The sequence below is a fragment of the Pleurodeles waltl genome, chromosome 1_1, assembly GCF_031143425.1.
Source record: "Pleurodeles waltl isolate 20211129_DDA chromosome 1_1, aPleWal1.hap1.20221129, whole genome shotgun sequence".
In the NCBI taxonomy this organism is placed as follows: domain Eukaryota; kingdom Metazoa; phylum Chordata; class Amphibia; order Caudata; family Salamandridae; genus Pleurodeles; species Pleurodeles waltl.
In genome coordinates this window covers 387,323,513-387,395,601 of record NC_090436.1, presented here as the reverse complement: position 1 = coordinate 387,395,601, position 72,089 = coordinate 387,323,513, and positions in this window count along the sequence as shown.

Sequence of the window (72,089 nt, the reverse complement as noted above, 5' to 3'; positions counted from 1 at the left end):
CATCTATGTCTAAAAAAGCCCCGGTTAGGAAACAATTTGAGCCTACATCATGTCACAACTACATTCTTCCAACTATCCAATATGACAACAGTATCACCACAACATCACCATCCCATCAAATCAGCTGTAACACATACTATTCATGCACAAGATGAATTGGCTACACCAAAAGTCTCTCCCTATACAGATCATCACTGTGTATCAACAAATCACCCTTAGAAAATTATGTTAAGTGACAAACAATATCATGCCTTACCTAATCCACACTTGCCCAGTCCATCTCCAATAGTCATGTCACATGAAAGTAAACTCATCTCACTTCTAATACTACACAGCATGTAGCTTTGCAATCACATACTGAACATGTGGCACTGTCCATAACATTCACAATGTGAAATACCTCAGATGAACTCACTACATGTGGCATACCCAAATTGTGAGCCTCATAATTTAACATAGCGTGTCATGCAAACATCTATCAAACGTTACTTAAAAAGTGTTATAAGGAGTTTGGCAACACACAAATGTTACTCATTGATGCATAGACAAAAATGACATGTCCAGCAATAGGGGCCTACTTAGCACAGAGGATATACCCACAGATAACCACATGGAGCATGCCAACACCTTCAATACAGTGAACACTAATCATGTGCATAAAAGACACATACTATTCCTATATTCATGATGAGTATAAACTTTAACATGAATACAGCACAATACCCACATCACTAACAAATGTACATACACCTCAGGACTGAAGTAACACTGACATAATCCACTAGAAATGTAACCATGATTGACACATACGCCTAACGTGCAGCAAATTGACCGACAACATATTCCATTGCATCCAACATGTGTTTGTCAAATGGAACCCCAGCTACACTATGAAGTGAAGCAGAAATGAGCTGATCAATTACAAAATCTGTCTCAACTACCTTAGATTAGCAAAGGTAAGTCTGGCAAAGTAGAGGCCTCAACATAGCAATAGGCAAGAAGTTACAATTGGCACATGATGTAGGCACAAAACAGTGTATGTTGCATCCATATAGGTATGGTATAGCCCTATGTAGCATGGGCAAAATACGTGGCCTAAGGGATCAGCAGGGTGGCCACTTACCTTCTCTACACCATATACATGGTACAAATTGTTTGTAAACACAAGTTAATAATATGTCTAGTACTGTTAATGCTTGATTACCACCATGATTTTCATGATGTAGGATGTCCACCCTGATCAACCATCACAACTGCCAATGTATAGTTCAGACATAACAATGGGGACGTCTCCTCACCTCAGAGGTAGTGTAATAAGTATGCCATGTGACAATCCTGTTTGCAATCACAGCCTCACATGAAGTTCCCAATGATATCAGGACACAGGATAACTTGGCCCTGTTACTCATCCATCAGACCCTCTGTTGCACATAGTGCTAGAGGCAGTGGAATAGGACTGATCAGAGATCAAAGAGCTGGACAACTTACCAACTGGGTATATGGACTGTGGAACAGTAGGTGGGAAGGATGACATTGTAGGTTACACACATGTTTGCCAATTTAGAGGTACACATATTACACTGTCACATGTGCATTACCACATGCTGTCATACTATGTGGATGACATTGGTGACTAACATGCCCCTATACACAATACTATGTCCACATCTGTGTATCAAAGTTGTCAACTGTAGTACTATGTCTCCTTAGGTGACCCTTTACCTGTACCACTTACCACATTGTCACAGCTGAGCTACTCAGACATCATACATCTAAATGGCATAGGCAGAAACATTTGTTAAGTCAGTACTTACCCCCTTGTAGCTGGTATGCTGCCCTCAAACACCCTTCCACTTCCTACAGTGGGTGCTCCGCCGGCTGTGGACTCCCAGAGTCCACACTTGCTTGGCAAGGCACACCAGATTCCCTTTTTTTTATGGACGTTGACCTGCTTGGATGACACAGAAAAAAGCAAAAAGTCAGGTCCACATGCACCATACCAACACAAGTGGTCAGAACACTTAAGTAACAGCAAGTAGGCAAACAATACCATCCTCTCAGTTCACACTCATGCACAATTGATCACCTGCATGCATCAACACCTACACAACTTCACATTTCAGGTACACCATCATGCACCCCAACTCACACACATTGGTATACCATTGGACTCATCTGCTCCTCTGGTGCACCATATCTGTCCATAGAACGGTGGGACCTCCTTTACGAGCTTCTCCAACTCTTCATGGGTGAAGGCTGGGACCCTATCACCTGCAGGACATGGCATGTTAGCTCCCAGAGGCAGTACACAGCAGCTCAGGTAGTGGAGGTCTTGCTGGCATCCGTGTCAGGAGCCAAGTGAGCAATACTGCAGAAGATGGAGGTCACGTCCGCCACGTACAGGACCGTCACCGCTGGCAGACATTGCCATTGGCCTAAGTCCACCACAGGCAGCAATGTGTTCCAATGGCAATTTACACAGTGGTTGTGACTGCCTACCGCCATGATGACATCCACCGTCGGAGTTAGGTCACTTCCACATGTCCAGGACAGTAGGTCAGGTGAGTCCCATTTTGAGCACATTTCATGTATGGTTAAGCTTTTGAATCTGCGTCATTAACAAATCCCTATATTGTGCTAAATATTAGTAATATCTTTAGGTTTTTTGGTCTATTTGTGCATGTAAGTAGTAAATCAGTGTCACAGGGGGATATGTGCTGATATAAATGTACACCTACTCTCAACATACTATGTGCGTTGCTAATGTAAAAAAATGTGTTTCACATAATGTAGGAAGTTGGCTCTGTATATACTATCTCAAAGTAAGAGATAGTGTGCACAGAGTCCAAGGGTTCCCCTTAGAGGTAAGATAGTGGCAAAATTAGATAATTCTAATGCTCTATTTTGTGGTAGTGTGGTCGAGCAGTAGGCTTATAAGAGGGTAGTGTTAAGCATTTGTTGTACACACACTGGCAATAAATGAGGAACACACACTCAAAGACTTAACTCCAGGCCAATAGTTTTTATTTTAGAACCACAAGATTCAAGATTTGAAGTAAATACATAAAATGCAAGGTACTCCACATAGGTAAGTAAGAAATTTTTAATTAGGGCAGTAACACACACAGTTTTAGTTAAAATGGCAATAAGCTATTTTAAAAGTGGACACTGCAAAAATCAACAGGTCCTGGGGGAGGTAAGTATTGGTTAGTTTTTCATGTAAGTAAGACACTTACAAGTTCAAGTTCCTGGGCATAGGCAGCCCACCGTTGGGGGTTCAAGGCAACCCCAAAGTCACTGCACCAGCAACACAGGACCGGTCAGGTGCAGAGGTCAAAGGAGGGCCCAAAACACTTAGGCACCTATGGAGAACAGTGGTGCTCCGCTTCCAGTCTGCCAACAGGTAACTACCTGCGTCTTCGGAGGGCAGACCAGGGGGGTTTTGTAGAGCACTGGGGGACACACAAGTAGGCACACAAAACACACCCTCAGCGGCACAGGGGAGGCCGGGTGCAGTGTGCTTAGCAGGTGTCGGGTTTTCAATAGGAATCAATGGAGGGACCTGGGAGTCAATCTAGCGGTGCAGGCAGGGCACAGGGGGTTTCACAGGCGAGCCACCGACTGGGCTAGGCAGATGGTCACCTGGTGGTCACTCCTGCACTGGAGTTCGGTTCCTTCTGGTCCTGGGGGCTGCGGGTGCAGTGCTTGGTCCAGGCGTCGGGTTCTTTGTTCCAGGCAGTCGCAGTCAGGGGGAGCCTCTGGATCCTCACTGCATGCGTCGCTGTAGGGGTCCAGGGGGGTCATCTCAGGTTACTCACGAGGTCGCAGTCGCCTGGGAGTCCTCCCTGCAGGGTTGGTTCTCTGGAGCTCGAGCCCGGGGGCGTCAGGTGCAGAGTGTGAAGTCTCACGCATCCGTCAGGAAGAGAGAAGTCTTTGAAAGTTGCAAGAAAGTTGCAAAGATGTTGCTGTTTATGAACATTGCCGCTGTTCTCTGGAGTTTCTTGGTCCCTCGGGTTCAGGGTAGTCCTCTGAGGCTTCAGAGGTCGCTTGTCCCTGTCGGAGTTGCTGTGCAGGTTCTTTGAATCTGGAGACAGGCCGGTAGGGCTGGGGCCAAAGCAGTTGTCGTCTCTGTCATCTCTGCAGGGCTTTCAGGTCGGCAGTCCTTCTTCTTGTTGGATCAATCAATCAATCAATCAAATTTCTTAAGCACACTACTCACCCGATGGGGTCTCAAGGCGCTGGGGGGGGGTTACTGCTCGAAAAGCCATGTTTTGAGGTGTGTTCTGAAGGTTAGGACGTCCTGGGTCTTGCCGTAGGATGGTGGGGAGGGAGTTCCGGGTTTTGGCGGTGAGGTGGGAGAAGTATTTTCCACCAAAGGTGGTGCGTTGGATGTGGAGGACTGTAGCGAGGGCGAGGTCGCGGAGCGGAGCTGTCGAGTTGGTTTGTGGAAGTTGATTCGTTAGTTGAGGTAGGCCGGTCTGGTGTTGTGGAGGGCTTTGTGAGCGTGGACAAGGATTTTGCAAATTATCCTTTTGTTGATGGGCAGCCAGTGTAGGGATCTGAGGTGGGCGGAGATGTGTTTGTGGCGAGGTTGCAGGAATCTGATTTCCTAGGTTCTGGGGTGCCCCTAAATACTGAATTTAGGGGTGTGTTTTGGTCAGGAGGGCAGTAGCCAATGGCTACTGTCCTGGAGGGTGGCTACACCCTCTTTGTGCCTCCTCCCTGAGGGGGGGGGCACATCACTAATCCTTTTGGGGGAATCCTCCTATCTCAAGATGAAGGATTTCTAAAGGCAGGGATCACCTCAGCTCAGAACACCTTAGGGGCTGTCCTGACTTGTGGGTGACTCCTCCTTGTTTTTCTAATTATCTCCTCCAGCCTTGCCACCAAAAGTGGGGGCAGTGGACGGAGGAGCGGGCATCTCCACTAGCTGGGATGCCCTGGGGTGCTGTAACAAAAGGCATGAGCCCTTGAGGCTCACCACCAGGTGTTACAGTTCCTGCAGGGGGAGATGAGAAGCACCTCCACCCAGTATAGGTTTTGTTCCTGGCCACAGAGTGACAAAGGCACCCTTCCCATGTGGCCAGAAACTTGTCTGGTTGTGGCAGGCTGGCAGAAACTGGTCAGCCTAGCAGTAGGAGTCGGACCGGTATTCAGGGGGCATCTCTAAGATGCCCTCTGAGTGCATTTTACAATAAATCCCACACTGGCTTCAGTGTGCATTTATTTTGCTGAGAAGTTTGATACCAAACTTCCCAGTTTTCAGTGGAGCCATTATGGAGCTGTGGAGTTCGTGTCTGATAAACTCCCAGACCATATACTCTTTATGGCTACCCTGCACTTACAATGTCTAAGGTTTTGCTTAGACACTGTAGGGGCATAGTGCTCATGCACATATGCCCTCACCTGTGGTATAGTGCACCTTGCCTTAGGGCTGTAAGGCCTGCTAGAGGGGTGACTTACCTATGCCACAGGCAGTGTGAGGTGGGCATGGCATCCTCTCCAGGATACCAGAGGCTACTAGCCTCGAGTGTTAGGGTCCTTCCCAGGTATTTCCTTGGTTAAGGTAGGCCCTTCCTCATCCCCTTTTCTATTGTGATTATTTCTGCAGCGCTTAAGAAGCATATGCAACAGGGATCCAACGCCCTGATGAATGCCCAGAGACCCTCCATAGCTCAATTATAAGGGCAGAAACATGTCGGCTACTTCTTTTAGATAGGTGACCTTGTGAGTCATTGCTCTCACACTGGTTCCCCATTTCTTTTAATCACACCACACAGAACCTTCTATTAAACTCACCCGGGTATCTGAGTAGGTGTTTTTATTTCCCTAGCATAGCTGGATCCCCCTTTCCAGAAATTAAATTAATTTACGCACTCCCTCCTGTTCTTTTAACAGTTAGGTTGAGTCCGCCCAGGTGGCACTGTCCTACCTGGGTGGGGCTAGGTGGTCATATGATGAAGCATGACACTATATAGTGTGTGAGACCACCTAGTCCGTAAAGGAGATTTTCCTTCCCCCCCTTCAGACCTTACACCACTCCACAGTTCACCTACAGTTTACCTCTAGTCGAGGCATACGATTGGTCTAGTGTCACAATTGGCGCACTATCGACCTACTTACAGTTACAAGAACCCCGTACTCTCATTTGTGATTTAGTATTGTGTTTGGGGAGTCGAGTACGGTATGTGTCCTTTCTCGCTCCCACATACTCTCCCTTTGTGTAAAGTTACTCTGAGTGGAGTGCCATGTCAATTGAGTCATTTTCTCCCCACCAGCACACACAAGCTGAGAGGCAGTGTGCATGTGCTGAGTGAGGGGGTCCCCAGGGTGGCATAAGACATGTTGCAGCCCTTAGAGACCTTCCCTGGCATCAGGTCCCTTGGTACCAGGGGTACTATTTACAAGGGACTTATCTGGGTGCTAGGACTGTGCCAATTGTGGGAACAAAAGTACAGTTTATGGAAAGAACACTGGTGTGGGGCCTGGTTAGCAGGGTCCCAGCACACTTTCAATCATAACTGGCATCAACAAAAGGCAAAAGGTCAGGGGGTAACCATGCCAAGGAGGCATTTCCTTACACATAATAAGTCACTTGGACCAACAAACACTGACAGTCATAGAATGATATGCATGTACATTACGTTAGATAATTGGGAGAATGTGCACCATGGGGAGTGTCATAGGATGCATAGCAATTTGTGGTCCTGTAGATGGCAGATGGTGTAACAAACCTCGATGTGTGAATTGTATATGTACATGTTCATTATGTGTGCATTGTTTATGTTACATACAAATGTCATATGTTTCCACATAGTTGCCCTGGCATGAAGAGAGGAAGACAACCTCCAGTGTTCCACCCACTTGTAGACCTGCAGATCATGGAAGAGAGGCATACTGTCCAGACATATCGGCTGAATCGGCATACAGTCATGGATCTTTGTGATCAGTTGGAGCCTCATCTGATACCTGCAATTTGCAAACCATGTAGCATACCTCCCATCGTTCAAGTGATGTCAGTGCGGTTGGCCACGTTTGTGTGGGGGTTCCTCTGCTACAGAGGGTGGAGTGTCTGAGGCATGTCCTTCCCATGGCAGGGACTCAATTCCACTAACAGCCACAGTTGTAGAAGGGCTTGAAGACCCATTGCTAGTGATGTTGTGCTGCAGTCCTACACAAGGGAGTGTTGATGTCCCTCAGCACCCCAGCAATTGATGCCCGGCGGCCATTGTGTGCCTGCCACTGCTGCATGACATCCGGTGGTGGTCCCTCTGTAGCTGTTGGATTTCCCTCATCATGGTGATTATCTGGCCCATCATGCCTTGGGAACGTTGGTATGCTCACAAGACTTGGGATATGGATTCCTGGTCAGTATTGTCCCTTGGAGCCCCCATCTGCTGGCCCAGAACATCCCTCCCTTGCACCCTACCCCCCGTGCTTATGCCCCTGGCAGAGTGTGCCCACTCCCAGTGGGGGTAGGCCCATCATTGTCAGAGGTGATAAGAGGATACTTAGGTACCTGTACTGTGGGGCACACAATGGATGATACAGTCCTTGGGACAGAGGTTTGGGGGTGAATGGTTGCCTGTGATGTAGATGCAACAGGGCTGGGAGGGGTCGATGTGGGCAGGGTGAGGCTGACAATTGTTGACTGACCAGGTGTCCCTGATGGGCCAGCTTCCTCTTCAGTGTCCACACATCCAGGGATGTTGCCCTCACTGGGGCCTTCATCCAGCAGGGGTTGTGGCAGTCTCTGGTACCCTGTCCATGGTGACATTGGCAAGGTTACCTGTGAGAGAAGTGGAATACAGAGTTGCTGTTACATTTAGGGTATAATTGATGTTGTGTGAGATGCAGCCAGTGCCTTATCATGATCACCAGACGTTACAAGGACAGCTGCTGCACAATCTTGCTTAGTATGTAATAGACAAAGACCTGTGACTGAATGTTCTGCATGTGCATCCACTTTGACATCAGGATTTCACCCCAGGTGGGTACATTTCAGTCTTAGGAATCTTTATTCTATGGGCATTGTGATTGGGCACTCAGCTATAGCTGTGTTTTGTTAGTGATGATAGTGGAGTTGCACATTGCATTGGTGTCATTGCCATTCACTGTTTCACACTTGCACAGTCAAAATGGCTTATATTGGTAGTTAGTTGCGCAAGCATGACATCTCACATTTTGTGCACTGTTCTGATTTTCACAATGGTGGGTTATTGTATTCTGGGAATAGTGCCATGAGTTCCCAGCACTTCACGTGCCATTTCCAAGGGCTGTGGAGCCAGGTGAGTTTAGTAGACATGGAGCATGCCAGAGAGGGGGATTGTAATATTGGGACAGATGTATAGTGGGTGCTATTTGAATTGGGGTTACTTCCCAGACTCTCCTCCCTAAGTATTATTATCAGGACCTCAGGATGCAGTATGTCCAAGTCCTTCTCCTCCCAAGATGTGAAAGTAGGGGGAGGAGGTGGGGGCCCACCGCCAGTCTTGAGTACCACCAGCTGGTGTCTGTATGCCCTGGAACGTATCTTCCTCCTGAGGTCGTTCCACCTCTTTCTGATGTCCTTCCTTGTGTGTGGATAGCTGCCTAAAGAATTGACCTTGTCAACTATTCTTTGCCTCAACTCCATTTTCCTGGCAATTGATGTTTGCTGGCCCTGTGCTTCAAACAGGTGTGGCTCTACCCTGACAATTTCATCAGCCATTACCCCCAACTCCTCATCTGTGAAACATGGGTGTTTTTGTGTGGACATGGTAGTGGTGGTGAAGACTGTGTGGTTGTGTTCATACATAAAAGGCTGGAGTGAAAGGTAAGTAGTGCGGTGTAGGTGCTGTGATGTGAGTGGGTGACAGTTGTTGTGGATTGTGTGTAGTAGTAAAATGTGTGTTGTGTATGTTGTGCAGGTGTGTGATGTGTGCGTAGTGAAATGTATGTAGATGCCTAATGTTGGTTTTCCTATTTCTGTGAGCGATTTCGCTTGTCTGTGGCTGTGTGTGGCGTTCAGGTTGCAAAGGATTGTGGGTTGTGGGGGGGTGTTGTATAATGCAGTGTGTAGGTGAGTCATGAGTGTGGATGTGTGTCAGGTGTGGGGTATACATACTATCCAATGTGGTGCTGTGTTCATTGTGCTGTGAGTTGAGACAGCCACGATTCGCACCGCCAATGGTTTTCCGCCATGGAAGTATCACTGTTGTGATTTGTGGATTGTAATCTGATGGATGGATTTCTATCGGGCTGGAGGGGCTGATGGTGGGACTGCCTCTTTTCCATCCTCCAGTGTCCTGGAAGTTTCAGAAATGTAGCTGTTTTTTGGCAGACTTCTCAGCGTGACTCTTAATACGGCTGTCGGGTTACCTCCAAAATGGCAGTCTTTTGCCGGCTGCCACTGTGGCGGTCTTACCGTCAGACCGCCAAACTCGTAATGATGCCCTCTGTGCCTCGGAAAGCACAATCCCTTTATTGACTGAGGTAAACAGAGTGTTACGTTCTCATCTCTAAGGTGCATACAGAATTGTTTTCCTAGGAGGGGGTTGAATGATGTTCTTCTAATAACTCGCTATACCATTCATTAAGAGAACAATTAAACAAACTTACCAGATAGCTATAAGGAGTTCCAAGACATATTTACCAAGAAAGTTACTAATCAATTACCTCCTGTCCCTATGAATATTGAAATGGTTACCAGAGTTAAGATTGATTTCATATAGGAAAATCCGTCCTTTAACTGTGTAAAAAGAGGTGGTACTTTAAGAATACGTAATGGATAATCTATATAAGGGAGTCGTACACCATTCTACCGGACCAGCAGGAGCTCCTTTTTTTCTTCACCTTAAACCAGTAGGAGGATTTATATCCTGCAGAGAATGTAGAGACCTCAGTGCTATTACAATCCAAAAAAGATGTCCTCTTCTGTTAATTTCTGTCATATTGGATCAGATAAAAATCAGTTAAAATATTCTCCAAGTTTGATCTTAGAAGGGCCTGTAATCTAGTAAGGATTCAGCAGGGAGACAAATGGAAGACTGCCTTCAGCACAAGATATGGACTCTTTCAGTATCTCATAATGCCCTTCTGTTTGTGTAATGCCCCAGCTGCCTTTCACCACTTTGTAAATTGCATTTTTTCAGACTGTATACATATGTTATCATGAATTGCATTTTAGTAAATATCAGTGCACACATGTGAAGGAAGTTCTAATGTGGCTAACAAAGCACTCCCACTTTGCTAAATCAGAAAAGTGCTTGGGCTTCAAAATCTCTCAAGAAGGAATACACATGGATCAGAAGAAAGTGAAGGCTGTGGGAGACTGGCCCCTACTGCAAACTATTAAAGAATGTCAGATTCATGGGCTTCTCAGTTTTTCTTCTCAGAAGTTGTAAAAAAAGGTGTACCTTTCAATTGGGTATGGTATACGTGACTGCCTTTCAAAAGATCAAGGATGGATTCATAACGCCCCCTATTTTAGACATCCTGATTGCAACCTTTGATTGTGGAACCTAATGCTTCTTCATTGCCATTAGGAGCCGCCATTTTGTCACAGAAAGATACTATGACTGGTGCCATTCCTCCTGATGCCCATTATTCACAAATTCTAATCTCTTCAGAGATTATGTATACCATCTATGGCAGCTGTTTGCTATAAATGAAGCCTTTGGTACATTGAAGGCATCATTTTTAAAGCAGTTCAACATTATTAAGGTCTTAATAAAAAGGAGTGAGCTAAAAGAGACAATCAACAACTACTGAATCATGGCCAAAAGGTCTTAATCTCTGAAAGAGATCCTCAAAAGCAGATTTTGAAATAGTAACATGATTCCCCTGTAGCAGGGCAATGGGGGATGAAGGGCACTTGAGATTTAATGGCTTGTTAATTACTCATCAATTTTGGTGGCCACAACAAAGAAAAGACTGGGAGCAATATGTTCAAAAGTGTGCATTGTGTACAGAAGCTGAGGTTCCCAGCAAGAAACCTGCATGGTGGATCACTGACATAATATTGATGGATACAATTTTGAAACAGACAAATATCAGAAATAAAATATCAATAACAAATATATTGACTTCCTATACTTAACTAGTAAAACCACAAATATCAAGAACACAAATATCGTTGTTAAAAACACAGATTTTTAACAATGTCAAAAACAAAAATATCAGATTCAAAAATATTGTTAACTTTAAATAAAAATATATTATGTCAAAAATATTGATTTACGCAATATTAATTACAATAATATTTGATACATATAAAAAACAATTTTTACATCAAACAATTACTTTAAATAAACCCAAAACAGTTTATATATGTGTTTAAAGTAAATAAAATATATCATATTAGCTGAGGGCCTAATTACGAGTGTGGCGGTCCTTGGACTGCCACACTTGAGGTGGCTGTTAGACCGCTGCAGTTGTGGCGGTCTGACCTCCACATTACGAGGTTCGTGGACAGCCCCGCCAAACTACAGCCATCTCCGTCGGGATCAGAGATCCTGACGGGTTGACGGCGGTGCAGGTTGGAATCAGCAAGGGTGGCACTGAACTCAGTGCCGCCCTGCTGATTACAACTTGGTTCTCCACCAGCCTTTTCAAGGCAGTTTCACCACCATGAAAAGGCTGGCAGAGAACAGGTGTAGGGGCATGGGCAGTGCAGGGGTCCCCCTGCCCAGCACCCTCGTAATGCGCACTGTCTGCACAGCAAGGGTGCTGGTGACCCTTTCAGATGACAGCATTGCCGCTGGCTCCATTACGAGTTCCTGCTGGGCTGACCGGCAGAAACCTGGCTTTACTCTGGTCAGCCCAGTGGGAAAGTCTTAATGGGATTGGTGGGGAGGTAGCCAGCACAGTGACAACCATACCTTTGAGGGTTTGGCAGACAGGTGTTCCCGTCTGCCAAACTCATAGTCGGGCTGTGAATCTTTACTGTTCACCTCAAACAAATATGTTACTAAAATTCTAACAATAGAACCCCCCAAAAAATATTAACATGAACTTCAAACATTTGAACTGCAACCTCAATATTCATATATATGTATATACATGTTTTAAACATATTAAAAAGTATCAAACTATGTATCATATATAAAAAATAATACCCAAATTAGTGTTTACCATGGAATGACTGGACAAATAAAAAAAAAATCTAACTAAAATGAAACCAAGCAATAAAAGAAAACTATATACAACTTTAACCAATAAAATCAAACAAACAATTAAATCAACAATACTACTTTAAACACACTAATGTAAACAACTAACTACTTCAAAATAACAAACGCTGCAAGATGGGGGAACTTTTTCAGATTTTCTCACCGGATCATTAAAGTAGAAAAATGTACAATTTAACAACTACTTAAACAAGTAAGTAAAGCTTATATTTAAACTAAAACGTAATTGTTATTAAATTTAAAAACATTAAATAACAAATAATAAGATACTTTCTAAATGCTATCTCTTTTCATAAACATTCTAAAAGAAATCGCCCACAACTTGAAAAAGCGATAAACTGCCAGAAAAAAACAACTATCTCAAACCAGCAAAAATATATAAGAAAGTAAGTATACGTACATTAATACAAAGGTATAAACTTACCTAAATAGTGAGCAAAAAACAAACCTAACAACCTAAACCTTTACAAACTACCAATAAATTAACATTTAAAAAGAAATGTATGTTTTTTTTCCATCCAACAGAAAAGAAAGCACCCGCTCCATATTAGAAAACCCCCCAGGGGAAAAACTGCAAAACTATATGAAACATCTTAACACAACATACATGTAAGTATCCAAAATAGAGGTAGTTGCATATTTAACATGTAGATAACAAAGGTACAAATTTAAAAATATTCTATATATTTATACTATTGCACTACTTTCAAGTACAATGACAGAAGCTACAAAGTATATCACTTTGCGAAAGGAAAGCAATTCTAAACATATGGGGCCTCATTGCAACACTGGTGGTCTAATGACTGCCCGGGTCGCTCTGGCGTCAGGACCTGCGCCAATGTGGCGGTCCGACCGCCACATTACGACTGCAGCAGTAGCACCGTGGTCGGACCGCCAGCACTGCCACTTTTCATCGACACAACAGTGTGGCAGTGCTAGCGGTCCTAATCCGCCAGGGCGGCGCTGCAAGCAGCACCACCCTGGGATCACGCCCCCTTCTCCGCCAGCAGCTTCATGGCATTAACCCCCCCCATGAAAAGGCTGATGGAGACGGGGTGCAGCGTTCCCCAGGGTGGCCCCTGCACTACCCATGCACTTGGGCTGGGCAGTGCAGGGCCCCCTCGGCCAACCCCATTGCAATGTTCACTGTCTGCTATCCACTTGCCCAGCGGGAAACTCGTAATCGGCCTGGTGGAAAGGCTACCACACTGGCGGTAACCTGCCTGTCGGGACTTCGGTGGATGGGCTTTTTCGTCTACCAAAGTCATAATAAGGCCCATGGCCTACACCTACAGTCAAGAAAGTGCATCAGCAATGAAATTTGCTGCATTGTTTAGATGTTCTCAATGAATTGTTTATTTGATGTGCTTTTATGATTTACTATGCTAAATCAAATAAAGTAAATTTGCCTGACTGACTGAATGACTGACATCAACAGACGCTATAAACTGGAAATGTACTAAAATATTATTCTAGTGCCTGCTATGGGAGGGCAGCTACAAAAGATAATGATGCAATTCATGTAAGAATCCATCCCTTAAATGTTAACAGATATAGAAGTAAGGGAGATATTGCAGGATATAAGAGAGGCAAGCGCTAGCTTCCAAGAACTCACAAGCAAAATCCTTAAAGATATGTTGCCTAAAGTCCCGGAACACATCAACTACCACCTATCCCCACTTTAAAACGCTTCATTGCACAAACTAAAACGCCACCAGCAATGACCAGCCCACCTCTAGAAGATACCTAGACATACACATATCTGAACATTTGACAATGAATGACACATAATGAGAAACCTTTCCTTTTACATGAACCTAAATAAATAAAAACAAATGCTAGTATTCTCAACAGCAGATAACTCACTAACACGTAGCCAATGTGAAACATGGATGATTGATGGGACTGACAAAATCTATCTCAAACCATTCATTTGAATATAAACCATACATGGCGAATATCAAAACATGGATATTCCTTTTATATATGCCCAAAGTATGTCAGAACCATAATAAACCCCAAAAAGTGTTTAAAAAAAATAAACACTCCAGAAAAACAAAAATAAGGAAATCAAATTAAAAAGCTTTGGTTTATTATAAACCACAAATAATTTCCTTTAAAAAAACAAAAAACTTAAACTCCCAAAGCCCACAGCACACGTTTGTAGACAAAAAGCTGTAAATAAATTAAATAACCCACTGGCAAAACATAACACTCCCAAAAATACTTATACATGACAGTTAATCATCAAAATATAACTAACATAGTTCAATTTAACATAACATACTGATACATTACTAAAATAGTGTACAAAACCGCAAACCTACAAACTAGTGAAAAACAATAACAGTAATACATCTAAATATACAAACAAACTGACAAACACCGCTATAGCAATCTTCTAGTCCTCCCACCTGCACCTTCCTACCCTTGAAACCCTTACAAAATCATAAAACAAAGACCTGCATACCTGTTTCGACAAACAGCAGCACCTGGTTGTGGGAAAATAGACTAAAATAACACTAAGAGAACACAAAATAAGCAGTAGCAGTAAAAGATATACATAATTATTTAATATACAAAGAAAAAACATGTTAAAATGATGTTAAAATATGCATGTAAAACCAATTAAGAAATGTTTAAAAAAACTGTTAAACAATGTAAAGAAAAGTTGAACATGTACAACATAAAATACTATAAAAATATGATGTACGTGTCTTTTTATTAATGAAAAATAAAAAATAAATGTTTTATTTACTTAACGTTATCAAAATATTTGTTTTTAAGGATAAATATATATAATTGTAAAAATATACATTTAATAAACTTTGATACCATAAATAAAATAAGAAAATTGTGTGACGTCTTTATTATATAAAACAATGTAATTAATAATATTATTATTTACAAACATATTGCTATTTTTATATTTCTAATCACCAACAATGCTAATAAAATGTATTTCTAGTACATAAAAAAAAGTAAAATAAAAGATTTCAGAAAAAGTTATTTTACTATTCAAACTCTTATCCAACCATTTTGGTGGAAAATGTTGGACACTAAAAGGGTGACATTTACTATTCCCACTCCTATCCAGCCATATTGGAGGAAGGTGTTGAACACTAAAGGGCTGACATTTACCATTTCCACTCCATTCTACACCAATTTGAGGGAGGGTTTGGACACTAAAAGGGTGAAATTCAATAACCCCTCTCCAATATAAGGCTATTTGAAAGAGGTGTTGGACGCTAAAAAGGTGACATTTCAATATAAAACATTTTAAATAAGGTAATACACATTTAACAATTTAAATGCACAATCAGTACTGCATACTCATACACATTTTATTTACTATAAAAATAAAAACAATCTAAAAACAACTACCCTAAACTACAAACCTATATATACACATTGAAATATTAAAATACAAAAAATATTTTACTATTATTTAAAATATTTTTTCTAACATTCTTAAAATTTAAACCATAAAATAACAAATAAACTATTATTCCAAAATTAACAATCATAAAATATAAAAATATTTAAATCAGTTTTTACTTTTGTAAATGTAAAATATATTTCTCATTATAATATAAAACTAAACAAAAGTAAACATTTCTGCTATTTAAATTGTTTTCCCCCAACATTATAAAATTATACAGTTTTATATAAAATATTTCTATTTTTATTGCAAATGTTGTTATATATTTTAAAATATTATTTTTTTAATGTTTTTTATTTTATACCATTAATATATATCTTAATTAAAATGAGAATTGACAAATCAAAAATGTTAATATAACAAAATACATTTTAAAATTCAAAATTATTAATTTGCATATCCTCAGAAATATTAACATAAAATTTAATTTAATATACACATTTTTTTTTAATTGCCCCAACCTTAACCTCTAAAAAACTAATATCCTGCTTCTAAAAGAAGTATTAAACAACTGTTTAAATACAGTAATGCAACTAACTATACAAATTTCTGCAATTTCATAACTAAAAAATAATCTTACTAAGAACACAAAAAATACCATAAAACGCAGCACAAAAAATGATATACTAATTAACACTTACAAACGATAGCACATACAATGATATTTTCTACATCAATATAATTTAACAACTCTAATAAAAACCACACTAAAAGCTATGGGCCTGATTATGATCAAGCCCTCAAACTGACGGCCTCACCACCGTCATATTACAATGTTTCCACTGGGCTGTCCAGTGGAAACGTCATACTACGACGTTTCCACCGGTCAGCCTGGTGGAAACATAGCGGTGGCATTGGTCTTGGCTCCCTTAGGGAGCCAAGGTCGATGCCGTAGCACCCAAGCACCCTCGAAACGAGCACTGTGGCCTGCAGGACTGGCTTTCATGACAAGGATCCAGCCATGAAACGGCACTGCGGTGGATGACCACGACTTCTACCACTGCCAACCCATCGGTATCCATGATCCTGGTGGTGGCAGCGGTCTCCTGGCAGTCCGACCGCCAGGATCATAATCTGGCGGTCGGACACCCAAGAGTACGACGGTACGACCGCCACCGTGAGTTTTGCAGTCAGTGGCCGTATATATTTTTACCTTCGATATTGCTGTTGATGATATTTTTGATGTCCCGATATTCTTGAAACAATGTTTTTGTATCACAATATATTTTTCAGATATTCTTTCAAAGCATCCTTAAGGGTTACTTCAGTGTCTATCCGCCCTTCTTGAACCTTGGTCCTAAATCTCCATGGACTTTATTGCGGACTGATCTCCAACAGAAGAGAAGTCAGTATTTCTAGGGTGGGTTAATTATCATACAAAGAGTGCCCACTTCTTCACTCAGCAAAGATACCCTAAACTTCTTCTTTGTCAATATTGAAAGAAATAGCAAGGTTACATGGATTACCTTCAGTCATTTTAACCAATATGGAGTCTCAGTTTATTGTCAAATTCTGTAAAGTCCTATTGCAAAGATTGGGGAGTTATGCACTACATGCCTACTAGTTATCATCCCCAGACTGACGGGCAAACAAAGAGACTAAGGGCCCAATTAGAAGCCCCCAGCTGTCAGTGCACCGACCTTTTTTGAGTTGGTGGACCATCAGCTTTCCGTCGGGATCAGTTCTTTCTGCCAACAGAAAGCTTAGCTGATATAGCGGTGGAATGCTGCCTGCGGAGTAAGTGCATCAGATCGCCCGTTGGACCAATGAGGGGATACTGTTTGTTTCTATATGTCACCTTCAAAGAAAACCTGGTGTTAATGAATAGAGAAAACAGCAGAATTACCTTATACACAAAAATAACTCCCTTGACAGGGGTTTATTAGTTATTTGTTTTTTCACAACTAAACTCACAAACAAATTCTCCATTTGGGTTTTCGTTCTTGAAAAACAAAAGGTTTGATGGACACTCATGAAAACCATTGACAGTGCACCAAACGTTTTGCAACTTCACAGAAACCGCTTTGACAGCGGTTATTCTTAAGGTTCAGAGATCACCTCTGGACTAACTGTAATGTTTAAATTTGGCGGATGATAGTGTGTCATGGTGGTGGACATAATGTCCTCCGCCATCTTGACTGATGGAGTGCCGCCAGCCAAACTCTAAATCAGACTCTAAGCAGACTATAGAACAATATTTGAGATGCTTTCCTGAAAATCATTCTAATCAGTGGTCACAGTGGATACCCATAGCAGTGGTTTCATTCTACAGCTCCCACCTTACTTAGGGTATGCCCTGTTTTTTCTGCTCCTCTAGTTTCAACTGCCACATTTGGCCTTCTGCATTTTGACCCTATGCATTTCCTTAATTCAGACTCTCTTGCAAGAGATTAGTAAAATCTAGAAATAGGCACCTAATCATTTGACAAATGCAAAACAAGATATACGATTTTTGCTGATAGACACTGCACCCTTAGCACCACTTTCAGTTTAGAAGAAAGGGTTTTGTTATCCAACCCTTAATATGTTGGTCCATTTCCTATTAACAAATTGGTACGACCACTAGAAAATCCATCCAGTTTTTGATATCTCCTGCATTAGGAAGAACACTCATCCACTCCTTTCATTTGCCCTCCTAACTTAGTGGACGGAAAAGCAGGCTACGAGGTAAAAGCCATTTTAGGGAAAGTCAGGGAAGAAGGGGGATCCAGATAAAAAAATGCTATCACCTACCAGAGACACACACTAATTTTATTATATAGGCAGCGGAGGGATGGTTAAAATGCAGAATGGTACATATGAGGCATGAGTATGTCACTCATGTCCTGCTTAAGTCGACATGTTTCAGCCCTTGGTAGGCCCACTTTTGGGTCCGGGGCATTATTTAGGACCCGAATCCCTATGTAACCCTATTTGTATCCCTATCCATGATGCTCATAGACACACTCTGTGCACATGCATACAATACCAGATCACTAATCTCTGGTTGTATCATTCAGGATGCTTTTTTCTCTTTTTTGGTAAAGGGTCCTATGAAAACGGCATAAATGAAAAGGACAAAATCAATGACAAAAATGTGCGGTAACCAGGACATGTTTTGCATGAATAATAAAGTACAAGGTGAGCGATTCTCAGCTAGTTGGAAGTGATAAAAATCGTGCCACTCTGTCATGCTTGTGTAAGCTCAACATCCAAATCATGCTTGAGCCAAAAAAATTAAAAGTGAAAACGGTGATGTAACACGCCAAACTCATCCGTGAAGTTAATCCTCATCCTAATTCTGGAGTACTAGTACTTCATGTAGGAGTGGAGAGGGGGAGCCTTGTAGTCAAACACTGAAATCAAACACAGATGGAAAAGCGGTAATCAAATTGTGAACCTGTGGTGGCTGCTCATGGTCGCCACCCGGTGAATCAGTTACTCATACCAAAGCTTACTTCATCAAAAGTCAACCCCCGCCAGACCACCTAACTCAGGGCTCCATTCGCCACTAAACTATGGTACAACTGGCATTCACTCTGGTTTTAAGAAGGGCGTGCCAAAACTGACGCAGATGTTACAGTGTCCAGCCACGCATGCTGGGAGGTGTAGTCCTGCTCAGACCTCCTGTGCATCGAGAGATGACGCCCACTCGGGGTCACCTCATTGAGAGCAAAGAGCAAAAACACAAACAGAAAAACTGAACCACAAATAAACACCCCGGGAGGGACTACTGAATGTACAGCCTCCCAGTAGTTCTTAATTGTGAGAGGCCCTTGTAATTATTAACTGGAACAATCAGGCCAAACCACCCCTCGCATATCTGCGCATACTTGGATGTTACTCCAAACCGTATAAACCAATGGCGGGAAGATAATTAAATCGCAAACCTCCCAGGAACCCCTGTACATAAGGAGCGTCCAAGACATTGAAAAAGATGCTAACAATAGCAATGCCCTTGCTTAGGGTTGGAAGAGCCTATTACATCAAAAATGAGTCATGATATAACGTGTACACACCCGGTTCACACACTAGCCAATCGAGGGCCAATGTTACAAGTGCTTGATGAGAAATATGGTCTTTACCCGAAAGGCTCATGAAACTTGTGCCTGGGTTGACAAACAGATTAAGAGGCATATTTATCATTGTGTTGCATCTCCCTTGTGCCACACAAGGTTGCGCAAGGGTGATTAAACAACAAAGTCAGGTCCTACTTACAACACAGGCACCTTTGCACCATGCTGCAAGGGTGCCTGCTTTGGTGCTAGGCAGCCACAAAATGGACAAGCACACGGAAAGGACAGGAATGTATATGATGTTAAATACGTTGTGTTCGTTCCTTAGGTGGTTTGTTGTGTTGCGTTGCGTGAAAGTTTGTTAAATGTGCCCTGAAATCTGTACATATCTTTTGTGACAAATTGGTGAAAAAGAATGCAACACTTTTGCTGCCAAATGCTATATGAGCTGCTGGGTTAAGCAATATGTATTATTTGTAAACATTGAATCGAGATGAATGAGAAAAGGATGCATAAAAGTGTGAAACGAAAATGTCTCAAATATGCTAAAGGTGAGCTCATGTACACTGAAAGTTAGTATGCTATTGCCATGTTAGTAACCAATTCCCATGAATAATAAGATCACTTTCTGGTCTGCTCAGCCAATATCTAGCAAGATAGATCCTTTTTTAAACTAAATCTAGTGCGTCATCCGATTCATGATCCATGTTCTGCTCCGCTCACCAGAGACGGCTTCTCAACACGGAAAGTGATACTCGGAATAACTCCTTCATTGGATCCTTTATACTGTTGGTGATATTTTTCAGGGGTGATTAGTGTTAGTTGTTCTTGGTCCCTGAACTGTACCAAGTTTAGCAAATAACTTATTTGACTGCAGTAATATGTTTTCAAGATGAACTCAGAACATTTGTTGTTGTTCATTTACATAATAATGAAGGAAAATATTTTAATAAGCTCTGAACACATCACTGAGAGATCTGCGTCGTTCTTTAGAAGTATTTAGACGGCCTCTATGAACTTTATGTTCAGTTATTAAATCTGTGTATTGCTCTACGACCCTAACCTTTAGTACAGCAATTCATAATGAGTGGGTAAAAGTCATAAATCATGACTAGTAATTTGCACAATATATCGTCAAGGTATGTAGATGTGGAGTTAATAGCAATTCAGTGTTTACCTATGTAATACCTACCTTTACGATATTGTGGTAGTCAATATTCTGGATTCAGTATTTTGACATGACAATACATGAAATTTGATATAGCAGTTAACACTTGTTCTCTCCCAGTTTTACCTTGATGTCTTTGCTCCAGTCCGTGTTCTGCTCTGTCTTCTCAAGACTCCTGCAAATTCCCCTAACTAATCCTGGCGCTGCTCTCATGCTGGTAGCCAGCATGAGAACAGTGCCAGGATTGGAGGGAGGCGGGGTTTTTTGGTTAGAGAGTTTAAAGTGTGCATGTCTGGTTGGCCATCGCAAGACAGCTGGCCAAAGAAACATGCACACTTTTAAACTAGCGCACAGGCAACCCACCACTCCTCCCTGCTGCCACTCAGCAGGCCCCGCCCCTTCCTGAGACTTGGCTCGGGACAGGTTGATAAAAAATAAAATGGTAATGAATTATCTTCATTACTGCTTTATGTTTTGCCTTTGGGGCATTTCTGGGCCAATTTCAGTGGGGCAATGCTCCTCCGCTTTATTGGAGGAGTGGATCCTGGGCTTTCAGATGGAACAACAAATCACCACGCGTAGCCAAATCTCTCTTAATAAGGAGCCCTGATACCAAACTTTACATCTTGTAAACCTATTGTCTCCGGTTCTTACATGGTGTTTTCCGGATGCAGATAAGCCCTGCTGCCACATAGAGCAGGAGCAGAGTAAGCTCCCTTCTCACCAATTGTTATGGATGTACCCCAGGGTCCACCGAACTCTGTGCACTATGATATGTGCTACTGAAGTGACATTAAAATATTGGAATAAGGCGATCTGGACAAGAGGGACAATGACCTTTAATTCCCCCCAGCTAGGTTGGTGGTGGCCCAAAAATGAAGTGTGGAATATTCATGCAATGAAACTTCTCACAGCAACACTTAGAGATGCAATGTCCCAGTATGACAAGAATGGACCCCCTTTCACACCTACCTTAAAAAAGAAATGAGACTAGCCAGACCCCCAGGGCTGCAGACCAGATACCTTGTGAGTATAATCCCTTGGGTACACCTTAATACCTTGTGGTTTTTCTTTACAGGCTGGACGATCTAAGTCCAGGATCAACCACCCCTTTGAGGATAACTTAATTGTCCCATATGAAATCGACAATACAATGTCAGAGCAGAATGTGAGATGTTGAAACTGAATTGGCCCGATCCTCTTGACACTGCCTACAACCGTACATCATTGTGTGTATGTCATAAGGAAGATCCAAATCAGGTAAGTTGTATTTCTTATATTTATTACTAGTTGATCAAATCTCCGTAATACATCCCAGCCTCCTCTCCATAGCCAACCGTCACTCCTCCCTCTCAGCCCCCGTCTCGACCTCCGTTCCACCTCGCGCCCCCACATTCTGGAACCTCCCGAGGTTCCACTTCTATACCTATTACAACACACCTCCCCCCTTTGCAACATAACCCAAAGAATAGCATGAATTTTTTTTTTTATTTTTTTTTTTTAAATTACAATAACAAAGAGAACACAAACTTCAAAGTCCCAAAATTGCAAGCAAGACAATGAAACATATTATTTCATAACAAAGTTTTTTGAGATGAAAAGGAGTCTTGATACATATCATTGTTCTTTCATCCACCAAATTTGAGAAACGAGAAGAAAAAAAAACATTCTCTTCATCCATATAAGATGTAGTCCTTCAAGTGTGAAGGTGCCTTGACGTTCCTTTCAGATTTCCTCATTCTCATATTATCATCAGGACAGACGTTCTCCTCATGTTGACACTTTGAGGCTTCCAAACTCGTAGCATCAGCATTGAACTTACTTATTCTATTTAAGTTCCAAATTCGGCCATCACTCAGTTTTACAGCATTAGTGAAAAGTTTCACAACTTTTAAAGGAGAATAAGATTTCTTACTACTAGTCTTCAACACCGGATTCTTGACTAAAACCCAATCACCAACATTTACAAAAGTCTTCTTCACAGCATTCCTTCTATCAAAATAACTTTTACTCTTAGAAACTTTCTTTTGTTCCCTGAATTCCCAATCCTTATTAAAACTCTTTCTTCCTTTCTCCTCCAAAAATTCATTGACCCAATGTGGCTCAAGTATAGTATTCCCTCGTCTTCCTCGAAACAAAACAAAAGGAATCTGTCCTGTTGTGGAATGTGGAGTATGTCTATATACTGCAACTTTTTTAATTACTTCTTGTTTCCAGTTAAGACGATTATCTTTAGCCAAAGATATAGTTTCCTTTAAAACTCGGTTGAACCTCTCAACTAATCCATTACACTCGGGATGATATAACGCACATAACTTATGTTTTATGCCACATTTCTTAAGAAATTCCTCCATCTCTCTCGAAATCAATTGTACCCCATTGTCAGTAAGTAAAGTGGAAGGGATGCCTTCTCTAGTAAAGAGAGGTTTAAGGCACTCTATTACAGTTCGTGTATCTATCCCTTTAGTAAAAAAAACTTCAGGCCATCTTGAATACATATCCATGACTACAATAACATAGTCAATAGACCCATCACCATATATGGGACCCAAAATATCTAGAGAAATATCTTCCCAAGGTCCCTTCGGTTTATCTCTAATTATCATCGGTTGAACTCTTGACTTCATAGTCTTCTCATTAGGAGCACACTGCATACAGTCGCGAACAACTCTCTCAACTTGAGTATCCATCCCAGGCCACCAATACGAAGATCTTAACCTCTCTTTCGTTTTAGATATTCCCATGTGACTGTCATGTGCCCGACCAATAAGTAGACCTCTTACACTAGATGGTGGAATTAACCTCATACCTCTAAGTAATAAATCTCGATCAACACTTAATTGATCCCTCACATTCCAGAATTCTCTGCACTCCACACTGCCTTGATTCTTGCTCATCCAACCAGAACACACTAACTTACTTATTTCTTGTAAAACTTTGTCAGACTTAGTATCTTCACGCCACTTTTCCTCAGTTATTATTTCGAAATCCACTGTACAAACTTTATCAAGTTGTTCAAAGTCTTCAACATCTTCAAAATCTGCCATTTTAGGAGATACTAATCTTGACAACACATCTGCAGAGTAATTATCAATCCCAGGAACATACTCAACAAGAAAATCATACTCTTGTAACGCTATGATCCATTTGGTAATTCTGCTTGAGATTGCATCAACACCTTTGGACTTAAAAACTTCAACCAATGGTTTGTGATCAGTTTTCACAACAAAAGGCCTTCCCCACAAAAACTTTTAACATTTCTTTATTGCCCAATAAACCGCAAGAGCCTCTCTCTCTATAACAGAGTAATTTGTCTCCGTATCTTTCAGACTTCTAGAGATGAATGCTATGGTATTCTCAGCACTACGCAAACCTTGTTGCAGAACAGCACCCAACCCTTTACTACTGGCATCAGTTGTCAGTATAGACTGCAATTTAGGATTACAATTCTTCAGTTTGGGAGCATTACACAAACAATCTTTTAATTTGATGAATTCCTTCTCACACACCTCATCCCACAGAAATTCTTTACCTTTCTTTAATAACTGTCTCATATTAAAGCATGAGCTAGCAAAATCCTGAACGAATTTACTATAGTATTCAGCCATCCCCAAAAATCTCATTAGCTCTTCCTTGGAGATTGGAGAAGCCAAACTTTTAATCGTGTCAACCAGATCTTTCTTGGGAACCAAACCACCACAAGATATGGTGTGTCCAAGGTAGTCAATGTTCTCCACTGCAAATTTGCATTTCTCCACCTTAATAGTCAAACCATGTTCAGAAATTTTCATTAACACCTTTCTGAGGATTTCATCATGGGCATAACTGTTCTCCCCATAAATTAGAATATCATCCTGATATATACACACACCATTGATCCCTTTTAAAATGCGTTCCATTGCCCTTTGAAAAACAGACGCAGCCGAGATTAAGCCGAAAGGCAATCTGATGAATCTGAACGTACCAAAAGGTGTAACAAAGGAGGTTAGATCTCTTGAAGATTCATCTAAGATAATCTGATGATAAGCTGAAGTTAAGTCAATCGTAGAGAAAACCTTAGCACCCGAAACCATGGTTAGTAAATCAGAAATGTTGGGAAGTGGATATCTGTCAACCATTACACATCTATTAAGTTTGCGAAGATCAACACAAAGCCTGATTTTACCATTAGGTTTTTTAGCTACAACTATGGGAGACAACCAATCAGTTCCCTCCACCTCTTCAATTATCCCTTGATCTTTTAATTTTTTGAGTTCCAATTGTAACTCATCTCTTACCGCAAACGGAACATTCCGTACTTTACTACAGAACGGTATAGCATCAGGAAGCAATTTGATTTTATGAGAATAACCTTTCATACAACCTATTCTGTCACTGAAAACATTCGGAAATTCTTTACATAATTTCTCAGTGAGATTAGTTGTAGACCTTATATCCACTCCATCTATGTCTCCTGAATGTTTTATTATAATAGAAGGTGAACTGTTGGGATCAAGCATCACTCCAAGATCTTTCTGATGCCACCAACTTATGATGCTGTCTCCTTTTTTAGAAACGTAGACTTTTCCAGAAGTAAAACGTTGATCATATTCTATCAAACCAACAAAATAACCATGTAAATCAATGGGCTCACCACCATAACCACAAGGTTTGATATCAGGTTCCAATAGATTAACCTTACCCTTTAACTCATTCTGATAAAACTCATTAGACACAATGGAAATTTTTGCCCCTGAGTCAAAAAGAACTTTGGTTCTTTTACCCTCCACAGTAATAAAATCTTGAGGGCCAGATAATCCGTCACCAACTTGAAGTATTATTTGACCACAGTCAAAATCAGATTCAACCTTACAGACATCAACATCATTATCCACCACTCTCACATGCTGTTTTGTTCTTTTCAGATTACACACAACTGCAAAATGACCCTTCTTTTTGCAGAACAAACAAGAATTATTAATAGCCGGGCAAAGTTTACTATTGGCTAGATGTCCCCCTCTCCCACACCTAAAACATTTCTTGCTAGCAACGCTGGAGGGTAATTCTTTATCAAAAGTTTTGATTACTTTGAGTTTAGCATCACCAACAACATTGACATCTTTGGAATCACAGTGTTTCACAACATCAACACACTTAAGGGAATGTTCAACCCTCTTAGCTAAAGAAATGACTTGGTCAATCTGAGGATCATCTAAAAGCCATAGTTCACTTCTTACTTTTTCAACGTTGCACCCCAACATGAATTGGTCACGAATTCTTTCATCTATTGTGGACCCAAATTTACATGATGAAGCTAAACGTCTCAAATCCGTGATATAATTTTCAATAGATTCACCTTCCAATTGAAAACGCTTTCCAAAATAATACCTCTCTAGAATTGTACTAACTTTAGGAAGATAATGCAGATCCAACTTTCTAATACATATTTCATACTCATTCAAATTGATCGCTTCATTGTCTGGAAGATCAGGAAGATGGTCAAAAACCTCCTGACCTTCTGTTCCTAAACAATGAAGAAGTAAAGCAGTCCTTCTCTCATTGCTCAACGATGTACCACACACTCTAGAGTATCTTTCAAAAACTTTCTTCCATTTAGCCCACTTAATTGGGGGTTCACCAGGAGTGGAAAGAAAGAAAGGCGGAGAGGAAACATTCTGCATATTGATAGAATGAGTAGACACAAATAAAGTATTTAAATCACACTGTATATATATAAATACAGAAGTGACAAAAAATAAAAGTTTATACCTAGTGTTGCTTAAAGACGCCTTTGTGATACGTTTAAAATTGTTTGAATAAAACTATCTCAACATATATATATAAATAACAACAAAAAAAAACTAAGATTAATCACATGAATACTATAAATCTCGAGAAAATGTTCTGGAAGAGTTTCCCAATGAAATATGAAGAACTAATTCTGTTTGGTGATGAATTGCAGAAAAACGTCTCCAGATTTCTCAGAGAAAGTGTGAATTGCAGCCAAAGATGTCTGAATAATTGAGAAAAAAAACACTGAGTTGACTTTGTGCCAGCGTTGCTAGGTAACAACACGCTGACCACGTTGAGCGCGGAGAAACTGTGAAATGCAGCCAACGATGTCTGAATTTCCAAGAAGAAGACGCCGAGCCGACGCCTTGCCGGCGTTGCTAGGAAACAGCACGCCGTCCTCGCTGCGCGTCTCCAAGAAGCAGAAACACAAACTGTGAAATGCAGCCAACCACGTCTGAGCCGGAAAATCTGAACCCGTCTCTGCCTCCTGAACCGGAAGAGCCGTTCCACTCTCCAGGTCCTGATAGATAGCTGCTCACAGAAACACCGAACTCAACAAAAGGAGTTGGGATGTCACACACACGAAGTTGACCATCCTCGTCGCCAGTGTCGTAAGGAAGATCCAAATCAGGTAAGTTGTATTTCTTATATTTATTACTAGTTGATCAAATCTCCGTAATACATCCCAGCCTCCTCTCCATAGCCAACCGTCACTCCTCCCTCTCAGCCCCCGTCTCGACCTCCGTTCCACCTCGCGCCCCCACATTCTGGAACCTCCCGAGGTTCCACTTCTATACCTATTACAACAGTGTATCAACAGTATGCTCTGACCGAAGGAAAAGTATAAATAAAGTTATTATGGTTCAAATCTATTTTATTATTCCAGTGTAAAATGATACAGAAATACAGTACATAGGAAGGCCCCGTCTCGCGGAGTGCTGCACAGAAATAATTTAAACATAAACAATCTAAACCTTGCCCCAACTACCCTGTCATTCTTCTTCCTTCCCCCTGTCCTCACTCTGCAATAATGCGTTTAAGCGTGGTGTGGCCCGTCTGTGCCCGCGCAGCCGCAGACTATCATCTTCCCGCCCCGTTTGCACCTTGTCAATTGACGCCGTCAATCACAGCCAGCATAGATACTTAGGGGAGGTCGATTCCTAAAATTCTGCAGAAGTTGTTAAAAAAAATCGACATCACACAATATTACAACCCCGTTGTATCACTATTGATTTATGAACAAAAATCAACACACTAAAAAACATAGAACAAAATGACTTGCAAACACAGCTAAAGTGAAAACATATGCGGTACAAAAATATGTAAGCACAACCAAAGCAGTGCTCAACCATATAATCCTATATAAAAATCAAAACTAAAAAATCATAGAGAAAAATAATATTTAGACAAGGCCTGGTAGAGGGCAAAAGCATCTCACGAAGTAAAGCAAAATAAATTAATTAAATGTCTCCTTCCATGTTATTAGTGCAATGTGTGTCGGTGGTACATCAATCTAGTCTTGGTTGACATTTTGTCTCCATCAGGATGCAAAAATACTTTCTAACTGTGAGGACTTGGCCAGAGGGGAACTAGATGAAGATAGACCCTGACAGTTTTCCACCAATCTCCTCCCTGTGAGGGCAGGCCAGTAGACATGCATATATCAAAGGAGGTTCACTTCCACCACCGCAGCCTGGGTGGAAATGGGGATAGGGGAGAAAGTGAAAGACAACACTCCGGCAGACACCTCTCTGAGTGGAATGCGACAGGTAGGTATAAACGGTTAGTCAATTTACCTCCCACACTAAAATGGTGGAATCTTGAAAAAATATAGAATATACTTCAGCATACGATAATGTATTCTTTAGGGACACAGCAATCCCAAGCAGTCAATGACTTAGCCCATTCCCCAGATGATGTGCCATTGGCTAATTCAGACAGAACCAGGAGCCCCTTTCAAGGGTTGGGAGAGCAGGTGGCAGCAGTTTGGATGGCATATGCTGGTGCTAGTTGGTAACTCGTCACCGAGGCTGTCGTGAAACCTATAAATAAGAAGCACAAAGGGGGAAAGGAAAAAATAACAAAGGGGCAAGGAGTGCTGAATGTGACCGAACTGAGACGAGCGGGATCTTTACAACACAGCAAGCTGTGAGTCTCAGACTGATTCATGCCGCTGCTGGAGAATGTCACCTGAAAGAACCTGCCCCATGCTTGGCCTGGGGGGTGGGGGGGGGCAGTCTCTCCTTCTCAGGCCCACTCTCCATAGGCTTTCTTCTACGATTTACAATCCCACCTAATTCTGTATTCCCTGAATGTTGATGTCTGTTCATGAGTGATTCTTTCCTTCCTTTTGCTAATCTCGGATACCCTGATTAATTGTTTCCCGGCACAAACATTTTTCCCATTACACTGCTTTAGAATCATTGTTAATAATAAAGCAGAAAACACAATTATTATCAAACATTATGTACTTGGGGGGAAACCGTTAGTCAACGCATAGGAAACATCAATACCTGTGCCTTACTACCTTGCATCACAATGACACATGCTTTGCTTAAAATGCAGCTGCATTTTATTAGGTGTTTTATCCAAATGGAGTATTTTTGTGTTATTTTCCACCTAAAGATTTTTCACAAATCCTGTCTGGTCAGAATATACCAGCTTGGGAAATACTTTTTCTGATGTAGTTGCCAAAACCTTAGTGAAGATCGTCTGAATCCAAGGAGACATATTCCGATGGATCTGCTCTTTTCTGACTGGAAGGACCCAGTCAGTCAGCCTGGCCCGTGACCGCATCTGCAGAGTTCCTCAAGGATCCTCCCTGAGCTCGACTCTGCAACGCATAAATGATTCCTCTAGCCAGCAGCATCCATTCTCACAAAATCAATGTCCACTCCTTTCCTGATGGCACACAACTCATTCTCTCCCTAACCAAGACACCCAGTATCCGGATTAAGTTCAATACCCTCATGACTGAAATCGCCCACTGGTCTAAAGTTGAACACCTACAAGACCAAAATTGTGACCTACGGGAAGAGCACTTCAACGTGGGACTCTACATGATGGGCAACAATGATAGGACTGACAGCCACCACCACCACCCAGGCCAAGAAACTCAGGATCATCACCACCACCAAACTCAACATGACTGCCGAAGTCAACGCCATCACCACCTCATGCTTCCATGCCCTGAAGATGCTGAGGAAGATTTTCAAATGGCTTCCAATCAGCACCCGGAAAATCATCATGCATGCCCTGGTCACAAGCAAGCTGGACTACAGGAACACTCTTTATGTCAGGATCAACAAAAAAACTCCTCAAAAGGCTGCAGACCATTCAGACCTCACTCAACAACAATGGTTCTTTCAGGGTTACTTGCATGAATAACTTTAGAGTTCGGGACCACATGATTTTTTTTCTGAGCAAGTATTACTCAGTCAGAAGCATTTACAACACAAATATCATTGATGACTTAGCAATATGTGATGAAAAAAAAAGAAAAGGAAATAACAAATATAAATTTGGAAGCAAAGATGGGTGCTACAAAAAATGAATAGAAGACAGAGGAGTGTTCAAGTGATCATGATGTTCAAAAAAGTGAAAGAATAAGCACATTCAAAAGCATTTCAGTGACTGCATCAATTTGAGAGTTGAATAGAAGGTGGGTAATTGTTAGCCCTTTCCTTCTAAATGCCCTTTCTTATAGTTATTGTGTTTGCATGGCAAACCTGAGGGGTTTGTCGATATTTTGGCACACATTGCATTTAAGGTGTCATCATCAGGACAGCAAAATTAACTGGTAGCAATCCTTTGGGAACCAAATTAAGGGACTATGCAAAATTATGGCAATGTGGGTGGTGATAGGAATCAGAGTGTTTTTACCACGTAATTATGCATTAGGTGGGAATATACCTTAATGGCAAAGCCAGTCTGTTCAATAAAACAATCTAGCGGACAGAATGTGCCCCAAGTGTTAGTAAGCCAAATGAATTGGTTAGTGAAACCACAAGGCAAGCTTCAAATTCTTACAAATGCAAGTGAAAATGTGCAATTCCACTGATGCAAATTAGGATTTATAGAGGGTGATTAAAGCAAAAGAATGTACATTAGTCTAACCCGGGACCCCATTGCACCTCAGTTAAAATGGGGAAACACCTAGTTTACAAAGTGGTTCCCTGGGTGACTACCCAAAGAAACTATGCACCAGCTTTGCAATTCTTTAAGAGTAAATTGAGAGCCATACAATGCCATAAGATGGGAGTAATGTGGTAATAGATTCACTCCCCATTACTAATATACATAGCTGCATTCTGTACAATATGAGGAATGGCATTAATGCAGCTCAGATAGCCCAATAAAATGTAAATCCCATAATCTGGGAGGACTGACAGTAGCTCTTTTGTATCATTACCTCAACACCAATTGCTGGGGATAGTGATTGAATGTATAGACATCCAACATACACTGTCAAAATACATTGTTCCCCATTTGATACTGAGTGCTGCTGCCCTTTGTAGCCACCATGTAATAATTATACTAAGTTTGCTGATCGTAAGGAGCTTAATTCCAACTTTGCCTCTCAATCAGCACTGGCTACAAAAAGCAATTACTAACTTATCAAGCCTAAAGTGATAACAGTTTCTGTGTGAAACATCCATGAATGTATTGCACATCTATGGTAGTCTAAAAGAGCTTATTATCAAAAGAAAAATATATTATTGGTGAATCACATTCGGCTGGCCAGGGGATCCCCAGCAACCATATGCAAAGTCAAGTCACAAATGTATAGGATTTCACATACAAGTTTTCAATGGGAATCACTTGACATCATAAACCAAAAATAGAACATAGATGCCAGAGTCTGAGTTTGTGAAAAAGAAAGAAGGTGACATTTGGTTGTTAAAAGAATATAAACTTTTTCGAGTGGCAAGCTAATCAATATTTTCTCGTCATCAGAAAGAGGCTTGAAATGTGATAGATGAGTACTTGCTTTGAGCAAGGTTGAGCAAGAAAATATAGCTGCATTGGGTACACTTATTCTAAGCAAGGTTGTGGAATTCCTATACCCAGATGAAAGGACAAATTGCTTGGGGTCAAGGGCAACAAGTTTTCGTGTTCATTTGTCCCTGGGACAAATAGGCCCAACCCCCTGCAGCACAAACCCTTTGGCCAGTTTAGAGTACCACATTATGGATCAGGGAAGTGCATTGTCTCCAGTTAAAGTAATATTTTTGCCCATATGGTAATACTGTTTGAACTTGTATTTATGGTTCATTAATGCAAAGTATTTAGCATTCTAAAGACATGTTGTAAGCTCGGACTACACTGCTGACAGTGGTTCCAGTATAAAAATGTGTGCACACTTGCAAAGTTTAACAATATGAGGCTACGTGTACTGCTTCCGGTATGCTCTTTTGTTTGATGTAAAAAAGTTGCAGAAGCTTAAAATAAAGGTTGATGATTCTTTGCTTTCAGAATAAAATGTTCACCAAAAGATGCAAGTAGGGGAAAAAATGTTTTGCAAAACTATTGTGAAACTTAGGTACCATTTCTTTAAAGCATCATTCAGTAAAATGTGTTGATACATGCTAGTATTTCCTGAAAAAATTCATAGTGGAAAAATCAGTGTAATCAGTTCCAACAAGAGTATTGGAAACACGAAGATAAACAAGCATTGGCAAAGCCAACAGGTCTGACATTGATGGTCAGCGTTTTGGTTTTGTCAAAGTGTGTCTTGTTTTGACATGTTTTTATAACACTTTATTGTTAGGGAAGCTAACAAACATTGGCAAAAAACAACAATAATTTTGGTCTCAAAAGGCGTTATGGATGTGCTGTAACTTCTTGAGGTTCTTCTGGGTGGTACCGGCATAGAGGGCATTGCCATAGTTTAGTCTGCTGGTAACCAGAGCATGGGTTACTGTAGCTCATGGCACTGAACAAAACTACTTTATGTGCCAATATGCTCCTTGTAAAAGGGTAGAATGCTGTCACTCCCAGTGAAGCCACCCGATAAACAGAGAGAAAGAGAGAATTTGAATACAATCAAAAGATCTTGGATAACCATTAAAGGGGCCAGTTCTTAAAGAAAATCACAAAAATGCACACATAGTACACGTCCTTGCATTATTGTAGATTTATGGCTTTCATGAATTCACGCTAATTTGTACTCTTAGGAAATATTTGTGAACCGTTCATTAGCACGAGCAAGTATGCATGTGTAGTTTGCTCATGAGAAAATCTGTTGAGTGTTTACAAGTTCACTTTCCCCCCAACCACTTTTTCCCAACCCTGGAGGAAGTCCCTTGTCAGAAATAAACTTCCAACTTTTCTCTGTATGGAAAAGATTATGGAAGAGCTGGTGTAAACCCCTAAATCATGCAAGTTAGTAGATTTGCACAGACTCAAAAGGGCATTCCAACTCTAGAACTATTGCTTACTCCTATCTCCAGTCTCAGGATGTAGATCTGCTGAAATGTGCTAAACTAAGGAAATTGCTAGTATTCAAGCCCTACTATAGTATAAGCCCTGGCATGATCAGAGATTCTATTATCAAAGCTCTTATATAATGAGGTTGCTGCCATAATTTGTCACCGCAATACCTGCCACCAAATGGTAAGTGGATTTTTTTTACAGGACAAGTAGATCTATGAAGCAACCTGTCCAATGGACAAGTAGATATTTTGTAAAATTCCACACCCCTGGCTAAGGTTATAAATTACATTTACCAGCTCTGCCTTATTATACTATTTATTTGTGCTACTTAGGACACAACACTGATCATCAAACAAATCACTTCCAAATCCATATCAGGTTCACAACATTGTACAGAACCACGCTCAGGTTTCCAATTCATGAGTCTAATTCACAAAGGTAACTTGCAATTTTTGAGTAATTTACACTACTGTTGGCTGTTCTCTTTTTTCACAAGTTTTCTAATTTTCCCCATACCTTGACAAAGTATAGTATAGGCAGGCAGTCCTGGGTCCTTCACAGTGGTGTTTGTGGTGAACATGATCTGGTAGGGACCTCGCCAATGGGGTTGGAGTGCCGACTTTCATTGAGGAAGCTGTACATTAACTCTATTACCAGGCTGAAGATTATGACGAACTTTGGTCGGACAGGTGGTTAGTGCACCTTATGCCATATTTTTGTGTGATTGCACCTGAATGCCAATGGCACATTAATAAACTACTGATTCACTGTCTCAAAAGCTGCCATTCTTACGTTCCTGCTGCACTGCCCACCTTCCCTACTGGAGCTTATCATGGACCACAGCACGGATGCTGCGAAAGTCAGTCACCAGTAAAAATCAGAACTCCATCCGCATTAGAGGGGGCCATCCCAGATCTTGATACCATGAACACTGCTGTGGACTGCCTGCCTAGTTTCACGCATTGCACTGCAATTGGACCACAGAACCAAAGCCTCAGGAACTGCAACCAAATATGTACCCAGATAAGTGATACAAGGCACTTCTGCATCTGCTCATATAAGCAACTATGCTCATGGAATGTGGAGAGGTCCTCATTTTGTTTCAGTCACTTTGAGCTATAGTTTTCCTGCTTTTGCAACTGCTGGTACCTCTCTTTCTGCTCCAGTCTCTCCTTAGTCACCTAAAAGTGCCTCTGTTCCTGCTGTTCAGCTGCACAAACTCTATTGTGATGCAGCTCCTCATGCCACAGCTGCAGCCCTTTACCATTATAGTGGGAAGTGTTCTAGCTACCAGTACCTCGACTTGTATTTGCCAGGCACAACTCACCTGAATGCAACAATGCCACTGTTCTCATTCTCCTTCACCTAGAGGATTCCATTTTCCTGACAAATACATGTTAACCTCCTGCTGTTCATCTTGTGGATGCTGCCTAAGGACTTGCCTGTAAAACCAAATATGGCCAGGGGCGTAGCTTTGGGGGGTGGGGTTACACTCCCCTAATAAATGTATTTTGTGATAAATAGTTGGGTACAGGTGCTTTCAGTTGGGTATGGTGAGGTGTCTATCGGATTTCACTAGGAATTTTACACACACAGACAAAAACGCACACACACTCTCTCCCTCTCTCTGTTTAGAAAGACTATCAAATATGGTTATTTCACAAAATAATGCGCTTTCTCTCACTTACTGGATCTACCAATCAGCATTCATCTCCCTTTCCACTGGCTCTTAAACCCGCCCTGCTCGTCGTATAATGTATTTTAATATCATATGCCAGCACAATTGTTGGGAAATCTGAAGCTAACACTCCTCCAATCATACTGACAAAGCTACGCCTCCGAAGATGGCAGAATCTTGTGGGCCATTTTGATTGTGGTGCTAACGCATCCCTTTATGACTAATTTACTCACTTTGGGACTCGTTTTAGGCCAATTAATCTTTTGACCCTGATTGAAGACACCTTAGGACGAGATAACTAATCAGCATGTCAATCAATAAGTCAATAACGTCATCAATATTTGTCATAATAAGACAATTCAGTTTAGTCAAAGACATTACTAAAACTCAGAAACCACCATGACCTTGCAGTCATGAATAACCATACCAGTTTAGTTTGAGTTTTTGATATTTATTCCCTATTGATTACAATTCTATTAGTAAGTTTATTAATCTCAAAACCAAGAAACACATTAGCAGAGTCACAATATGGCAACTCTGATAAGATTTCATCAAAGCAAGAATCACGAATATTAGAATATAACACGGCGTCAACATAAGTTATCCTTAGAAAAGCATCATTATCACGTTATTCAAAAAAGCATAGATTCAGTCATTTGTCCATTTGCGTCTGTTTAGTGAATCCCTCATCTAACCTCGAATTAGCATTTGCATGTTGGACTTCATACAAAACAATTTGGCAACACTAATTTCGAAAAACATCTAACTATGGTCTCTGTCAAAAGAAGCAGTTGGGAGGCGGGCCAACCAACATGGCTGATTGGACGTGAGCTCCGTCGGCTCCGTCTAATTTCCCCTAGGCCCGATGTAGTGAGGCGGTGGGGAGGCGTTGATGGGCCTCCTCTGAGTCTGGAATCGGCCGCAAATCCCCGGGAGAGGCAAAACCCGGCGAGATTGGACGAGCGGGAGCCGGCTGGAGCCGGAGAGGAGCTGCTGCCCCGAGATGGAGGACTGACGGCGCGAGACCCGGAGACGTGGGGAGATCGACACCCCCGACGCCAGAGACGCAGATGAGCGGCGGTGGGCCGCACGGAAAGGACCACACCCAGCCCCGATAAGGTCGAGGTGAGCATGGGGAAGGCATCCCCTTCTACATGCGGGGAGGCGCGGCCGGGGGAGGCCCAGTTTGGGATAAGTGGCTGGAGCATGCGGAGGCCCCCCACCCGCTAGAAGATGAAGCGACAACGGGAAGGTTCCCCCCCGATGGGTGACGGTAACTAACACCTGAAATATTCTCCTGGCTGGGATGGCGAAGCTGTGCATTTTGGGGTCAGAGGAGGACTATTGGAGGCCATTTTGAGAGGCACTGAGTGGTAAAGCCTCCTCTACAGGAGACTCAGAGAAAGTAGAGTTTGCAGAGGCGAGTGCGGGCCCCGACTGGCGGGTCATTGTCACAGGGGGCGAGCCCACAACGGGGGAGAGAGCCCACCGAGGAGAGAGGACATAGCTTTCAGACAAGGGGGACATCCCTGCCCCCCCCCAGAGGTGTGCCGCGACAGAAGAGTGAGGACCCAGTGGGGGCCCCTGCAGTGAAGGAGTGTAAAGCTGAGAAGAGGGTGAGATCCCAATGTTAACACCGGGGCCGGGCCCTTAACAGTTTCATATGCCACGACGCAAAATCCAGGCCAATCGGGTCTCCAGCTATTTCACGCCGGCTAGAGTGGAGAGTTCTGACCAGACACAGGGTGAGGAGATGGCACTTATAAAGGAGGACCTCATGTCCTCTCTCCGTGCCTTTAAAACCGAGTTGTGTGAAGAGCTCACAACAGATATCAGAGCGACACTAGAGGCCTTCCAGACGGATGTCAATGGGAAGCTAGCCACCCTCCAAACAGATGTGGACTCAGTGGGGCCCGCACACTGGACTTGGAAACACACATACAGAACTTACAACAGAAAGTGGCCCCGGTGGAGATTGATCTTGCAAATGTAAAATCGTAACTACACCTCACCACAATGAAGTGCAAGGACTTGGAAAATCGCGCACGCCAAGATAACATACGGGTGAGAGGCCTGGAGGAGGGAGCAGAGGGGCCCGACCTAGAGGCCTTTGTGGTGGGGCTGTTTTCCTCACTACTGGGAGAGGATCAAACGGAGGTACAAGTGGAACGAGTGCACCGCGTGGGCAGCAAAGTCTTGGGCGACGGGAGGAGACCGAGAGATGTTCTGGCTCAATTAAGCTCATTTAAAGTGAAGGAATGGATACTTCTAAGTGCGAGACACCAGGACCCCGTCTCCTTCCAGGGTGCGCAATGCTCACTCTTCCAGGATATACCGCCAGCAACTCTAGCTCGATGTCAACAGTTCCGACCAGTGACGGAGGCGCTGAGAGAGAAGAAGATAAAATATCGATGGACCTTCCCCTTTGGCGTAGCGTTTGAACTCCATAATAAAGCGTGCCATTTCTCAACGGTGGATGCGGCGGCTGCTGCACTGGGTCTAGAGACTAGAGGAGAGAGGGGTGCTACCGACTTTGAGGCGGGAGGGGGGCAAGGAGGAGATGCCCCTCCCGTTTCGGCGGACCAATGGAAACAACAGAGGAGAGGTAGAAAGACCCCTAGAAAATGAAGCTGTGTGGTAATCCGGTACCGACTCGGACGTGGGGACGGCCCCAGTGGGGGCCCCCGGGAGTTCTATAGAGACGGGGGAGGTTCCCCCCCTCGTCGAGAGGGGGTGGAGCTGGTCTGCTCGCTCCGGATCCTGGTGTCGCTTGCTACTCGAGCATACTTTATCTCTCCTAGTCACCGGGGGTGCGGGGCCCCTGCCTTGCGATGCCCGTTGGTGTGATTGGGCCTGGGGGGAGAGATGAGACGGAACTGAATCCTGTCCACGACATGAAGACTGTAAGACACCTGGCGGTTGTGTGCTGCCAGGATAACGTCTGTATTTCTTTTAGGAAATGTTTTTTCAAGTTGTTTGATGTTTACCATCCGTGTCACTGTGCAAGGAGTCAGGGGAAAGCGTCACAGCTGATGGAGTATTCCTGGACAGGGAGGGTGAGAAACACGATGAGGGGCACTGGAGATTTTACTGGGGGTCTGGGTGAGAACATTGATGCTACACAGAGATAATGCTGGAACTACTGACATGGAACGTGAAGGGCCTCAACTCCCCCAATAAACGGTCTCAATTGAAAAAATACCTTGAGGAGCATAGGTATGACATAGTGGCCCTACAAGAAACACATTTGAAGAGGGGGGAGGGACACTGTCTTCGTCACAAACACTATTCTCAAATTGCTCTAGCATCAGCTCCCACAAAACACTGTGGGGTGGTGTTACTATTTAGCAGATCAGTCCACTTTAAGGAAACAGGGTCCAAGAAAGATAAGGAGGGACGATTTCTGATGTTGAAAGGCAGCCGGGACGGGAAACTTTGTACGATAGCTACTGTCTATACTCCTAACAGTGGTCAAACCCAATATCTGTTACAATTCCTGAGCGAGCTAGAGGGCTTTGCGGAGGGCGAAGTTGTCCTGATGGGGGACTTCAACCTGGTGTGGGACTCAACATTAGACACAACACACCCACAGAGATCACAAACGAGTGCCTTTGCCAAATCAGTGAAAGCCTCCTTTCGCCATTTGGGGCTGTTTGACTCCTGGAGGGCCCTGAAGCCTCTGGAGAGGGATTACACCTTCTTCTCACACACTCATAGCTCATATTCAAGGATTGACTATGTGTTTTTGAGCAAACCACTGAGACAGATCCTTACGACGGTAACTATTAATACAATTGTCATCTCAGACCACGCTCCGGTGGTGGTAGGTTTAAATTGGTCACTAGCACGCAAACCATCCAAGTGCTGGTACTTTCCAGGGGTGATTACCCGGGACGCAACATCCCGCAAAGATTTGCGATTAGGGAATATTTCCAACATAATGGGTCGGGTGATACTAACCCCCCTATCCTCTGGGACGCCTTTAAAGCGGTTATAAGAGGTAAATGCATCGCGCTCGCCGCTGCCATGCACAGATTAAAGATTAAAGACCAACTCCTTTTGGAAAGCGAACTTAGGGTGGCTGAACACGAACATAAATCATCCCTGTCCTGGCAAGCTCAAAGGAAGGTGGCGACCCTCAAGGGTAAACTACAGGCTATCTATACGAATAGGGCAGAGATGACCTTGTTGAGATTGCAGACAGCCCACTACGACAAGGGCAATAAAATAGGCACCCTCTTAGCTAGACAGTTGCGAGTCCAACAGGCCCGCGACTACATTGAGCAGGGCAAAGACGAGCACGGGGAACACTTCACTGAAGAGGGAAAGGCGAGGGCATTTAGACGATTCTATGAGCGTCTTTATCAATTGGAAACGCCCAAGAGTCCTATTTGCGCTCAGTCCACCTACCGCAGGTCTCCCAGGAGACGAATGACATGCTAGAGGCACCCTTTACAGTGGAGGAAGTACAGGCGGCCATCAACGCCCTTCCCCTGCATAAGGCTCCAGGTCTTGATGGTTGACAGCCCTTTTTTATAAGACCTTCGGGGCAGAACTAGCGGGCCAACTCGCGATACTGTTTAATTATATACGGGGAGGGGCGCGGTGTCCACATCCATGTGGGAGGCTCTGATAACTCTCATACCTAAGGCCGGAAAGGACCCTCAACTCTGTGCATCATTCAGGCCCATTGCCCTGCTGAACCTAGATGCCAAATTATACTCTAAAATCCTGGCGCAGAGGATGGAGCATGTGATGCCAGAGCTGATACATCCAGACCAGTCTGGCTTTATTAGAGGTCGCCAGACTCATGACAACTTAAGGCGTGTCATACACTTAATGGAAAAGGTACAAAAGAAAAAGGTCCCGGCACTCTTATTGGCTTTAGACACGGAGAAGGCGTTTGACAGGGTTGAGTGGTCCTTTCTAGTATCAACCATGAGACAGTTTGGATTTGGGGAACAATTTATTTCCATGGTGATGAGCAACTATGCCTGCCCCAGATCCCGCGTGTTGGTCAATGGGGTAACTTCTGAATTCTTCGATCTATCCCGAGGCACGAGGCAGGGATGCCTCCTTTCCCCTCTGCTCTTTGCGCTCAGTGTTGAGCCCTTGGCGGTGCGGGTGAGGGGGTGCACGGAGTTCCCAGGCATTACATTTGGTGCAGACTCCCATCAAATTTCCCTATTCGCGGACGATATTTTATTATTTGTTACTGAGCCCCGTACATCCCTCTCAGCCATAAAAGAAGAATTGACTCGGTTTGAACAAGATGCGGGGTTCAAGGTAAACACGGGGAAATCCTATCTCCTAAACCTGACACTGCCCGAGGGTGTGATGACCCAGATAGCCTCCCTGACCCCATTTCCTTGGGCTAAGAATGATATTACCTACTTAGGCATTCGGATTGTTCCCCAGGTGGCTGGGTTGTTTAGAACAAACTACCCCCCTTTGATTAGGTCTCTACGAGAGGACTTCAAGAGGTGGTCCCCGTTATGGATATCCTGGCTAGGGCGCATCAATAGTATTAAAATGACGGTGCTCCCCCGATTACCATACCTCTTTCAGAGCCTCCCCGTTGAGATCCCGCCAGATGTCTTTGCGGAGATTCGAACGCTTTTCACGAAATTGATTTGGCAGGGTACTAGAGCTAGGGTTTCATACAGGGTACTGACGTGCCCCAGAGAGAGGGGAGGGTTTGCGCTCCCAGATCTCCTGCTATATTATAGAGCAGCACAATTGCACATACTAGCTGAGTGGTCCCTCCGAGAGTCAGATAAGATTTGGCTGCACATGGAAAGAGCGGTGACAGGCAAATCCTTGTGGGATATTCCATAGAAGCCCAAGGGGGCACGACCACCAAATGCATACCTTAGCACACCCACCGCCACCACCCTCAGAGTGTGGGACAAAGTTACTAAACTTTATGGGCTTATGTCCTTTCCCTCACCACACACCACTATCCACCTTAACAAAGCATTCCCACCAGGGGAACTACTGGGACCATTTGATCGATGGAGAGAAGGGGGCTGCATTGCAGACCTATACCATGGAAACCAACTTAGGACCTTCAATAATTGCTGTAGGGACTTCCAACTCCCACAATCCGAACATTACAATTATACACAGTTAGTGCATTGGGTCACACAGCCACATATAAAGGAAGCAGCTACAAGGGATCTTCTACCAGTGGAGAGATTTGTGCAAAGGGGAGGAGCGACAAAAGGCAGTATCTCTACGCTATACTCTATATTAGCTACAGCACAAACAGCACCGACCCCTTGACACATCCCCTTTTGGGAGAAAACCATGGGTGTCTCGGTGGAGGAGGAGGAGGAGCAATGGCGCTATCTTCATCACGATATACACAAGCACAACCGCTCCATGGCAGCTAGAGAGGCTCACTATAAACTACTCTATAATTGGTACCTGTATCCTGAGAAACTGAAGAAGCTTTATCCCCAGGTGTCAGATAGATGCTGGAGGGGCTGTGGCATGGTGGGAGACTTTAAACACATATGGTGGGACTGCCCATCGATCTGCCCCTATTGGAATGAAATTCTGTCTCATTTGAAAGAGATGCTGGGATATCCCATTCCGATCACGATGGAACATGCCCTCCTGGGCCTTCGAGACCAAGAACTACAGCATCAAACATACAGGGACCGGGCTATCATGTGGCTGGCTTTAGGGGCGGCGAAGACAACTCTAGCTTCTTTCTGGAAAAAAGCGGACCCACCGCCTATAACTCTGTGGCTCACGCGATTATGGAAAAGCCTTGCCATGGAGCGTCTGGTTGATAAAGGGGAGGGTACACGCAGAAGTTTTGATTATATATGGGATCCCCTGGTCAGGTTCCTTTCCAGGGGACTTCCCCTCTCGACTTGTAGCCCCAAACTAAGGGCCTTGCACCTCTTCCATATATAGAAACCGGAGTCTGAGACGGGGGAGACTAGAGAGGACCCCACATAGGCCAAGAGATGGGGACACGCAACACCGACTTCTCTTAGCTACTCTTGATTTGACCAGAGACGGATGGTTTGTTGTATGTTAACTTGTTTAATGTTGAGTTTTTACGCTGTTTCACGTATGGTACGAGCTGGCTATACTTACAACCTTGCATGATGATAAATGTCCCTTAAAGTAGAGTATTCTTAGTGCACAATGTAACACTTACTCCAGCTGAGGACAAAAGACAAAGGAAACTGAGTTCTATGGAATAGTCTATGATGCTTCTTGATTAAGTATGCTTATACTGTATCATAAACTGTCAATAAAAAGAAGATTACAAAAAAAAAAGAAGCAGTTAGTACCTAGAAAGGAAACGCAGACAGACAATCACAATTTCATTGTCATATAGTTACCCTCCGTTTGAGTCAGCACTCAGGTTTGGTCTTCGTCCTCAGCACATCAATTGGTTCGCCATCAGCCAGGAATTCAGCAAGTCAGGTAAAGGGGCACTTCCCTCATAAGGAGGTAAAGTGTAAAGGGGCAATATAAGGCAAGAATGGTTTTAAGAACCAAACAGCAAAGTCTCTATGTAGAGTGACAAAGTGTCTGGGTCATAGCAAATCGCATCAGCAGCTCCCTAACTAACTCATTTCCTTGTGTCAAGGGTTTTTATCCCTTTTTCGTTGTACAGTCCCCTAATTCTTAATTGGTTGAGGGGTTGCACCCCACTATCTCCATCCAATAGATTTTCAAATTAGCTAATCGATTTTGTCACCCCATAACTGTTCTCACGTAGTTTATTGGTCCTTATGATTGACGTCTTCAGCGGGTAGAATGTCCAGTATGATTTCATACTCTTGTGGTCTTTTGCACATCTTCAGTCAGTGGCTCCATTGTCTGTACCGGTTCAGGCGACCTTGTACCTGCGAGCAGTCTGCACTGTTGCATTCAGCAAGAATGTTTCACTAAGCAAGTCGAAATTCATGAGAACGGATCTACTACAGTTACATTCATCTTCTAGCTTTAGAAAAACAAGAGTTCATGTCCTTCAGTAAGTCAGCACACTGCACGTTAGAAAAACACATTTTATATGAAACCAGGCAGCTAGGCCTTGACTTATGCTAACTAAGGGCTAATGATTTATTATCAGAACTTTAATATATAACCTTTTAATATTAGTGCAGAATCATATGTTAGCATAACATTTCATTATTATCAGTCAGTTCCATTAGTCCCTGTATAATCTGGCGGCCACTCCCCGTGGGCACATTTCAAGCATACGTTTAGCAAAAATACATTAATACATTTTCTATGCGGCATTATTACATATTAGTTTATAAACATTTCATGTTAATATTTAAGTATATAAGCTACGCTCTCTCAGTGGCAACATTTCGTTTGATATCATTGGAGAATAGATAATGTGATGTCACATCCTGTGAAGTCATAAGGCGATGATCAATTGATATGTGATGCCCCTACATTTTGGCAAATCAACACCGACTGAGATGTATTAGCTTCATTACTGCTTGTTTTATTTTAGTTTGATTACTATTCATCCTTCCATTGTAAAGAGTCTTATACAAAGCACTCTGCTGTCAACCGTTCCTTTGCTTCCTATCTGACTTTCATTCACTTTTCTCATTTTCTTTTTTTACCCACCATGGACAAACTTGCAAAGCTGGCAAACTTAATTTTACTTGGTCAAGTGACTGACTAAAGACTCTTCCTAAAAGTCTTTCTTATATGGTTTTGGTCCAAACGTGGTTCCTGAGATATAGCAATTTGACACTGTGCTTGGGGTAGTGGTTAAAACGTTCAACTTTTTTTTTGATGAATTGAGGATATAATATTTTTTCATAAATTCTGCATGTCTTCAGAAAATAGTTGAACACCATTGTCAATGGCCAGTTTTCTGGAAATATTCCTTGCAGACAACTTTCATCAGAAATTCTAAAACTGCTTTGGAGTTTTATTTTCAACAAACTTTACTTAAAGCCATTTGGGATGGTAACCTTTTATTTATATGTCCGTGTCATATTTCTTTATTGATTTTTTCACATTCAGTTTTACAAAGGCTATGTCATATGACAAATATCAAATAATAAATAACCAATTGTGTACACAAAACCTGTATGCAAGCATAAATGAGAGATTAAGGATCATTGATGTCGCCAAGTTGGCATCAGTTAGTTCTTCCATCATTTCTAAAGTCTTAAGGACAAGGTATTCACTGCAACCTTGCTAGAGCTGGTGAAGCAGAGGTGATTTTCCAAATATGTACCCAGGATCTAGAACAACATCCACAAAACTACCAGGACCGTCCCAACTCTACTCTAATTTTGGAAAAAGTTAATGACTCACCTCTTTAAAGAATGTATTAACCATCCTCAACTTAGCTCTATCCCCAAATATCCGTTGACTTTTTGCATACCTTTCACCATGTACAGAGCTCTGCTGCCTTTTGGCTGTTTGTGCTATAGAAATACCATATACATTCATTCATACATGCAGAAAGAAAAGGACAGAAAGAAATACAAAAAGATTGTAAGTATGATTGATATCAAAGCTTAACTTGAAAAACCTAAGCTGCCTACACGTTTTCACTATTGAAGCGAACTTTCTCTCAGCACTTAAATAAATACAGTTAATTTTGTTTTCAAGGATTTCATCTCTGTGGCGTTTCTTCCTTCTTCCTTTATTATTCCCAAGTTCTCTCTTCCATGGTCTCTCTCCTCTACTCTGCATGTCCTCTGTGCCCCTTGCTCCTTACATTTCCCACACTCCTCCCTCAGTCCCTCACCCCACTCCTCTCTGCTTCCCCCACAGCCTTTCTTCATTCCAGGAAGGAAGGTTAAGTAATCTCACTATGTTCTGCAGGCAAATACTTGGCTGGGCGATTAGACTTTGCAATGTGTACTTTGCTCTCCCTGAAATGTGTATATCCAGGCATATGATTGTTGCTTCAGTTTATTCTAACTGTGTTCTCAATAGGTGTTAGTACCTGGTGGCACTTACTGCCGACTTCTAGTACTCTACGAAGAGCTAGATGGAATAGTATTTTTTTAGAAATTAAGTGAACTCTATTTGTGCCAAAAACATCAAAGGGCCTGAAAGGTCCAATGCCAGTTTTTGAGCAGTGTATGGTGACCTTTGGACCAGCACTGTAGGTGAGGAGGCGGTGTTCAGACTTGTCATTAGCTACCCCACACCAATGTCACATAGTCTAACCCATTTGACTGTATCACAATCCATACTGGGTCAGATAGATGTTCACTCTTAACAAATTCTACGAGGCAGACATGCCCATGTGCATTATGAGCACTCTTAAAAGGTTTTATCTTTTTGCTTTTTAAGGTTTTATCTTTTTGCTGCTGAAGGTATGCACTTGTCATTCCTCATAACAAAATTCCCTTCTTCCCGACAGTTCATGTTCAACAGTACAGTATGGTCATAAGTGACCTTGCACAGTTTAACTGGTGACCAATCCCCCAATAGGAACCTCAATACTGTTTTCAAGGTTTCATCCTTTTGCTCAGCTGCGATCCAGCCTCTTTAGACACACCCCAAAACAACTCATACTCTCCTTCATGTATGGCAGCAATGGTGTCCAATGCTTCATTCTTCACATCAGCAGATTGCGCCTGTGTGATGGGCCACATCCGGTAGCACAATACAGTGTTAATAGACTGGTACCTGGCTGGAGAGCTGTTGTTAAAAAATTAGCTCCTCACTTGAGCATACAAGGTCATGTCTAGGCTGCCTGGAAAGCACTTCACTTGTTCCTGTCGGGTGTAAAATTCACTTTTAAGGTGGGCTGTTTATCATTCAAAACCCAGCGTCAACAATGCCAATGTTACCTACTGAATTTATCCATACGTTTGCCCTGTGAGTCCTTAACACAGTCATAAGTTGCACTTTTTTAGTTTGTGTTTGAGGGGTGCATGTACATATGACTCCAGACACCTCTTAATTAGAATGGTCTCTGGCTGTTAAGGCAGTGGCATTTTAGGAAATTTGTGGAATCCGTTTAAGGCCAAAAGGTGAACAATGACTAGACATAGTTTACTCTGTTAGATGCTCCAAATAAATGCATTTACTCATTTACTCGTTTTAGCAAGAAAATCAGGCCCAGGCAGAGTACTGTGTTGTGGTTTCCAATAGGTGGTTGGGATAAGATGGCTTTTCCACCTGTGTGAGAGCATCTGAAGGTCTTACAAATGTGTGTTCAACACTTCAGACACCCCAAGGTTGATTTGGATACACCAGGAGATAAGTGGAAGGTCTGCATTGAACTAGTGATCTTGAGTGTATTTCCTTAAGGCCAAACACCCAAGACGTAACTTTGTGTCATTGGTTTGGTGCAGTGATAACTGGGGGCAAAGGGCTTATTCTCAAACCATCTTTAATAAGTCACACTGCAACCGGTGACAGATCCTGATTCACAGAAATGAGTAGGTGGACATTTAGCTGCAAGCAACATGATACAGAAATGTCCAGCACTGCAAGTGTTATTACACAACCGAAAGTTCATATTATACTTTCTTAACTTGATACTTGTATTATAGCAGCCATGAATCACAGCAAACTGCACCTCCCAACAAACCCTTGGTCACAAACTACAGGTTGAGAAGAAGTAAAAGCCCCGACCAGTCATGAGTTCAGTGTATATACAAAAGTCACCCATAAGTAACAGACTCTTTTCTTGCTGCTGGGCCATGGGTAAGTAGTTCATATCACTCCTTTCTGCATAGTGTTGCAGGAAATGTGTTTGACATGTGCATATGTGATAGTGTAATATGGCTGTGTTTTCCACAGTTCTGCTTCTCATTTGCTATGTTTCTATAAATTTTTATAGATCTTCGGACATTGCTTTCCCTTTCCTGCTACTTTGGATCCCATTACTGGCACACTATGTTTGATGCATTTGTATGACATGAACATTAAAATGACCAACATGCATGCTGAATCATAGATTCGACACTTGAGCCATTTACTAATTATAGGCCCCATGACTGCTTACATGCATTTATAACTTGCACCTGGGACACCTGTTCATGCCTTTCAGAGAAAGTAGTGGTGAAAAATATATGAAGGGGGGCTCGATGATGGTATTATGCATATAGATGTTTGATAGTTTGATGCATGGCATAAACAGTAAAAAAAGAAAATTACATCTTACATAATGTATGACCCTCCTTCATTTCTAAACCTGGGGTTGAAATGTATTCATGCAGTTGGTATTACTGTTGGTTTTTCGTGCAAATTTGAGATTATGATAGCAATAGTTATAAAGGGACTGGTATTTTTCCTATGGTTTTGATTGTTAAGAGGAATAATTCATAAAACATAATCTATATGTGTTAATCAATATTTCTGTTTTGAAGTTCACAGCTTAAGAAATTGGCTCCTGGGCCTGCGCAACTACTGAAAACCTCACCTCAACTGCTGTTGGTAGCAGACTGGGCACATCCCATTCTGAAGGTGCACACTCTTTTGGTGAGTCTGCCTTTGTAGTCAGAAAAATTGAGACTTCATCTAAAAGAGCTAAATATTCTTTAAATCTAAACATGAGCATTCTCATAAGGTCCAGGAGCCTTCTATACAATGGATTTCTGACTTTGTCAGTATTATGATTTGTGATTTTCAAGTGCCAGAAGACGATGACACTCCCAGTCAAATCTTTGACCTTCATGTCTGGAGGTAGAATGGAAGATAAAGAAATGAGTAATGTTCTTTTGGGAAATGAACAAGGCGCTGATAATTATAATGACAATAACTGAGATGATTCCAGTACTTTGGGTATTGTGATTAGCATGTCTCAACTACCCTAAAACATTGACAGTCAATTCTTTGGTCCTCTTGCCTGGTGGTAGGATATAAGAAATAACCTATTGTTGTGTTGGAGAATGCACAAAAGTATTGTTAGGATAATTATATCACCACTGATTCTGATAATGGTAATGAAATGATTGCAATTCTTTCTGCTTTACTCCTGATCTGTCAAAAAGGAAAGATGTTCCTTGTCTCTTTCACTAAAGATAGGACTTCCCCCAAACTAGTGTTAGTCATTTTAGATGCCAATGGTAACTTTATATTAGTTCTATCTTATTCAGTACCCCAGTTCCATAGCTACCCCTATATTAGATCCTAGAATGGTTACTTTTTTCGTCCAAAGTGAGAGGGTCACCTGTGGCCTAAAGGCTAAGGTGTAATACTCTCAGTCTGAAGGTTAAAGGATTGAGTCCTGGTGTTTCATTGGGCATGTATTCACATCATTGCAAAGAGTTTCAAGGTTCAACAAGTTAAAGTTATTCATTTTTTTGATCCAAAGAATAATTTGAAAGTGTCTGTTTGTCCTGCCAGAACAATCTTTTAAATGTGCTGGATCCAATTACTAAAATTGTATAACTCGCAGACGAAACCAACGAGTCTATGAATCCAGTTTGTTGTCTTTTCTAGTTGGGCTCAATGTGCTTTGTGTTTTGCTGGTTATACCAATGTGGTTTGCTTGCTGCAAGGACACATAGGGCCATTTTAGAGTTTTTTTTTATGGTATACTCTATCACAAATGTGGTGGATGTCCCATCCTGTGTATTACAAGTGTGTTGCACCCTATTGTAATATGGGGAATGGGATATCTGTCACATTTTGAAAGAATGTCCTGTCCCCCAAACTCCAAATAAGGGCCCAAAATCTTTTTGCTTGCTTTTTATCTCAAACTGTGGGAACTTGCAATTCATTTTGTGTAGAACAATCAGAGCTCATGTGGAATATAGGAAAGCCTTGTGGAGGCATAGAAGAGCATGCACTCCATCCTCAGTGATTGTGTGACCAACTGTGTTCAAAAAATGAAAAATGAAAGAAAAAAAACGCTCACTTCAAAATGGAGGTGATTGTTCATGTCAGGGATGTTCTTTTTCCAGGATATTGGATGGTGAAACTAGAACTCAGGTTCGCCTAACTCTCTGTTCTAATTTGTCTGGAAAACAAGAGGTTCCTTTAATTTCATTGGTACACCGTGGTTTACTATTTTAAGTCTTATTGCTTTGATTTTGTCTTATGCACCAAGTTTTTTCACCACATTTCTGTATGGAATCCAAAAAAGAAATTTTATAACTTCCAGAGTCCGAGATGATTCCTATAAAAAATAATTGAGGATGCCACGCTCTCAGACTTCCCTCAGGCAACTATCCAGAATGATGGGGCTTTTGGTATTGTCTATTGAAGCCATATTTCCAAGACTTCTTCATTACAATGCACAATAATGTCTAAAGATCAGAATTTATGGAAGGGTCTCTCTATAGAGGCCTATAACCCTGGGGGAAAAAAACCCTCAAGAATAGACGACATGGTAGCAAGACTGTTTAGTTTCTTGCAATGGTTGCACCATCTTCACCAGGATGCCAAATCTGATCTTAGTTGGATGGCACTTGAGGTCTTTGGAGTGTTCGGTTATCAAATAATGGGATGTCTCCTGTAAAGTAATTGTCAAGGCATATAAATTGTTTAGATCTTTTGCAGGTTAATGTGCCATTCAATTACCTAGTTAAGGCATGTTTCACTGCACTTTCGCAGATGGACAACTTTTCAGTACATAAACCATCTCGGAAAAGCTATGTGTATACCCCTGGTAGTGTAAGCAAAGGCATTTAGGAAGTTCTGTCCCTGTGAGAAAATTCAGTTTGGGCGGAATTTCTCCCAGGTATTGACACGCTGGCAGGTTGGTACTCCAGGTACTGTCATGTTAGGAGACTTCATCAAGTAGTCTTCCAAAACTAAATCATCACTGGGGCCTGTTGTCGATTGATCTTTGTCTCATGTCTGAACTCAAAATTGCTCCCCTTTTTCTGTATCCTCTTGCTGTAGCAGCACACATGTTCTTGCAAGATGGTCAAACTTACACTTTTCCTCCTTTTGGCGGAATCTCCAGGTGCCTGGCTCGAATTCTTAGACATAAGGTCTTGGTGGTTCTTGTTTCCCCACTCTGGAAGCCTTACACTTGCTTCCGAACTAGCCTCGAAATGGCCCCAGATATTCCTTTATTACTTCGATGTGATCATCTCCTCATTTAGGAGCCACACAGCAAGAGTCAGTCTGACCGTATTGGCCAACCTACAGCTGATGACTGCAAAACGTTCTGGAAATCTTTGTCACTGGCAAGCATTTTACTGTCATCTGCTAGCCTCATAAATCATTCTGAGCCCCTAGTCCCATCAAGACTTATTTGAAAGTTTGGCAAACTTGGTCTTGGTCAGTGTGTGGAAAGGAATCACAAACTAATTTTAGCAAATGCCCCATCAGGTTTGAATTTTCTAGCCTCATTGGCATCACAGAGCAACTGTTTCATGACTACTAATAGCTGCAGATAAGGATGAGCTATTGTGCTGGCCCAGAGCTTTTAGAGGACAAACTCACAGGGAACATTATTTAATCTGTAAATTGCTAACTGACATCAGATATGCCACCCTCCAAACAATGTTTTTCCTCAACATGTGATATTAAAGTAATTCAGCAATTGTTCCAAATATGGCCTGAAAATGACTCCCTTTCATTGCAAAACTAACTTCACTAATCTGCTTGATTTTCTTTTGAAAGTGTCGCGAACGAAAGAGCTCCAGAAGTTTCTACACTATAGTTCTGTCTTTCTGCTGCCCTGTTTTCTGTTACCAGACTCATGAAGAATTCCTCTATTGATAGTGAGTATCCTTATTTCCCTTCTTATCCAAAGTTCAGTGTAGTATGGCCATAAATGAAATTAAGTTACTTCTCCTGAATGAAGAATGTCTTCTCATTTGTTAATCTTTCTAAAAATCCATGCTCCTGTATCTTCTCCAACTGTAGCCAGATGAGCTAGGGCTATGTCTTTGGCGGAGAAAGATACAGAACCTTTGGGGCACATTTTACTAGAGGAGATGTGACGTTCAGAGCCTTTTTGGTTGAAAGAAGGTTAAATAACATACTTAGTTCTGATGACTGGTCTAGAGGATTGATATTCAGGACGTTTCATTCAAAACCAGTGGCTCATGCCTATTTTTGTAGCAGTGAATGTACTTTAAACAAGGATAACATGAGTCTCTGGTCTTGTAATAAAATAGAGTGATATATTATCCCTCCACTATCTGTGTATTGTCAGATGTTTTGTTTCCCTCACATTCAAAGTTCTATACTACAAATGTGCTTGATTATTTATTTCAGCTTTAATTGCTACAACTGTTGATTCTTCCTAAGGCTTCGCCTGAATGGGGGACATATGAAGCTCAAGTGTCCAGGCATCTGGATATTTGTGACAAGTCATCTGGAGATTCACAAGGAGCTGTTCTGTTGTTTCTTTTGGGATTCTTGGGATGATGTCTTTGCATTTCCTGCATGGAGTTCAATTTGACTTCACATGAAGAAAAGAGGCTGTTACTGCTGATATATATCTATATATATGCATACATGTATTTATATAGATATATATATGTATTTATATGTAGCTCATGAACCTATTGTCTGTGACTGAGGGTTAGCAGGAAAATGTAGCTTGATGTGATCTGTGACTACTACAATAAATGAAGCAAGTTAATAAAACATAATATTCGCCTGCGTGTCTTACGTAAAATAGGGACTTTCCTTCACTGTTCTAGCTAGGTAAATCTGCATTCCCTGTTGCTCCTTTCCCTGTCAGAGCTGCCTTTCCACAATATCACTTGGGAACTCTGGAGTTGGGGGCAGTGGGGTGAGTGATTCCATGCCTACCATAACCGAGGTTAAGCGGTACAATGAGTCTTGGCATGTTCTCCAAAACCCATCTCTTCCCCCGGTTTTTCAGGGTCTGTGGAGGAAGGTCCTTCTTCATGCCAAAAGAGTTTTTGTCATCTCTAGTTATAACTACTGTGGAATGTGAGCGGTATTTACTGCAGCTGGTAAATACCAATCACCTTAAACCTCTGGATATCCAAATAGTAAATTTTCAAGTAGATGAAGGCATAGATGTCATAAATGTATAGCACGAATTTCAGCCTGTACAGACTTTGCAGTGCTGGTAGTTTGACAGTAAAAGTCAATATTATAATAGGACGAAGAACCATTTAAACGTAAATCCTTCTAAACTATACCATATGCTTTTAAGCAACGCCCATTGTTAACATGAACTTGTTTCTCCTAATGCCTTCTCCGCTGCAGGTTTGTAGCGCTATAATAACTTTAGTTACTATTTCCCAATTTAATGGTGTGCGAGTTATTCACTTCTGATGGGCATAGAGCCGAGTCAGCCACTCCCAGATTCCTTCTTATTTCCTGCAGTTGACACGCCCAGATGCAAGCAGGTCACTCCCTGACTCCTTGAGCAATCTTGCTGGCACATTCCTGTGTATTAGCAAACATATGTTTGTATGTAGCTGCACCCTGGCCTGTTGTCCAGCTTGTTTTACTGTACACCGACATACCACACTCACTTGTATTCTTTTGAATTGTATTAATCCTGTATAATATTGGACAGAAAGTTAAACCTATTTATGCCTAACCTTTGACTGTGAACTAACCTATTGATGGATGTTACAGTATGTACTTGTCGCAACCGGATGTAATCAAATGGACTTAAAACACTCTTAAAACGTTTTATGGTAAAGCGTGGCGGCCTGTGGTTGGTGTGTTGGTTTGTGAGATCCCTGCCCTTCTGCCAGCTGACAGCACGGCTAAGTACACTGCCAGAGCACAGAATGTACCACGGACAATAGTCTGAAACTCGTAAGTAACACTGGTTTCTGTTTGCAGTCTTTCATGCACCTTCCTTGGTCTGGTTTTCATCCACCCAACACTTTGCTTGTTGGTGATTTTAGTTGTTTGATAAAAATAAGCATCTTTTGGTATTTGGTAGCTGGCTCCAGTCTCATCATTTCTGCACTGCATTGTAAGAGGGCTCACATGTTTCCAGCTGCACTGCCTCAGAACACCCAAACCCAAGGGTGGTCTCAGGAAAAATACTTAAGTTCCCACCTAGAAAGATATCTTGAACCTGCTTCCCTGAGTGACTTTTCTTCTTTTGTTTGATTCCAGCCCATTAAATCCTGTGTCCTCCTGGTCACCATGTTCTTCTTCAGCTTTTTCTTCTCGAAGGCCTGCACCCTTTACCATGTAATACTTCTAAACCTTTGGATTCCATCTACCTCAGCAGCCTCCTACTTGTCATTTGTTTTTCTGTTACGAACAAATGTTGCGACAGGTAATATCTTGCTTTTGATATTTCAGTTGTGTTATTGCTTGCATATCTTACCTTCTCAGGCAGCTGTCATGAAATAACCACCAGAAGAGCTGAGGTAGATAATGTTACATGTGTAGTGCACATAAGGGGGCATCATTATATAATATATTAGTGAACATTAGCTCCCCTCTCCCTTTAATTCAAAAGTTTATTCAAGGTGTGTGAGAAAATCTACTTACTCACTGCTGCAAGGGCAGAAATTGAATAAAGGAAATCAGAACATAAGGGAAATGAACACTGTAAATTTGGTGTAAAGATCAGCAATATGTGACTTACGTTGATGTTGTCTGACAGGATCCACACCAGATCCTTCTTTACACCACTGACGGCAGCAGATAACTATTTGGCAAAATTACTACCATTGCCTTATGCCCTTCTTAAGATGTAACGCCAGTAATGTGTTTTTTTTTCTGTGTGTTCTCACCACACCGGCGAACAGTTCCATCATTGCCCGTCGTCTAGGTGAATGGCAGAACCTTTCACACAGACCACTCCATGTGTCTAAATTCACTGCTACCCATCTTGATTCCATGGCCTCTGACACTCTCACTCACCAAAACCATCATCTCAACAACCTGCTTGTGGACATTATATTGTTTTTTTATAAGCATCTTTCTTCTTGTCCCACTTCTTCCATGATTTGGACTTAAGTTTGAAATTATTAATTTATCCCTAAGTAACTTGAAGGGTTTTGCCATGGAGTTGTGGAGGTGGAATATGGTCTCCCCAAAGCTCGGCCTACAGTGCTTCTTTAACGGGAACACCACCGACCTGAGGTAGTTGAAACTGTTCTTTACCTAGCAACTAGCCTGTTTGTATGCTCTACTTGGCCATTATACTGGGAGTGGGGTAACAACGTTTTAACATGGACTATACTTCTTCTTTAAGGAATTCTGTCATTTCATTGGATAAAATGTGCACTCTGGTGTTAATGACTGATTGGATGGGGAACCCTTCCCTATGAAAACTCACCTTTAGGAATCTAATAAGCTCATTGGTGGTGGGTTTGACTGCAAATTTTCATTCTAACTACTTAGAAATCCTGTTAATGAGGACATCATGCCTACAAAGTAGGTACTTACCTTCTTTCGTGGTCTCTTCAGTAGTGGGACAGAAGTAAAGGGAACTGCCTACATTTTAAGTGTTTTGTCAGCAGGACTACACATCTGGCAATCAGTGATAAAGAACATTACAGTCCCTGGTAAGCGAGCAATACACCATCCTCAATCTCTTCCTGGTACCGCAATGCCCAGCTGCCTTTCTGACATAGGATTTTAACACTATCCCCACCTTATACACTTTTGGGGTAGCAACTCTGTTCTCAAATTGCAGCTGGTCTGTCGAGGATCCTTTCAGATTTATTTTATGCCCTCCATGCGCTCCAGGGGGTATTCTTGTACACATACTTTTTCTTTGCATTGTAGCTTTGAGGATGTTTCTCTTCATATTATGGTGCATTATTTATTTGCACCACACGTTGGCTAGCTGTCGTCCTCTTCTTGATCCAGTGGTACTAACACAGGCTCTCCAATATATTCTTCAATGTCTAATGCATCTTTTTCTTCATCCACAGCATATGTATTATTTACGTTAAATGCCTTGCAAACTTTGGTATAGTGTCTTTTTCACATTTTCTTTATTCCTTGCCACTTCGATGAAATTCTTGTATTTTATGTTATGGAAGGATGCATTCTTATTAATAGAACTATTTTTTTCCTTGTTGAGATACTGCTTCAGATCTTGGAATTTCCTTCTTTTTTGCATATCATATTTACTTTGGCTACTACTTAGTCCAGCTTTTTAATTATTTCTATTCTTTTAGCCGATCGTTGATCGTGGTAGCAAAGCAGATGTTCTCATGCTTTGACACAGATCGTGCACATGACACTTTGGGGGTCATTACAACCCCGGCGGTCGGTGTAATAGTGGCAGTAGTACCGTCAACAGGCTGGCGGTACATACCGACACTATTATGACATTGGCGGTTTGGCCAAAGCCAAACTGCCAAGTTAACACACAGTCCGCCACGGCGGTAATGACCGCCAGGCTGGAGACTACAGTCTCCAGCCCGGCAGCCATCGCTAGGCCACCCATGGAATTTTAACCCCGCCCACCGCCATGGTTTCCGTGGTTTCTGTACCACCACGAAAACCATGGCGGTAGGCACTATCAGTGCCAGGGAATTCCTTCCCCTCCCCAGAGTTCTCCCCGACATATACCCACATACACGCACATACATACACACCCATACACACGCATACATACATTCACCCATGAATGCATACATTCATACACACTCATGAACATACATCCAGGCACACACGCAATCACACGACACAACATGCACGTACACATACGCATTACACACGCATGCAACACCCCCCTCTCCTGATGGAGAACCTGACTTACCTGCTTGCAGGGGGTCCTCCGGCAGGAGACGGAACGCAGCGCTGCTGCCAGCAGCAGCATCTGCCAGCAAAACACCACCAGGCCGTATCATGGGAGATGATGCGGTCGGCAGCATTCTGCTAGCATGGCGCTTCTGATGGCAGCAGTGCCGCCATGACCATAGCTGGAATTCTGCCAGCCTTCTGGCTGAATTCCGGCTACGGTCATAATTTGGTGGATGGTCGGTAGCGACGGTATGTTGGCAGCCGTCGCTGTGGCGGTAGGCGGCATTTGCCGTCAATCATATAATGAGGGCCTTTGATCGTTAACCATCTTGTCAGTGTCCTTAAATGCACATCTTGTGCCCAGCTTTCTTAAGATTGCTGCATATGCTTTTACTGATTCTCTAGCTGCTAGATACATGTAAAAACTATTGCATTTCCATTCTGACACTCATGTTTGTGTCAAAATACCTCTCTATGCATTTCTTTTCCTCAACAAGTCCATCCATTCTGCTGCTCGTTTAAATTTTTCCAGTGGTGAAGTAACAACCTTCTGTCCTTTAAACCCAAGGAACTCTATAAAATGGCCTGTTGTCTAGCTGTCCTGTTCTCAGTCCCATTTACAATTACCCCTTGCATTTGAAAAGTATACCTTTATGGCACCTTATATATGTCTTATAGGTCACTTATGTAGCAGAATCTGAGGTGCACTAAACCTTGTCTTCAATGCGCTGTTAGCTCCCTATACTGTAGATGCCTTCTCCTGATTTGCTCTGGCTTACAGCAGCTGGAGCAATGTGCTTTGTTTCCTCCAATCCTGTCAGGAGGTGAGTCGGCAACAACTCGACTCCCGACTCCTGTCAAATACCAGCATGGGGCGAGATGGTGAAGCTATTACCCAGGATTATCAATGAGAGAGCAAAAAACTGCTTTATTAGGAAAGGTCCATAGCTAGATCTCAAACATTACTTTATGCAATCCCTACCTCACTAATTCTTCGATCTACCTATCCCACACCATCCTTAAGCCTCAATGCATTTGTGAACTCTCCCTACCAATCAACCACGTCCTCCAGTCTAATCATACCTACTCTCCAACTCCAGCCTTTCACTTTACCAAGCCATTGCTTTCTATGGGCCTTCTTTTTGCCTTTCCGAGAGAATAAACAATTGCTCACTATCTGACACAAGGGATAACCAAAAAAGCCAAAACTAACCCCTAAAGTACACAGAAACCTTCTAGTCACCCTCCCTGTACCCCCTCTTCCCTTCCTGTGGCATCTTAAGTACCATCCTAGTTGAGTACGTCTTGACCATTACTATTTATTAGCATTCTAAAATTTTAAACCTACACCCCCATCATATGTGTTCCAGGTACATGAGTCTCACACCCTTACACACCTATGACGTGACCTCTTTGAATTCAGCAAACAAGATTCTCAAGCAGAGTTTCCACATGTTTAGGTGCTGTTCCTGTCTCCAAGCCGTCGCCATTTTCTCCATGAAGCCATGTCCTATAACTGGGCACTTCTATCAGGTACGCAGCACAACCTGCTTGGCCAGTTCCCTCTTTTGATGTCCCTGTCTGCCTCCCCCCACGCCTTTCTAGTTGCAAGCGTCTGCGCAACGACACCCCAGCTCTTTTAGACCAGTACATCATACCCTTCTATTTCTGCCAATCAGGAAACTCCTGCATAAGAGTTTTCATGCCTCCAAACCCCCGAAAATATATTTTTCAACAGAGAGAAACTGCTGCCAAACCCACCTCGCTCCCCCGCCAACCTCCCCAGTTAAACATTCAGCACCAGAACCTGAGGGCCAGTCCACCTGCTGGGGATTCTGGAATATCCAAAAGATAAGGCTTATTTCTGAAGAAGGAACCGTCAAATCTAAATAGGTGAAAGTCATCCTTCACTATGCCACTATGCTGTGTAACACCTACACATTTGTTATCACAAAATGCGACATTTCTCTGATCACTTTGAACCTTGCTATCCCCACCACATCATGCTTCATTGCCCTGCAACACACGTCTTTGCACCAGCTCTGTCCACATTTTTCCCTGACCACAAACGCCTTAACCTTTCCAAGTCAAATGTCATTGTTTTCAAAGTCACAAGAGCTGAAAGTTTCACGAGACCATTCGACCCTAGACGCATTAGAGGTAAATCCAGGCACTCTATACCTGATCCGTACCAGAAAAGTAGGGGTTAAAATCCCAGGCATAGACACAGTTGTGCAATAGAGTAAAGTCAGATAATCAGTTCATCCTTTAGAATGGAAGGCCCCTAACCTATTCACACACCGTACACTTGAAGTTGTTAGGATACACCTGATTTATGTAGTTAATAAATCCAAAGGTGATCCCAATCATTGTGAAAATTACAACAGTGTCCCGAAGTAGTGCGCAAGTTTAAGTTGTATTTATTTCAGTGCAAGTGAATCCTTTAAAATTGACAAGTACGAACCCCCAGCAATGGTCAGCCAACAGGTGTTTGGCCCCCTCCTGGCACGGAAGCCTGGGGCTTTTTCAAGGCATAGCTTGGGATTGGCCGTAGGAGATCATGGCGTTTGGACAATCTCAAGTGAGCACCATACTTAGATTAATATAATAAAGACGCTGTCCAAAAGTGTGGCAAGTTTGATGTTCCCCCAAATCTCTACGGTCAGACAATCGTGTGCGGTCCGGCGGTAACACCACGGTCAGTCTGCTGATGCTGGGTCTAGAAACCAGCAAAATATCAAAATCAACAGAATTCCCCTTGTGCATTAAATAAATCTATTAATGATTTAAACCCTTATTTGACATCTTGTATTATAAAATACAAAAAGGAAAGGAAAAAAAGGTTTTGATTATTGTATACTTTAATTTGTATATGAAAAATACTTTTATACAAATATCCTATCTATATTCCCTTCAGTGTGGAGTAAACAAACCCAATCACAACGTCCCTCTAAAAAACAGAACACTAAACGCATAGACAATATTAAAAAACACCAAATAAAGGAAAGAAGTCTAAGGACCAAGGGATAAGATGTCATGGAAGTCCAGCCTTTTTAGATTTTCAAAATGAAGCTCCAGTATCTTCCATCATCCCAATGCAATACTGCCCTCCAGAGCTCATTCTCTGTCAGTTTTTCGGTCTTCTTTTAGCCATTCAATTAAGTCCATCCTCAGGACTTGATGGAGGTTCGACAGTTACAGCCGTATAATGCCACTTGCTGGGAATTTATATAATATAACCTTTGTTGCAGGCAGTTCTGAGGATAAGGAACTAACTAGTGACTAACTGGGAATTTTAACTCCATGTTTGTATAAATTTACAGCAAGTGGCACCGTACGGCTGTATAGCGTTAGCCTTGTTCAAACTTCTGGATAACTATAAACTGTCGAACCTCGATCAAGTCCAGCTTGCTGTATCTGCCCGAGAGTGTCCTTGTTATGTTGTAGAGTTCTTTTAAGTTTCCATGGCTTGCTGCTTCCTGGTCTTCTGTGGCAATACCATGGATGAATCTTCGCTTGTCTGCTCTTAAGCTTTTCTTTACTTCCATTTTGGTTTTGGTGTATTTGCTTTGAGCTTTTTCTGCTCTTGTTCAGCTGGTGTTAACTGCATATTTCTGTCTTTCTCTCTTGGATTTTCTGGAGAGTCTTGGTAGAGATCCATTCTTTATGTTGGTGTTTCTTGGGACCCAGAACCCCCTGGCAGGTTTCTTTGATCTTCTCCCACTGATGTTCTACTGAGTCTGTCATCCGGTAGTTATTTCAGGACTTGAAACTCTGTTTCTGTATATCTTTGAGGACGGTGGTGTGATATCGCTGCCGTTGGTTTGTGTGTTCCATCCATGCTTCTTTCAGCTTTAGCCTGGCCATGACAAGGTGATGGTCTGATGCTAGGTCCCCTCCGCTCATAATTGTGACATCCTGCAGGGACCTCTGGGACGTCTTGGTAATGCAGACATGGGCGATCTGATTTTCTGTTGAATGGTCTAGTGAGACCCACATTCAATCAATAATATTTATAAAGCACGCTACTCACCCATGAGGGTCTCAAGGCGCTAGTGTGCCTTGTGTATTCTTCTGTGTGAGAATACACTACCCCCAGCACCAAACTATTCAGGGCACAGAGAACTGTGAGTCTTCCACCATTCTCATTCATGTCGGTAAGGCCATTGTTGCCCAGGAATTCTTCGTTCCCAGTGTTCTCGTTTCCAATCTTGCCATTGAGGTCCCCCATCAGTATGGTGGCATCTATCTCAAGGCCTTTCTCTTGGATGGACTGGGGTCTGTTGTAAAATTGTTCTTTTTCCCCTTTAATCATATGTAGGTGCAAAGCACTGGATAACATTCATGTTGATCCTCTTTTTCTTTGTGCTGAAGGTCACTGTGATGTTTCTAGGATCTTGGGCTTTCCCTTCAATTAGGGCTCTGTTGGCTGCTGGTGTTAGCATCAGTGCTATTTCCTGAGTATATAGGGCGTTCTCTTCCTCGTGTCCAGAATACAGCAGCATTTCTCCTGGAACCAGACTTTTCTGTCCAGACTGTGTCCATCTGGTCTTGCTGATGCCAAGCAGGGCAAGGTTGGATTTTTTCATCTTTGCTGACACTTGGGCAGTCTTGCCTGTCTTGCACATGGTCCTAATGTTCCATGTCCCTATGGTGATGGTCTTGGTCAAAAGCAGGTGGATCAGCTTTGTAACTTCCAGAGATTTCTAGCTTTCACCACAAGGCATCATAGCCCTCCGTGAAGGAGATTCCCCCCCCCCTCAGCAAGGCCGGGATATCTTTTGGTTGTTTCTGTAGCTACCTGTTCACTCCTCTCTTCAGGTTTCTCATCCTTGTCACCAATACAGCTTTAAATTTACTAACTCCTTCATTCCTACCCTTGTTTACTCCCCCGTACCCTTTCCTGGGGTTGACCACCCCGCTCTTCTGTACTCACTACTCTGTCCATATACCTTACCTTAGGTGGTGTGGTCCCATTGCTTTTATCTTCACTTCATTGCCCCAACCCCAGTTGACTGTCTCTCTTTTTGTTTTCCCTCTCACCTTGTCCCCTCGCTCCTCCCAGCAGGCCCACCACTGTGTCTTACTCTCCTGCAATCTTGCTCGGTCCCCAACTTACACTGTTCACTTCCAACTTTCTGGCTCTTTCTTCACTCTTCACTTCCATGCTGGTCTCTTTCTGCTGGAATGCTATGCAATAGTCTTCCTGTAAATTATGATGTCTCTTGGACAAGAAAAACATATTCCCTAGCTTTTTTTCTCTTTTTCCTCTTGCTTGTGCACACACACACACACATTTATATTTATACAACCTATGCTGATGTTTGATTTGATATCAATGGCTTGTGTCCCCTTGTCATTGGTAGGGGACACACTCAAGACTTTACAAGTTTTAGTTTTTGTAAACCATGCCTGGCCATGTTTGACCCACTAGCTTAAGGTTGCTGCAATTCTGTGAGCCCCCTAAGATGCACTAGTCTGTCTGGTGAGACCTATACAACTGTCCTCCAGTTGGCACCCAAATTCAGTCACCCTTCATACCCAGTTGGTTTCCCCCCCATTCTGATCCCACAAGTACCTCTCTACAAGTTCCCTCTTATTCTGTCCATGTTCCCCAAGGTGTAAATCATAGCCTGGTCTGATCCTTTGCCTGCCACTCCAAATTCCTTTGTCCCTGGTGCTTCCATTTAAAGCTGGCTCATCAATAAACATATGCAATATTTACTGGGCCCTATTTACAGGTGGTGCCTGTTGCCCTTTTCTTTCCTACCCTTAACTCTTGCCTTTGTTCCCTGCTCCATATTCCTATTTTTGACAAGGGGAGTGCTCTTCTCCTCTGGGCCTTCCCCGTTTGTCAAGCCAGAAGCCGCCTTCTTTGTGACTGAAGGTGCACACTCTGGCGATGCCTGCTGGCTGTCCTCCTGCACCACTTTCTTGTGTGTTGGTAGCAAGGTGCCACACCCATGCCCCAACGCAGCGCCTCCCTGCTCTCCGCTACTGTGCTCCCAGTGCAGCAGAGCTCAACTGTTGAGGGGGCATGCATTTCCATGTTGGAGGTGCCTGATTCGGGGAGATGGTTTAGCTTCCTGTCTTCACTCAATAAGGAGAGTTTATTTTTCACATTTTCCATTTGGGAACCACTTGCTCCTCCATCTCCATCTCTCAGCTCAACGGCCTCTTGCCTTACAGCCCTCACAGTACCCTTTCTGCAGGGCAAAATGGCAGCCACTACACAACCAGCTACCTCTCTCATAGGCCTTGTCAGGCCCACACAAGCTGTGGTGAGGATTGGAGGCTTAGTCAAGTTCTCACAGCCTGCATCATGCAACATGTGCAGGGCCTCTCTTACTGAAGCTTTGGAATGTATGTCCCTACCTGACACTACCCTTCATTCTATTAGAGACCACATAAAGAAAAAGAAACACTAACACTCCCACTGGATTGCTTCTAACCCAGGGAAAAAGGATCCCTTGCCCCTGACCTCTGACTACTGCCTGCTTCAACCCCACCCCAAGCCAGCCTGACCAATCATAGTCCACCCTGTCCTGGGCTGCTTCACTTGCCTGAAGCACCCTGGGGTAAGATGTCTTAATGGTGGCCCCATTCCAAAGCTTGTGCTTGTGTAAGGAATGTATGTATAGCCTAGTGCACAGGAGCCCTACAGAGGAAAGAAATTCAGAACATAGGAGATGGGCATAACAAAACAACATATTACATATGTAGAACCATACAACTCAATGAGTATTCTCACGAATAACACTCATGATCATTGTTTAAACTGCATTGTTAGCACTGTGATCCTGAACTTTGGATTTCAATATGCCTTGGGTGCTCTGGTCTAAATTTATGCCACTGGGCATAGTGCCCTTGTTCGTTCCCCTGCGCCTTGAATGACTATTACTTGTTCTTGTCATCTGCTTGCTTTTTTGCCCTAGTGAGTCTTTTTATTTTTAGTCAGTTTGCTCACAGGTCTGCTGTGTTGCCCAATGAAATGATAGACACAAAGAACCACTCCAGGTTTTGAAGTTATCAGCACCTGGATCTTTGAAACCTATTCTTACACTTGGCTAAAACTCAGCACTGAGTGATGGAGTCACACACAGTTGGCCACCTTACTCCACAACATCACAAACACTCTCTCCAGTACTTTTAAACTGCAAATGATTGAAATTCTGTGCTTTTTGCCTCATTAGGTCAATGGAAGCAAAGACATCCAGAAGGCATTAGATTTTTATATGAAATCCAGGCCTGGAAATAGTGTAATGAGGTGTGCAGCCTATGTCACACACTGCATGGACCATTGAGGGGCAACATGGTAAACGAGCACTTGGTGGTGTTGTGCTTTCCCATCTATAGTCGCTGCTGTCTTTCATTTAACCTTCTTACCACTTTCTGCTGGAAGTGCGATGAGTGTCAAGACTTGGTTCAGTTAATCAGACTTTAGATTTTTGTTTTCTGTCTCAGCTTTGGGCCCTGGCCATGGTCAGTTTCATCTCCAGAGCTCTCAAGTTGTCACTTATTCCCTGTCCTGAGTGAGTAGCTTGTCCAACCCTGATTTTATTCTTTGCACTCTTGTACTGGTAGTTTAGTTCTTCCCATTGCAAACTGAGGACAAGAATTCAAAAGATGCAGAGAAGAAAACAATGGAGAATGGATGAGCTCTTTATGCCTGAAGACTGCTTGAGCTTTCTGTAACTTTTTGGGCAGGAATACCCTCTGCACAGGGAATAGTGTGTACCTTGCCCTAAGTGACTCAACTACAAGTGAATCTGGTATCCTGTCTATTTTGGCTACAGCACACACACCTTCCCATGTACGCACTGCAGGCTAATGCCCTGAATTGAAATTGAGGCCATTTTGGATTTCCGCTGGTCTGTCATGGTACAAGATGGAGATTGCAAAACCACCATTCAGAAAATGGAAGTTTATTGCCTGCATTGCTGAGGAAGAAGGTGTGGAGGGCTGAAGACTGAACTGCCTATGTGACCATTTAGCAAGGGACTGCTGACTAGTCCTTCCAGAGCACTGCTGTTTGGTTAATAGCGGGGTATGCGGGTGAGTCAGCAGAGATAGTTGGAAGGCTGATAAGAGCCAGATGCAGAGCTTCACACTTACTGTGCTCATGTTCTGAATACTCCTGCTTGGAACCAGCATCAGCCCTACCTGCTGTGAGGAGCCATTGCCTTGCACAAAGAACCTGTCCACGTTGCAGAGGAAAACTTTGTAACCAAACCAGTCCAAATCGCTTTTTAAATCCAGACGGTAGATTCACATCCTCTAACTGAAAATACAGTAGAATAGTGGCTCCCAACCTCCCCACTTTGTTCCAGTGAGAGTTGCTTCACTGTCTAGGAAGAGCTACTCTGTTTCAGGACTGGTATCACCGGTAACTAGTCTCATGAAGCCGAAGGACATCGCCTGGTTTGTTCAAGACTTGAGTGAATACACTGTTGGTTCGCTAGTGACCCTGGGAGCTGTCTGTCTGCTTAGAAACGAGAGGGGAGAGCATTGCACTGCAGGAGTCTGCAGGCCTGTAGAAGAGAACCTAGCTGCCTAGCTGCAGGACCTAGTGTGAGGAGTAGCCCAGAGGGCACAAAGGAAATATGGGAGAGTGAATCAAAATTCTATGAAGTGCCCAGAATCCCTCAGTTTATGTGCCCGACCACCAGGTCAAATCTGACAAAGGGGAGGTTGTGAAATCTGACCAAAGAGAGGTTGGGTCCAACGAAACAGTGTCAATCTCAAAGTAAAAACTGCATGATTCATGGAGAAAGACACAAACGTCCTGTGCTGACTCTACCTTCGAAGCACTTCAGTGAATGCACCAGCCACCTGGACTGAAGGGGGAATATCCTTCCACTGTAACCACTGGAGCACACTGCTTGTGGTAGCTACGTTCCGTGCTACTTTAGGTCCCAATGGTGAAAACAATCTCTGTATCAGCTTCACAACAGGTGTGCAATTCCAACTTGAGTTAGGCATGTTGGTGCATGATGGCAGTGAACTTTTAGGTGTCCTGGTGGCGAAAGATTGTGGTCATCAGGGCTTTAGAGAATAAGCCTCCTTCAATAAACTAAGCAGGGCAGCCTTACTGTGATTGCTGTGAGATGATGCAAATAACTTGATTGCCACAATGGAGTGAGCTTGCTGCAAGCAGGCACTTGGGGGCCTAGAATGTTAGTTTGTGCAGGTTTTAACCACAAACTGCATGATTTGCAAAGCTATTTGCAGAGATCTGATTCTTAAAGCCCCATCCAATTTAACAGACCTAACTAATTAGAAATGCACTCTTGTACCCCGCTTCTGCAATATAATTTTTATAGAGCCAGGCATGCAATTGGTGCCATTCAGGGCAAGGAGTTGCGGGAACCACCAAACAGCCCCTCTTTATGATTATTACGGACGCACAACCCCGACGCTTGGTGTTAAAACTCTATGTGCATGTGCAGAAGGCACATGTGGATGAGCTGATAAAGGCCAGAATCGAATGGCAGAGAGATTTGGGAATACAGTTAACAGATGAACAGTGGCAATACTGCTGTTCAATGACTCGCTGAATCTCCTTGAATGGCAGGCACCACCTGATACACTTTAAATACATAAATAGGGTATATTATACACCCCTCAAACTTTATAAATACAGATTGCGAATGGAGGCCACTTGTCCCACATGTGGGGAAGACCAGGCAGGTTTTTTCCCTTATGTCATGGTCCTGTCCAGGCATTCAGCGGTTCTGGGGTCAAGTATTTGCAGAACTGGAAGGTATAGGAGGGCACCAGCTGGAACGCGCTCCGCCCTTGGGCCTGCTCGGCTGGGACAGGGAGGTGCGGAAGACAGTTTGGTGTTTGGTATCTATGGGGCTGTTGCTGGCTAAGCGTCAAATAGCAATGCACTGGGATCGGGGGTCATTGACGACGATTGAGGAATGGCACAAGGACATGGTATATTGCAACACACAAACAGATGTATATAACGAAAAGGCTCCCCCACCCAGCAGACCTGTACAATATTGGGAAGCTTATGAGAAACACCTGATTGGCAAAGAAACGTGTGAACCGGAGGGAGGTGGGTATGGAGAAGCGGAGAATGATAACCCATACGGGCTTGCTGCAACAGTCTTATGGTTCCTGGAGGCCCACAGACAGCTGAGGCATACTATTTGCCAATGTAGGAGGGCAGGGGGGGAGATGGGGGAGGGTCCAACTCAAAAGGTACTGTTATGGTTCGGATTGATTTCCCTAGTAGGTGAAGATACATATAATTCAGTATTTGAGTGTGCAGGATGCGTAGAAATTGTACTGTGAGATGATGCATTTGCGCTTTGTATTGGAATTGTGTTAAAAAGCATAAAGAAAGAAAATTAAAAAAAATAATAATGAAATAAACAGATTTCAACAAAATACAAGAACATACACATTTGAATAAAAAAAAATGCACTCTTGTAAAGGTGATAACGTGGTAAGAATGATGAGAAAATGGGCACACCCGAAACATTTGGCGGGGGTATAGTGAAAGGGTTTTTGTTAGGGAAAATATTTTCCACATGGAGAACAAAAATACAAAACATACAGAGTATACAATTAAGCCAGTGGAAATGTCAACAAACAGGCAAAAGTAGGAATTCACAACCTTTTTTTCTGAAGCCTGGAAACGGTGACTGGAGCTGCTATTGAAGCGTGCGTTTTTAAAAAGTTTTGTGACTTGCAAAAAGCCTGAAAATACGCCCAGCAGGTTTACTGCTTGTTTGAAGAAACAAGCGCAGAGTGTCTTCACTGAAAGACTGTTTGTAGGCTTCTAGTGCTATCAGGGACACAGGGCAAAGGTGGGCCAGTTGTGCAATGACAATCTGAATAGTAATTCTTTGAATTACTAACAACTGAACACAGTGTGTAGGAGCAGGTGGCCTGCACCCTCCAACTCTCTTCCTCCCCATCACTCCAAAAAAGAGATGATCGGTCGCCCCTGAGCACTCCCGGGTAGAAATAAGGAAAATGCAAAGCTCTTGAAGTCTCTTACAGATATAGGCCCTCATTATGACCCTGGCAGTGGGTGATAAAGTGGCAGTAATACCGCCAACAGGTTGGAGGTAACTACTGCCAAATTATTACCTTGGAGGTGATATCTCCGATAGACAGCCAATGTACCACACCGACCACCACGACAGAAACAACAGTCACCACGGCGGTAACCGCCTACATCCAGGTGGAAGACAAAGTACCGCCCACCATATTATGACGCAGGAAACCGCCAGGATTTCCGGGGTGGTACCAACATCATCAAAAGCCTGGCGGAAACAGAACACAAATGGCAAAGGACTCACCATGGGAGACACAGGGAAGAACCACGCTGTCATGGAACCAGAACTGCATGTATTCTTGATGATCTTCTACGTCATGCTCCACCACAAGCACCAATGCCAGCGAAGACGACGACGGTGAGTACAGCCGCCTAGCACACAAGGGAGGGGGGAGGAAAATGAGAGTACACACCCCACACACACACACAAACCATTCACACAACCAGCTGCATAAGATAATCAGTTTGTCCACGATAATCAGAAAAATAATGCAAGGGCAACAAAAATTGACTACAGTGATTGTAATAAGATCAACATCACAAATAATAAGTCGATGTGGCAATGCTACAGATATGTACAAATGTACAAAAAAGGGACACTACCCAGTTCACAGGGGCCACATGGCCACAGGTCAAAGCCCAAGGCCACACCCTATTCCTGCACCAATAGGGAGAGAACACTGCAGGGGCATCAAGTGGCAAATAGGCAGGCACCTCAGGGGGAAGGGGGCACCTCATCCGAATGCGAAAACAAGACCACTGGTTCGGTAGGGGGCAACATGCCCATTGCTTTGTCCTGGGGAGTGCAAGGCCACAGTCTCTCAGGTGGGTGACTTGCCCACTGGTTCTGGAGGGGGCAACATGCCCATTGCTTTGTCCTGGGGATTGCAAGGCCACAGACTCCCAAGTGGGTGAATACCCCACTGGTTCTGGAGGGAGCAACATGCCCTGTGCTCTTTTTCCTGGGGTGTGCAAGGCCACAGTCTCTCGAGTGGGTGACTTTGCCACTGGTTCTGGAGGGAGCAACAAGCCCTGTGCTCTTTGTCCTGGGGAGTGCAAGGCCACAGTCTCTCGAGTGGGTGACTTTGCCATTGGTTCTGGAGGAGGCAACATGCCCTGTGCTCTTTGTCCTGGGGAGTGCAAGGCCACAATTTCTCAAGTGGGTGACTTGCCCACTTGTTCTGGTGGAGGCAGGCTGCACAGCAGCCCATGGAGGCTGGACTAGATAGCGTCCGCCGGTGGTGGCGGCTGCAATGTGGTGGTGGTTGTGGGAGGCTCCTGCTCAGCCCCTGCACCCTCCGATGGCTGCACTGTGGTGGTGGTTGTGGGAGGGTCCTGCTCAGCCCCTGAACCCTCTGCTGGCTGCACTGCGGTGGTGTTTGTTGTTGGAGGCTCCTGCTCAGCCCCTGCACCCTCCAATGGCTGCACTGTGGTTGTGGTTGCAGGAGGCTCCTGCTCAGCCCCTGCACCCTCCGATGGCTGCCCTGTGGTGATGGTTGTGGGAGGCTCCTGCTCAGCCCCTGCATTTTCTGATGGCTGCACAACCACGGCTGGCAATGGAGGCTATATAACAGCTGCTGGTGCTTCCCCTTCTTGGTGGTTTGTGCATGCTCCTTCCCCTTCCTGGTGGCTAGTACAGGCGCCTTCCCCTTCTTGGTGGCTGGTGCAGGCTCCTTCCCCTCCTTGGTGGCTATTGCAGGCTCCTTCCCCTTCCTGGTGGCTGGTGCAGGCTCCTTCCCCTCCAGTATATGTGGCATGGAATCCTTTCCACCACAAGTAGGTGCTGCAGAAAGTGGGCCCATGGACTGTTTGGCTGAGGTGCTTGGCTGGGTCATTGATATCCTGACCATACATGCATGACCGGGGAGGTAGGGAAGAGGTCAATCTGGGAAAGGAAAAGCTTTTTAGGGACATTGGGGTGGAAAGAGGGAGGAGTAATGGGAGTGGAGGATGAGGGAGAGGTTGTTGGAGGTGTTTGCTGGATTTGGGTGCAGGTGCATGGGTTGTATGCTGTTGTGAGGTGGATGGCTGTTGGGTGTCTGAGTGCTTGCGTTTGTGTACTTTAGGAGGGGGGGCAGACACGTTGGTAGGGGACACAGGAGACGTGTGCATGGATGTTGTGGAGGTGTCTGCCAGCGAGGTGTGTGTTCTGCTTGGTGTGGTGATGCTGGTAGTGGATGATAATGTAGTGCATGCAGGTGTGAGGGTGGACACAATTGGGTGGGAGGTAGAGGAGGAGGGGGAGACAGTGGAAATAGTGGATGTTGTTGTGTGTGCAACTGGATGGTATTTGTGTGAGTGCCTGTGGGATGAAGTATGGTGCTTGTGTTTGCCTGTCACACTCTTGGGTGTTGTCTTGTGTGCATGCTCGTCTGCCTGTGTGCTTGGGATGGGTTGGGGTTGAGGAGAATGGGACTGGGAAGTAGTAGTTGGAGGGGGGGGTGGTAGAAACAGGGACAATGGCTGCCATCAGAGAGGAGGCTAGAGCCTGAATCGATCTCTGTTGGGCCGCCAATCCACAGTGAATGCCCTCAAGGAATGCATTAGATTGCTGCACCTGGGCTGCCAGCCCCTGGATGGCATTCACAATGGTTGACTGCCCTACAGAGATGGATCTCAGGAGGTCAATAGCCTCCTCACTCAGGGCAGCAGGGCTCACTGGGGCAGTGCCTGAAGTGCCTGGGGCGAAGGAGATGCCCACCCTCCTGGGTGAGCGGGCACGGACAACTCGCTGAGGGGCTGCTGGGAGGGCGGTGCTGGTACTTGGGTGGTGGCTGTACCTGTAGCTGGGGTGGTCACAGAAGTGTCCACCACCACCAGGGAGCTCCCATCGGAGGAGGTATCAGAGTGGTGCTCCCCTCGCCCTCCGTCCCACTGGTGCCCTCGGCGTCGGTGGACTCTGCCTCCAGGGTCTTGTGGGATGCAGCCCCCTCTGTTGCTGGTGCCTCTGCTCCTCTGCCAGATGATGCTAATGAACATAAGGACAGGATGACAAAACAAGAAAGGGGGGGAGAGACAAAGGATACACTGGGTCAATGACTGCACCAACACCACTGTTGGCGTTCACAGCACCCTCACACAGGTCTATACACTATGCATTGCACTACCAGTGATATTGCTAGCCACCAAGGCATGACAAGGAGCACGCACCGCCAACTGCAGCACTCCTGGGACCCACGCAACCCTGACCAGTAGTGGATGCTAACAAGCTAGGTAGGCAGTATTTCCCCTTCAGACCCTTAGCCATCAGAGGACTTGCGCTGCTATGTCTGGCCTGGCTAGGGGCACCCACTGACACACAACCACCACCCGGATACCACCCCTCCAGCCGTGAGCTTGGCCACTGTACTCACCCCCTTGTGGCTGCTGTGATTCCTTCAAGCGCCCATCCAGCTCTGGATAGGCCACTGCCAGTATGCGAGCCATCAGAGGGGTCAGGGTCCAACAGGCACCCCTTCCTCACTGGGAGGCCATCCCCAGTTGGGCCTCGGCAGTCTTCCGTGCCCAGCATTTCAGGTCCTCCCACCGTTTCTGACAGTGGGTGCTCCGTCTGCCATAGACCCCCAGGGTCCGCACCTCTTTGGCGATGGCACGCCATATACCCTTCTTTTGATGGGCGCTGACCTGCAGAGGCAATACAGATAGGAAAACACCATTAGACAAACAGTCTAGATGGTAACACGAATGGCCCACCATACCCATTTCCATCACCATTGGTACACACATAGCCCAGCACACAACGTGTACCCAGCCAAGAGGACATCCCTTCCCCCTTACACGATGCCTTCACACACAAATCCATGCATTCATGCCACATGCATTGTGCCCACAGTGTACGCACCTGTTGGTCTGGAGGCCTACACAGCTGTCCGTACTGGGGTAGGACCCCATCCACCAGTCACTCCAACTCCTCAGAAGTGAAGGCTGGGGCCCTTTCCCCAGTCACACGGGCCATGGTAGGTTCCAGACACAGGTCACAGCAGCACATGCAGCGTAGGTCCTCTCCAACAGAAGGTCAGGAAAAAAGTGAGGAATATGATAGAAAATGGCGGTCACGTCCGCAGTTGTGCATACCGTCACCATGGGCCTTGATCACCAGTGGCCACTGTACCCCATAGGGCCCAATAATAACCAATGAGGAGTTGCGCGGCGGTTCCCGACCACCTACAGCCACGGCGCACAACGTCAGCGGCATTACCTCACTTCCACCTGTCCCTCCACACAGGCCAGGCGGACCCCATTTCAGGTGGGGAACAGGCCTATGGAATAATGCTGCGTCACAGGATAAATAGGCACATATATGACAAATTGCACTGTCCCATTACATGTTTACAGACTGCGGACTACTATTGTAGCGCCATTGTTCAGTTTGTGACAGACTACTCACTCTTTTTTCCCTTAGATACCTACCGCTGCGGATGAATAGGAGATGGAGATATACCCCAGTGCACAGACCCCTGGTGGACGTGGCTACACTGGAGGGCAGGCAAGTTATCCTCACCTATAGACTGGACAGGGCCACAATTGCAGAGCTGTGTATCCAATTGGAACCTGAACTGATATCTGCTATCCGTCATCCCACTGGGATCCCCCCTCTTGTGGAAGTGCTATCAATTCTCCATTTCCTTGCAACTGGTTCATTCCAAGTGACAGTGGGCTTGGCAGCAGGAATGTCACAGCCAATGTTCTCAGTAGTGCTGACAAGAGTGTTGTCTGCCCCAATAAAACACCTGTGCAGCTACATTGCATTCCCCCATTTTGAGGATTTGGCCACTGTGAAGGCCGGGATTTATGCAATGGGACATGTCCCCAATATAATTGGGGTGATTGACAGAACACATATAGCATTTGTCCCCCCACCCGCCAGAATGAACAGGTGTTCAGGAATCGTAAGAGTTTCCACTCCATGAATGTGCAGATGGTGTGCTTGGTGGACCAGTACATCTCCCACGTCAATGCTAAGTATCCTGGGTTGGTGCATGATTCCTTTATCCTAAGGAATAGCAGCATCCCAAATGTGATGGCCCAACTACAGAGGCACAGGATGTGGCTAATAGGTGAGCTCTGGTTCCCACCCAGTATTTGTTGGTGTATGCCTATAGTGTTGGCCATATAGGATAGTGTGCGGCTAAATGTTGTCCCTCAATATTTGCAGGTGACTCTGGTTACCCAAACCTATCATGGCTGCTGACCCCTGTGAGGAATGCCAGGACAAGGGCAGAAGAACGTTATAATGAGGCACAATGGCTAACCAGAAGGATCATTGAAAGGACCTTTGGCCTCCTGAAGGCCAGGTTCCGGTGCCTCCATCTAACAGGTAGATCCCTGTGGTACTCATCCAAGAAGGTCTGCCAGATAGTAGTGGCATGCTGCATGTTGCACAACCTGGCCCTCAGACGACATGTGCCTTTTCTGCAGGAGGAGGAGAACGGAGATGCCCATGTGGCAGCAGTGGACCCAGTGGACAGTGAGGATGAGGAGGCAGAGGATGAGGATGTGGACAACAGAACATCTGTGATCCATCAGTACTTACAATGACACAAAGGTGAGACAGTGCAACTTTACATTTCTATGACTTTGGTTGTATTCTGTGTGGCATTGGCATGCTGGTATTTCCCACTTCTATGCCCACTTACTGTTACCTCTGGCTATTCATTTTGCAGATGTTGGTGATTTGACAAATACTCCTGGTGTGATCACAACAGCCAGCTACAGGTCATTGATTCTATGCTCATTCTATGTACAGTTCATTTTCAATTGTTG